This window comes from Agelaius tricolor, unplaced genomic scaffold (genome assembly GCF_023055355.1).
Source record: "Agelaius tricolor isolate 1412-34295 unplaced genomic scaffold, bAgeTri1.0.p SCAF_48, whole genome shotgun sequence".
Taxonomy (NCBI): domain Eukaryota; kingdom Metazoa; phylum Chordata; class Aves; order Passeriformes; family Icteridae; genus Agelaius; species Agelaius tricolor.
The window spans coordinates 2,391,563-2,453,466 of NW_027269308.1; the positions used below are offsets into that span (position 1 = coordinate 2,391,563).

General features: G+C 52.9%; 5 protein-coding genes across 5 annotated transcripts; all 5 read left to right on the forward strand.

The window, feature by feature from the left end:
- Positions 1-11,287: 11,287 nt before the first annotated feature.
- Positions 11,288-18,143, forward strand: LOC139604265 (serine/threonine-protein kinase PAK 3-like). The gene is made up of 13 exons (XM_071455358.1): positions 11,288-11,366; positions 12,310-12,347; positions 12,787-12,913; positions 12,972-12,983; positions 13,878-14,012; positions 14,693-14,756; positions 15,388-15,436; positions 15,747-15,859; positions 16,119-16,236; positions 16,993-17,092; positions 17,374-17,570; positions 17,667-17,804; positions 18,042-18,143. Exons 1-13 carry the CDS (start codon positions 11,288-11,290, stop codon positions 18,141-18,143), a joined length of 1,272 nt encoding a protein of 423 aa, XP_071311459.1.
- A 3,314-nt stretch (positions 18,144-21,457) lies between these two features.
- LOC139604266 (serine/threonine-protein kinase PAK 3-like) lies at positions 21,458-28,313 on the forward strand. The gene is made up of 13 exons (XM_071455359.1): positions 21,458-21,536; positions 22,480-22,517; positions 22,957-23,083; positions 23,142-23,153; positions 24,048-24,182; positions 24,863-24,926; positions 25,558-25,606; positions 25,917-26,029; positions 26,289-26,406; positions 27,163-27,262; positions 27,544-27,740; positions 27,837-27,974; positions 28,212-28,313. The coding sequence occupies exons 1-13, from the start codon at positions 21,458-21,460 to the stop codon at positions 28,311-28,313; spliced, it is 1,272 nt and encodes a 423-aa protein (XP_071311460.1).
- A 3,320-nt stretch (positions 28,314-31,633) lies between these two features.
- Positions 31,634-38,488, forward strand: LOC139604267 (serine/threonine-protein kinase PAK 3-like). Its single transcript, XM_071455360.1, has 13 exons — positions 31,634-31,712; positions 32,656-32,693; positions 33,133-33,259; positions 33,318-33,329; positions 34,224-34,358; positions 35,039-35,102; positions 35,734-35,782; positions 36,093-36,205; positions 36,465-36,582; positions 37,338-37,437; positions 37,719-37,915; positions 38,012-38,149; positions 38,387-38,488. The coding sequence occupies exons 1-13, from the start codon at positions 31,634-31,636 to the stop codon at positions 38,486-38,488; spliced, it is 1,272 nt and encodes a 423-aa protein (XP_071311461.1).
- A 3,320-nt stretch (positions 38,489-41,808) lies between these two features.
- LOC139604268 (serine/threonine-protein kinase PAK 3-like) lies at positions 41,809-48,663 on the forward strand. The gene is made up of 13 exons (XM_071455362.1): positions 41,809-41,887; positions 42,831-42,868; positions 43,308-43,434; positions 43,493-43,504; positions 44,399-44,533; positions 45,214-45,277; positions 45,909-45,957; positions 46,268-46,380; positions 46,640-46,757; positions 47,513-47,612; positions 47,894-48,090; positions 48,187-48,324; positions 48,562-48,663. The coding sequence occupies exons 1-13, from the start codon at positions 41,809-41,811 to the stop codon at positions 48,661-48,663; spliced, it is 1,272 nt and encodes a 423-aa protein (XP_071311463.1).
- A 3,320-nt stretch (positions 48,664-51,983) lies between these two features.
- LOC139604269 (serine/threonine-protein kinase PAK 3-like) lies at positions 51,984-58,838 on the forward strand. Its single transcript, XM_071455363.1, has 13 exons — positions 51,984-52,062; positions 53,006-53,043; positions 53,483-53,609; positions 53,668-53,679; positions 54,574-54,708; positions 55,389-55,452; positions 56,084-56,132; positions 56,443-56,555; positions 56,815-56,932; positions 57,688-57,787; positions 58,069-58,265; positions 58,362-58,499; positions 58,737-58,838. Exons 1-13 carry the CDS (start codon positions 51,984-51,986, stop codon positions 58,836-58,838), a joined length of 1,272 nt encoding a protein of 423 aa, XP_071311464.1.
- Positions 58,839-61,904: the final 3,066 nt, after the last annotated feature.

Sequence of the window (61,904 nt, forward strand, 5' to 3'; positions counted from 1 at the left end):
CCCCAGGCGCGTTCTGTGCTGAGCTGGAGGCCGTCCATGCTGCACAAGCTGCACTGCCAGCGGGAGCGCTGGGCCCTGAAGTGCCCGGGCTGGCTGCAAGAATCCAAACACATTGGTCAGGCTCCACAACGTGGCTGTGGGACACTGAGCTCTGGTGCTGCTGTGGATCAAACATCACGGGAAGCACACAGGCAAAGCAGGCAGAGAATCTTTCGGCCTCCTAGGTGCCCCTTGCTAGTAGGCTTGACAGCCTCTGGCCGAGAATGACAGAGCCTTGTGGAAAACGACTTGAAACGGTCACTTTTCACGACCTTTTGGAAAAACAAGGCTACAGCTCTTTTCCTACCTCGTGCGTCGTAGACTGGGGGCTGCTGCTCCCTGTGGAGCTGCTGGAAGCTGCAGGGCTGGAGCCCGAGCACCTCCCGCTCGGCCGGAGGCAGCTGCTCCCCGTAGAGCTCCTGCGAGCGGCTGCGGGGCCCCTCCCGCCCGAGCGGCAGCGGCCGCTCCCCGTGGAGCCCGAGGAAGTGGCAGGGCGGGATGCCGAGCACCTCCCGCTCGGCGGGCGGCGGCCGCTCCCCGTAGAGCTCCTGGAAGCGGCTCGGCCCCTCCCGCCGGGCCGGCAGCGGCCGCTCCCTGTGCAGCAGGTGGAAGCCGCAGGGCGGGCGCCGGGCGAGCAGCGGCCGCTCGCCGGGGGGCTGCTGGAGGCGGCCGGGCCGGGGGCTGCGCAGCTCCCGCCCGTCCGGCAGCGTCCGCTCCCTGTGCAGCAGGAGGAAGCCGCTGGGCGGGCGCCCGGCCGGCAGCGGCGGCCGCTCCCTGGGCAGCGGCTGGAAGCGACCGCGCCCGCGCCGCCCGGCCGGCAGCGGCCGCGGCCCGGGGAGCTGCCGGGAGCCGCAGGGCGGGCGCCTGCGGCCCTCCCGGCCCGCCGCCGGCCGCTGCCTGTTGGCCGCGCTCCGGCGCTTGATGCGGAGCAGGAGGTCGGGGCGGTCGCGGCGAAAGCAGGGGTTGCAGTAGTGGAGCCAGGCCCCGGCATCGCCCGGCGCAGCCGAGCCCACCCAGCCCGGCACCTTGCGGAAGCCGTAGCGGTAGAGCTGCCGCACGAAGCTGCGGAACTGCGTGGCCCTGAAGGTGTGCGGCACCGGGGCCGGCCCATGGCCACGGCCCCTGTGGGCGTGGCCCGAGCTGAGCAGCTCTCGCTCCAAGAGGCAGCGGTCGATGAGCAGCCCCTGGGCGCGGCTGTCCCAGCGCACGGAGCGGACGCGGGGGCTGTTCACCAGGCGCCAGAGCTTGGCGGGGAAGGTGCCGGCGCTGAGCCCGGCGGGCAGCGGCAGCTCCGCCATGGCGTCCATCGCCGACTGTGGCCACAACGCCCGCAGCGCAACGGCCGCGGCTGCGCCGGCGGCGCGCGGCCTGAGGGGGGCGCTGCGCTCGGGCCCGCGCGCGCCCAGCGCGGCCCCGGCGCGGGCCGGACTTGGCGGGGACGAGCGCGGCAGAGCCGGGGCTGCGGGCACAGCGCGGGCGGGGCGGCTCCGAGGCTGGCCGCGCTCGGCTCGGCAGGGCCAGCTGCCAACCCCCTCTTTCTCTGCCTGCAGGCATCCTTCTGCCTTGGCCTTGCGCTACAACCCCCAACCAGCAAGACAAGGAAGAGAAAACAGCCGCTTCTCTCGCAGTCAGCCTCCTGCAGCTCTTGATGCCTGCGCTTATTCCTGCCCAGGTCCCAGACTTCTCATTTGCCATCCTTGAACTCCATCAGATTCCCCTCAGGCCGGTTCTTTAGCCTGCCGAGGTCCCTCTGAATGGCGCAATCATTTGGGCTCTCAGCTGCTCCTGCCAGCTTTGTTTTGTCTGCAGACTTGCTGAGGGTGAGCTGCTCCTCCAGCCCGGCCGTGAATGAAGACATTAAAGAGCATCTGCCCCAGCATCAGCCCCTGGGGCTCAGAGCAGCCGTGACTTGCCTCCAGCTCTACTTTGTGCCACTGATGACAGTCCTCATCCATTTTTCAGCCTTCCTCGCTGGGCATTTTGGCAGTTTGTGTTTAAGGATGCTGTAGGAGACTGTCTCAAAGGCTTGGGGAAAGCTGGGGTAGACATCATCCATTGCTCCACCCATATCCATCTGTTTGGCTGTCCTATCACGGGCATCAGGTAGCTTAACCATCACTCCCAACCAACTTCTTCTCCGTTTGTTTGGATCGGTTTCCAGGATTAGTTACTCCATCACCTGTCAGGGGATGGAGGCAAGGCTGACTGACCTGTATTTTCCTCTCCTTCTTACTCTCTTGGAAGAAACCAGTCTATTAGAGCAATTCTGGCTGGTTTTAGCTAGGCAATTCCAGAAAAAATAACCAGTAGGAAAAATGAAACTCTAAATGGAGTCTCTTAAATTCTTCTTTCTGTTACCATTCTAGGCCTCCAGAAAGATCTTGTTTTCTTCCTTGTTTTCTTTCCAGTACTGGACAGCTGATTAAAAAAAAACCAACAAGGCAAATGTCTCCTTAATAGAATATAATATACCTATTATTCAGAAGACAATAACTTAGATTTTTCTTTCAGGATTAGACTGAGATGAAAGGACTTGAGAGGTTCCAGAACTTTGATATTTTCTTGTCTCCAACTGTTTGGAAAACTGCTAGAACATGGTGAAGGCACAGTGCTTTTGAAAATGCCATTCTGAAGTCTTGTATGCTTGTATTACATATAAAAGTACCTGCAAGGATTTTAGAAACCTGTAGCTCAGATTCCTTACTTTCCAAATGAGGAAATGCCAGAATTAGTTTGATCTTTGGTTTTTTATGTTGTGTTTCTGATTCCTACATTTTTATATGCATATGTATCTTTTTTTAATAGCAGGGTCACATACTCCATTTTCCTTCCGATCCCAAAATCATCAGTGCTCAGAATAGCCGATAAGCAACTAATCAATATTCTTTTTAATCTCTTTTATTTCATAATAAACTCAGACACCAGTGATCTTTTGGGAATCCAGACTTGTAGGCAAAGTTTGCAGGGAAGATTGAGCTCTCAAGCCCTGTGAATTTTCTCTTCTCTCCTTTGCCATTTCCCTTTTCCTTCATCTCTGGCCTGACCTCAGGGCCCTTTCCCCTCGTGTCAGGCCCTCTGTTTGCTGCACTCCAGGGAAGCTCTCAGCTGTGGCTTCCCCAGCGTGGCAGCTCCAGGCTTGGAGCAGCAGAACCCAACTGTGGCTGAGAGCCCAGACCCCCCTGGGCCAGCCGGGCTTTCAGCTGCCAGGGCAGCACGGAGGGAAAGGGGCAAGAGAGAGCTGAGGACGCTGCCAGAGCAGCCCTTGGGCAGTGCAGGGTGAGAGTGGCTTAAAGTGCTGCTGAGCCCCACTGCGGGGGCACAGGAGGCTGCTCTGCCATGGCCGCGGCTGTGCCGCCCATCCCGACAGAAAGGCAGAGCCAGCAGGCTCTGATGGGGGAGAGCAGCTCCATCCCTCCAAAACTTGGTCAGTCCTGCTAAAACCTCTCTTTGTCCTTCTGTCTGAACACTGACACTGCTTTGGAAAACAGAATGGAGGTGACACGAGACAATCGATTATAACTTGGAAACAAATTTCCATGGGTTTTTTGGTTTTGTGAAAAATGCATGTATTTTATGATTGGCTTTTCGCAAATATTAAAATGATTTTTATATGTCTTGTGTTAGAAAGTAATGCTGTATTAATTCTCTTAAGTACTGTGTTAAATATAGTTTTAGGTTATAAAAATTGTTAAAATAGAAACGATGCTATGTAGGATACTTTTTTTAAAGGAAGGGCTCCCAGTGAGATAGCAGCCACAGGACACCTGAATCTTTCAGAGAAAAAGAATTTATGGCCCTCTTATCAGAAGAAACGAACTTCTTCCCGCCTCGAAGGTGCTGTTAGGATTCGGAGGAAGAAGTTGACAATGACCAGACAGAATCCTGTGTTTGAATGGAATTTATGCATCATGTATGAAGTGTATGAATATGCAACAGGCTGTTGCTTTTAAGGGTTAATCCTGTGTTAACGGGTGTCCTTTTTCGGGCTTTTGCTGCCCAGAAAAAGGTACCTGGACGTCCATAACTCTTTGTATTTGTTGTCTCATATTGTCCTAATTCAAATTGTCCAAATTATTAGTACTCTAATTGTATTACAATTTTTATAACCATTTTATTACTATTAAACTTTTAAAATTTTAAAAACAAGTGATTGGCGTTTTTCAGAGTTTGTTGTGGTGTTTCAGTTTGGTTTGGGTTTTTTGCATGTGTGTGAGGCTTACATGTGTCCTAAAGTTCTTGTGCATGCATGAGGCTGTAGAGTGGCCTCCACGGGGATCTCCTTGGCTCTGCACAAGCCCAGAGAGCAGCACGGGCACCTCAGGCCGAGCACAAAGGAGCACAGGATGATCTGCAGGGTGCTCTGTGACAACAGGCACTTGGAGCTGTTGTCCAGTGTGTAAGAACTACATCCCCTCTTCTTCAGATTCTCCTAAAAATGCCCACTGGTGTTGTTTTGTATGATGCAGCTCTCCTAAGCCCCTATTACACTGTATCTGCACGAGCATTCACACAGGTGTTTGCTAAAACAATTCTGCTCCAGCTGAAAAGCACTGGGTACCCTGAGCAATAGCAGCAGATAAATGGACATAGAGAGACTTCAGGAGCAGAAGCAGCATTAAATCCATGACAATTGTGGAGATGTGAAAATACAGAAATCCACCAGTGGTAGCAAAGCCCACACATCTCCATTGGGTTCTGCAGAATGGCAGCAAATAATGCACAGGTGTGGAGACCATGAACTGGTTGGTGCTGCACTTATTTGTCAGTGAGCAGAGCTGTGGGAGGCAGGGATTAAGGGTGATTTTGGAACAGGAAGAAGAAAGGGACAGACAAATTCCAGGTGGAGGCAGAGTGGCTCTGCTCTGCTGACCCAAGGAGAGCAGGGAACAAGTTGGAAAGGAGTAGGAAAAAAGAGTTTTGTAAAAGGAAACCTTGCTATATAGGCATTAGTGTTCTTGCCACAGCCCACAGAGCTTAGAGCATGAATATTCATCCCATTTAAATATTCCTGCAAGATGTAAGAAAAATTCCTTTCCATGTGGTTATTGACACAAACATACCCATGAACAAATAAAAAAACTGCACAACTACATGTATCATTAAGCAGGATACTCTGTAGATTCTCACATGAACACTTGCAGAATTATATATGATACTTCCAAACATATAGAGACTCTTGTTCTCCGTTTGCTTCTTTAAAACTCACAAAATGTAATGAAATTCTCTTTCAAAAGTGCAGAGCCTGCTGTGTGGCTAAGCAAGCCATTATTTGCTTGCTCACAATCATCTCTTCCTTGTGTGTTAGTCACTGATGCATTAATTGCTTATCCAAACTTGAAACGGTTCATGAGTCATTCTGAAGAGAAAGTAAATATGAAGGAGCCCATTTGAATGGAATTCATGTCCTCTGCCTCTTAAAGCTGAAGGTCTGTATTTATTACCTGTCAGAATGAAGTCTTGTTGCCTAATAAATGGGAAAATAGGAAATATGCTGACTAGAGCACCATGTTTTAAGGGATCATTGCATTTTAGTTTTATTTGACCAAATGAGTAGTCAAAGAGAGAAAGGACTGGTCAATTACAACAGAGAAAGCAGGTGAAAGATGTCTAGGTCTGCTGCAGCTGGAGTCAAAAATGAAGTGTGTGGGTTTTGAAGTGGGGAAGGGATTCCAGATCAGATGATTTTAATAACTTGCATTACTAAATGCATGATCTTCAAACAAACACGTTGGTATTCCTTGTCTTGAGGAAAGGAAGGGTATTGGGGAAGATGAAACAGGAAAGCCTTATAAATATGATTGTCTGGCAAAAGATTTTGAGACTATAGAAACTATAAGCAAGATTGAAATGAAAGCAAGCTTTGAGATACCTTAGTTAGTGAACAACTGGAAAACAATGGTGTGGCCCAACTGAAGGTAATCCCCTTTTGAGGAAACAATTCCCTCTGCTTGCAGGCAGGTCCAAGGTTCAGAGCAGACCCTACTAGCTCAGCAGAGGGGTCCAAAGAGGAGTTTTTAGGGTTTAAAATGTAACACAGTATGGTAATGTAATGATTCTTACAGGCTGGATGTAAATGCTATAGGATTTGTATCTTGGACTAGATTGGTTAGTGAGAATTAGAATATTCAACAGAGAAGAAGATTTATTGTATTGTAGCGGGAACCTCGCTCTCTTACGCTCTTCCCCTCTTACTCTCTCCCCCTCTCAGCCTCTCTGCCCCTCTCTTCTCTCGGGCCTGCTCCGAGCTGTGCCTGGCAGCTCCAAGCAGGGCCCTGCACCCAGGCCCTTTGCAATGAGCCGCAGGTTCCACGGCCTGGCTGCAGAGATCTCTCGTCTCCGTCCGTCCCGACCGTCCCACCCGCCAGTGCTCCTGCAGAAGGGGAGAAAGAAGGCATGGAGTTTCCAGGAGTATCCAGATAAATCCACTTTATTCTGGATCAATATGGAATTTTCATGAAGCAAAAGCATTAAGTGGAGGGCTCTTCACCCATTTCTTTTTTTACTAAAATTCTGTGAAAGATACTATTTTGGAGTGTAAAAACTTTCACGTTGAAAACATGAATGTGCTGAGAGAATTTGAAGTCTGGGCCAATGACAATTCACTGTTGAAAATCCAAGTCTAAAACTTTTCAAATTAAATGACCCAGGATGAAGTAGGAAATACAAGTCCTTCCCTTGAACCTTGATTTGCCTCTTCTAGCTCATTCCTGAAAGTGGTAGGCAAAGAGGATCCCACAGAAATCAGAGGAGCATCAGGGTCTATCCCTAAAAGGCAACTGTAGATGTGAAACAACTTGGGAATTAGAGGGACATCAATGAGCCACTTGTGAGTCCAGCTGTTAGTGAAGAGCCCTTTTCCAAAGAAATGCCAGCTTCTCTCAAGGAAGCTGAGCAGCAGGACATTATGGCTGATGTAACTGGCAGGTACAAAGCAGAGAAAGCGGGAAATTTCTGGAAATGAACCCTGTCTTCACTGATGACAGCAGGATGAAGAACCCATTTTATCAGACTCTGGCTCTTAGTAAGAAAGGAAGAAAGCTCTATTTATGATATCAGGCCCAGCTGTTCATGGTCAGAGGTGGTATCAGCTGCTCAGCAGAAGGCACAGCTTTAACTCCAGCTCATCATGCCTGGAGGCAGCCCTGGAAGTGCTCCTGCACTTCAGCTGGTGCCAGGGCACAGGGACACCCGCACACCCTCCCTAGACCCCTGTATGCCATAAAACTAAAGGCATCTCCCCAGCCAACCCTCCAATCCAGCACTTAGCACAGAGCATGTCACTGCCAGTGACATCTGCATGAAAAAATACAGAGAAAAGTGCAATTACAAAACATATTGGGGGCTCAATATAATACAGGAAAAATTCAGATTTTGGTACTTACCTTCATAAATGAGCATACCTACTAGCTCTTTTCCCTAAATCGTGGTTAAAAGTCTGCACTTTCCATAGCAGTGTCCTAAGATTCTTCCATTCATGCATTCCCAGCTAGCAGAGCTCTCACACACCCTGTTTTTTCTCTGAAGTGTAAGGAAGGACTTAGTTCAGATGAACTGTGCTGCCTCCTCTGAAAGATATAAAATGATGGAAATAATATCTGCAAAGTCATAGGTTCTTTAAGGCAGGCCTCTGGTATGTAAAATAGGGAGTGTTTACATTTAGCATCATGTGCACATAAGATAACAATCAAACCATGTTCTTACCTTCATGAAAAATAGTTTTTGTGCTCCCAGATATGGCACAGGCAAATAAGGCCGAACTCAGACACAAATGCGTTCCTCACCACACAAATGGCCAAACAAATGACAGCTGCCGGTGACACTTTTCCTGCGGTCCCGAGTGCCCCAAGCGCGGATCCAAGCGGTGTCTCACCTGCTCAGCTCTTTCCGGCCCGCGGATCCGAGCCCGTCCCGGAGCGTCAGGAGCAGGGATGGGAGCTCAGCAGCTCGGGCTCGATGCCGTGTGTTCCGCTCGGGGCTCCGAGAGCTCCTGCGGGGCCGGAGCAGCCCCGGGCAGCGGGAGCAGCTCCTGCTGCGGCAGCCGGGCAGCCTCTCCCCAGACACACAGGTGACTGCACACCCGTGCATTCAGGGCCAGCTCCATTCTGCTGCCCTGGGGCTGGCGCTCTCCACTGTGTTGCTGTTAGTGCACATTGGTGTGTTGGTCCTGGAAACACCCAGGAACAGGCAACTCTCAGGCACACATTCTGCTCCCAGGGATGTGCTGCACAGTCCCTGCCTGTTCCAAACACCAATTTGGTTTTGTTCTGAGAGCTGTGTTTTCCATCTCAGGGTTTGACCAGCTGATTGCCCCCGTTGATTATTTTCATTCAGCATTTGTGGATTTCACACATTTGCAGTTGTGCTGACTGCTCCTTCCAGCTGCGCAAGGACAGCCAGTGTGGACCTTTTCCTATGTAAAATGCATTGGGTGAGGACTGTTGGGCTGGAGGGCCCTTCTGTAATGTTATTGCCCCAATTCCTTCTGCTGAGAAAGATACTTGGATTCAGGCAGTTAATCCATTTTGTAGATGCTGCAAAATCTAATCTGTAACAAACACATGATCAAGTATATGGGAATTGGTGTCAGTTCCTTTCTTCCTTCCCAAAGTAGGAAAGCCATTTTTTCTAAAATCCTCTAGCAAATGGCTGTTCCATACTGGAACTTCTCAGCATTAAAAAATTGCATTGACTTCTCTCTAAAATATTTCTCTGGATTTTCTTTCTCTCTTTTAAACTCTCATTGCAATCTAGATGGAAACCAATGTTCAAATGGCAGAATTTCTCTGCCAGTCCAAATACAGCAATTTGCCTAAACATAATTAAACTGAAGTTTGGTGCAAACCTACACAGGCCTATGTAGATAAGAAAAAGATGAATACTGATTATTCCTATGCAGTATAGAGAAAAAATAACCTATGGTTAAATCACGTAATGTGATAGATCATATTTATTTATTTATTAAATAATGAAATCTGTTTATTATTTTTATATATCATGTAGCGCTAAATCCTGGTTTATTGTTTTCCTATTAAAATGTCATTGGTGGATGACATAAAGCAATGAATCAAATTAAGAAAAAAATTTTGAATATTTTTCTGACAAGATTTTTTTAAGATTCAGAGGTAAATAACAATCATCTGATACAAGAAGTTGGTGAAACTGCATTTTGCCCGTTAGTCAGAATCTTTGATTAGCTCTATCCAGTGATTTCTAGATCTGGCTGAAATGAAGTAGCTTTTTACAGACAGTATATGGAAACTTTGAGGGAGAGATTAAAAAAAGGCATTGACAGATCCTGATATCTGATTTATTGGGGTATTTAGCCATGTGCATAAGCACATGAACTGCATGGAGTTCATGTGCATGTGACATGTCACTGCATGTCACTGCATGTGAGAGGATTCATTTGCCTAAAGGATCTGGCTTAACTTGGAATGCACAATTTGGAAAGAAGATTCCGTGGACATAGACTGTGACCGTGGTCACAAGGGTTCTCAGGATGAAGAAGAGACGAGAATGTTGACTCCATGATCAGAAGGCTTGATTTATTATTTTATGATATATGTTACATCAAGAATATCCTAAAAAACAATACAAAGGAAAAGGTTTCTTCAGAAGCTAGCTAAGCTAAGAATAGAAAAGAATGAATAACAAAGATCTGTGTCTCAGACAGAGCAAGAGCCAGCTCTGCCATGAGTGGTCAGGAAATCCAAACATCCACAGGAGACCAATCACAGGACTACCTGTTGCATTCCACAGCAGCAGATAACCATTGTTTACTTTTGGTTGCTGAAACTGCAGCTTCTCACAAGGAAAAATCCTAAGAAAGGATTTTTCATGAAAGACGTCTGCGACACAGGAGCACCTGGAAGCTACTGCCAAGGACAAAAGTCTCACTCTTGCTGGTTTTGACACGGAGTTTTTGGTAGGATTTTGATCTACATCTACAGTCATCTACAGGAACTGGATTTTAGATACAAAGTGCCTTCAAGCAACATTTCTAAGCATAGTGGGCAAGGAAGTCCAGATACTAATGAGTTGTGGTTGGTTTTAACTCTGTGGAACATCTGGTACAATATCCCACAACGTGTTATTTTTGACTCTTTCAGGCGTTTAAAAGTCAGGCTTATTCTTGTCAACACTTTTCTTTCCTCCCTTCAGAAATCTGCATGCCCAGGTACTCAATTCTTTCTCAGTTTGTTGACAAGCTACCTGTCAGACAATACTTGTCTCTTGACCCAGAGATGGGCAACTGTCACCATTAGGCCGGACGTGGCATACACACGTGATCAGGGTCCAAGAAGAAAAAAGTTTTCTTTATTCTGCCTGTTCTCCAGCTTATACACTCTTAACCAAGCGTGATCTTAAGTCACTGACTACACCACCAGAACTTCTTATATCCATTGGTGCAAAGCAATTAACGTCAATAGAATTGGCAAAAGTTTTACAGAAATTTATAAGGCAAGTATACACATCTACTTAGGCACTAGTCTAGCTTACGAAAATTTCATCTCTCTTTTCTAACTGGTTTCCATGCTGACGGCCTTGTCTTCTTCCTTGCTATGGATACACTGAAAACCCATCAATTGGGGTGTCTTCTATGAACTCAGCTTTGCTTGCAGGCCAGCTGTCAAGCCCCTCCATAGGTCAGCACGCACCCACGTGCTTGAGAAGTGACTGCAGCCTAAAATACTCCTGGAAATTTATTATCTTTGCTTCTTTTCCCCCCTAAATATCATTGAAGAAGTGAGACTTTTCAGAACCAGCTAGCATGCCACCTAGAAAAAGCAGACTTTTGCTTTCAGTCAAAGCTTTTGGGACCAAAAGGCGCGTTTGCTTGGATTCCTTGGATGCCGCTTGGGTTGGCCCATTTTCTGAGTTCCCCTGGGATGCCTTGAGCACTGCCTTATGGACTGGGAGGACATTTTCTGCTGCTTTATGAGTGAGGAGAACTTCCCAGGCTTTTCTTTCGCATCAGCTGTACAGAAGGTTGCCTTGCTGGGCACAAGGAAGCCATAGAACAGCTGCTATTGTGAGGTCAGGGGAGCGGTGCCACGTCACAGTGCTGTCAGCACAGCATTGCCCCGATGCACGCAAGGCCTGCTTGTCCAGAGCGGCTCTTCTGCTGGCTCCCTGCAGGAGGATCCTTGTGCTCAAGGAGTTCTCAGCAGACGGCCTGCACCCCGAGAGGAGTCTGGGCTTTGCCTTGGCTGGCATTCAGTGTGCAAACCCGCACAGCGCTGCCAAAATGATCGGGCAGGTCTGTGCCGCGGTTTGCACGGTCTTTTCTGTTGTCTATTCTGGCTACTACCTGACCCAGCTGACTCGTAAGTAAAGGTTTCTCCTGGGGCTGGCATCACCCGGCTTTTGCTTGACTCTGCTCTTTATGCCACAGCAGTGACCGAGTTTATTTGGGAACAAAATGGCCATGAAGATGCCACCGCTTTGGTCAATGTCCTGCCAGCAGCATCAGCTAAAAAGGGGGCATCTGTGTACTGGGGGGCGGGTGCAGAGTATTTGCCCTGCAACCTGCAGCGGTTGCCTTCCCTCCCCGAGAGAGTGCGCGGCACTGGAGTCTGTCATTTCCTCCGCTTGCTGCTTCAAGCAAGACAAGCTGCTGATTGCAGACTCGGAGGGGAGATGCTCAGAAGTACTGCTAGCAACTCAGTGGCTCTCTCCAGGAGCGAAGGAAAGCACCTTTCGCTCCCAATTCTGCCCCTTAGAGGCCTTGGCTGTGTGACTTGACCCTTTGATGGTGTGCCAAGACTGCGATTGCCTTGGCTCTGCAGCACAAAGTCCAGTGCAGGGAGGGTTTGCTGCTGAGCCCAGCAGCTGTTCCTGGGCTGCTTCAGCAGGGAGCTGCCACAGGGAAGGGGCCCTTTGGGGAAGCTTTGCTGGGCTACCATCTTCAGCCAAGGCATGGGAATTAGGGCATGCCATTTAAAAGAATCTACATCTAAAATGCAGGAAAGAGAAGAGGAAAATGCTGCTTGAGCTGTTGGGCACGAGGGAAGCTCAGAGTGTTGAAGAGCAAGGGGCATTTCCAGCAGCGTCTTTCTATTTCTCTCTTGGCAAAAGAGGCCCAAATGTAGACAGAGCCTACTCTAGCGTCCTTGTTGTTCTCTTGCCTGCTGTGGGAAAGAGCTGTTGCTCCTGGAGGCCTGTTGGGAAAGGGAAATGCTCTGTGTTGGGACTGCCTTGTGCTGCGGGAGTGGCCAGCACAGGCACTTTTCTAAGGGCCTCTGGTTCCTTTTCCCTTGCTCGCTGCAGGTCACCTGACACGCGGATGGAGGCAAGCCTGGCCTTTGGTGAGTGGCAAAGGAAGCTGGGACGTTGCTGGCGTGTGACAATGGGGCGGCAATTCTGCCAGCTTGGCCTCTTGCAGTCCAGTGTGGAGTGCCAGCGTGGGAGGCTGAAAGAAAGGCCAAGTGCCCCGTGGCATCAGCAGTAGCAAAGGGAGCACTGGCTGTTTGCTGATTTTGCAGGGAAGAGCCTTTCAAGAGATGAAAGGCAAATGGGACAGCTGCAAGGCATCTTGCTGCTTCTAGGCAGCAGGGAAGCTGAAATGCACAGCAAGATGGGAGTAGCACCTCCTTCAGCCAACTTCCTGGGCTTTTCATGACTCAGAGTCCCACTTGTATCAAAGTCTACCATTTCCCCTTCTTCTGGGTCCTTTCCCAGCTCAACCGAAAGCAGCTCCTGAGGGATTGCCTTTTGCCCATCTCTCTCACTTCTGTCTGTCTGCAGGCCTCAACAGCAGGGTCAGCAGCTCCTCTGGCTGCCTCTGGCATTGAGGAAGAGGCTGAAGAGGAGCAAAGGAGCATCAAGCCTCCAGCTGCTCTCCCTGCACAGCCTGAGCTTGCAGAGCCGGTAAGTGGCAGTGAGCTTGGCACTGCCTTTGGTGCAGGGCCAGGCTTCCAGTTTTGGAGCAGCCCTTGTTGCTCGTGGCTGAAGATGCTGGCGGCTGTGTGCCTGCCGGGACCTAGTGCTGCTTCAGGCAAGCCAGGGAGCCCTGGCCAATGGGGTCTGAAGTTTGGCATATGAGCTGGAATGCTGAGAGGGCCCGAGAATGTCTCTTGGCATCAGACCGGAGGCAGCATTCAATGATTCTCAGTGTAGCAGTCAGCCCCGTGTGCCCATTGTCAGTGCAGGCTGCCTGTGGTCAGCGGACGGAGCGGCCCAAAGACGCAGTTGCCGGCCTTGCAGGGGACCTGGCAGACACTGGCCCCTGGAAGGGACCTGCCCTCTCCATGGACTAATTAGCTTCAGGCTGTGCTTCACTTCATGCCGGTCAGAGCAGCCTTTGGAGAGGAGAATCCTTGGCAGCCCTACATTGTGAAGGGCGCGTGGGTCTGGGCAGGGCAGGAAGGCGTCTCCGAAGGGCCGCTCCCTAAAGGCTGCCATGGACAGGGGCAATGCGTGAAAAGGATCAGAGAAGGGCCATGCTGCGGGCTTCTGAGCAGAGCACTGCATGCCAGTTGCGGGCTGATTTCATTGCCCAGGGAAAGACAGGAGGAGGAAAGCAACAAGGCTCTGGGGAACTGCTCTGATGTCTTTCTGGATCTTGGCAGCCCCATGGATCCCTTGTTGCCAGTGTCTTGCAGAAAAGCTGAAAACATGGAGCATGGAGGTGGCCCTGAGGGGCTGGATCCAAGTAGCCTTTGGGCTTTTGCCAAAGTTGCCTTTGAGAAGGGGACATGGGAAAGGCCCCAGCTGGAGAGGCCTGGCGGTGGCTGACAGCACCTTCCCAAGGCCTTGCTTTGGCCGTGCACTCGGCGGGGCATGTGTGCCAGGCACCCTTCTGACGGGCAATCCTTTCTGGTCCCAGCTCAACACAGGCTCTGCAATTCAACCTGGTGCCGCTGGACCAGCGTGGCCTGCAGCAGCCAGCTCGCCCCCCGCTGCTGGCACTTCCTGCAGCAGCGCAGCCCAGCAGCCCGAGATGAGGCAGGAGCAGGGCCGGAAGACACTGAGTAAGTCGGGTGCATTCTTGTCTGCCAGAGCAGTGTGTTGTGTGCGTGTCTGGGTGTAGGCTGTGCCAGAAGTTGCCCCTCGCTCTCAGAGGCGCTTAGGCCTCTCGGCAGAAGCTGTTGTTGTGCTTTGAGGCAGCGCGGCAGCGCTCAGGGACTTCCTGCTGCCTGTGAGGGCGGCTGGGCCTGGCTTGGCTCTGCCTGGGCTGCCTTGTGTGCCAAAGACAAAAGCAGAGATTGTTTCTGCTTGAGCAGAAGGCTGGCACCTAGCAAGTGACTAGGCCCCAGGGAGCTCTCTGGCCCCAGCTGTTTTCGGGCTCCCGTTCTTACACCTCCTCTGGCTCAGACACTTTGTGGCCCTGGCAGTGGACCTGCCAGTGATGGTGGCTGTGACTGCAGAGGCTGCAAAGGCCCTTGGTGACCTCTTAGGGCCCTCTTCTTAAGGTCTCATCATTTTGGCTTATGGCATGGGATGCTGCGCTTGAAAGAAATCAAGGCCTTCTGGGAAAGGCCACCTGATGAAAAGTGGAGAAGATGGCCCTCCCACTTGCTGGTCTCAGCAGCTGGAAGCCAGGGGACCGCAAAGGGCCCAGAGCTGCCGGCAGCGGGGCTGCCTTTGGGAGGGTGTGGGGAGCGGCGTCTCTGTGTGCGAGTGAGCGCCCTGCGCTGCTTTTGTCTTTCAGGGAGCATTGTGAGTCCGGGCCAGCCAATGAGCAAATACACGGCATTTGAAGAACTGGGACGAGGGTAAGCGTGGCGTTGGCTCCTTTTACAAAAGCGTGGGCCAGGTCTTTGGCTGGTGCAATATCAAGCGTGAAGTCAGGCAAGCTCCAATCATGGTCAGGCTCTGGCTTTACCTCCTGTCGCCTGCCTGGACTGCTGGGGCAGAGCAATCCGAAGGCCTCATCAAAGACAAGTTGATGCTGGCATTGTCTTGCTTGCAGGAAGGAGGAGCAGGAGCTGGGAAGCCCTCTGCCCCTGCAGCTTTCTGGCCTGAAAGAGCACCTTGCCATTCAAGAAATGTCAGATTCTCAAGGACAGTCTTCTGACTCTAATTGTTCTCACACTTTTGACACACACATGCATGCACACCCGCACAAGGAGGACTGTTCCCCTTAGGTTTGGAAATGACCTGGCTGGGCGTGCGCCTTGGAGATTTCCAGCGGCCCTTGGTCTTCATGCTGCATCTTAGTGTTCCCTTGGACAGGCTGCCCCGCAGGGCAGAGGGCTCACGGCCCGACGTGCTGTTGGCCGAAGAGACGCCGCAGCCAGGCATTTTCTAAGGAAGGCGTGCAGGCAGCCTGGGGAGATCTGCTGCCTAGGCTTGATTTCAGTGCCAAGGGATAAAGGGCTCTTTCTGCTGCTTTTGTCTTTCCAGGGGCTTTGGAGCTGTTTATAAAGCCCTTGACACCAGCAGCGGACAACAGGTAAAGTGCCAACAGCCCCATGCCATTTTGCAGCTCTGGAGCGCTTTCCCCGCTGCTGTGAGCCCTGCCTGGAGGTTTGGGTGGCAGCTCCATGTCTGCAGCAGAGGCTGTTCCTCTGAAGTACACTCTAGGCTCAGGGGGCAGAATGCATTTGGGATGGCCTTTGGTGCTTCTGCTAAGCTCTGCTGTCTAGTGACAAGGCCCTTTGGCCCAGCCCGCTGCCTCATTGCAGCAGCACTCGCTCCGTGCTGCTTGTCATCTCGAGCAGGGGGCGTCTTCTCAAGGTAAACGGTGGCCAATGTCATTTCAGGTGGCAATCAAGATCATGTCACTTGAGGAGGAGATGTCCGAGGAGCTGGCTGCCAATGAAATCCTGGCCATGAGGGACAACAGGAGTCCCAATATCGTTACCTACTTAGACAGGTTGGCGTATTCTCCTGTCAATGCAGCTTTAGCTAGTGCAAGCCCGAAGAGACGATGCCCTTTGGTCACTGGCAGAGAAGGGAGCTGCTGGTGATTTCTCTGCTGGTCTCCAGAGCGTGGCAGGAGGTGGAGCTGGTGATCATGAATCTCGTGTGGCACACGTAGCTTGGAGAGCAGTTGCAAAAACCTGGCTCGGGCCCTCAGCTGATTGAGGCTGTGCCCATTGCTGTCTCTCCATGCCGTGGTTTTCTTCTTTCAGCTACCTGGTGGATGCGGAGCTCTGGCTGGCCATGGAGTTCATGGACGGCGGCACCTTGTTTGATGTGCTCAGCGCAGTGTACCCGGAGGAAGGACAGATAGGCTCTGTCTGTCGGGAGGTGAGGGATCCCGCTTGTGCTTCCCCAAGCCTGCCCAGGATGCTGCTTGCCAGCTGGAGGTTAAGGACAGCTGGGATTTCTTGCTCTCACCTTTCTTTTGCTGCTGCTGCTGCTGCTGCTGTCACCACACACAGGAGAAGAGCGAGCATGGGAAGTGAACTGCCTGCCGCTGTCCCCGCACTCCTCAGGCTCTGTTCTTGCACTCTTCCATCCTGTCTGTCCTCTGGCGCTGGTGCTGGCTCACTCGCTTGGGTTCACTTGCTTCCTCTTCTTAGCTTTGCCTGGGAATGTTAGCCTGGAGCCTGTCTGTCTGTCCTACATTCCTTGCCACGGGAAGGCAGCATGCAGGCGGCAGAATTTCAAGCTAAGGCCAAAGAGCCGTCCTCAGCTGCAAAGGATAGCATTGCAGCCCGCATGGCGATGGATTCTGGAACAGCTCTAAGGTGCTGCTTCCTCCTCTGCTGCCACTAGGCTTCCCCAAAAATCTTTGCCGTGCCGCCTCCCAGCCAAAGGTGACGCGCTTCCTACCCAAGGCCGGCGGAACTTTTGGGAGCCCGGATGCCTTCGCTTGGAATCGAGAAAAAAACTTCCAAGAGTGTTGAAGCAGCAAGCTCTTCTTCGTGACAGCACCATGATGCTGTGCCCTCGCTCACAATTCCCTGAGAAAGCCGTCTATCCCGTTGAGCTCTTTCCTTTCCGGTGGGATGAAATCCGATCCTGTACGTTAACTTTCCCTCCCTCCTTTTTCTCTCTCAGTGCCTGCAAGGACTGCATTTCCTTCATTCCCGCCAAGTCATCCACAGAGACATCAAAAGCAACAACGTCCTTGTGGGCATGGATGGATCTGTCAAGTTGGGTGGGTATCCCTGCTGGGCTGCAGCATTTGCAGCACCTGCCGTGCGCTTGCATTTGGGTGACTGCCACTTGGGCAGAAGCGCCGCTTGGCCAGTGCGTGAATGGTGAGGGTGTTGTGGAAGTGGCCGATGCCTTCTTTGCCTGGCTCCAGGCACGTGGAAGGAGAGCTCAGCTGCTTTTTCAGCTCGATTCAGCATGGCCTGGTCAGGCTTGGAGTGGGCAATGGTTTTGGCCGCTTTGCCAGTGGGAGCTGGCTTTGACAGGCTTTGTTTTTGGCCTCAGGTGACTTTGGCCTCTGTGCTCAGCTCAGCCCTGAGCGCAGCAAGCGCAGCTCCAGCGTCGGCACTCCCAGCTGGATGGCACCGGAGGTGGTGAGAGGAGAAGCCTACGGCCCCAAAGTGGACATCTGGTCCCTGGGCATCATGGGGCTGGAAATGGTGGAAGGGGAAGCTCCTTACGAGCGGGAAGCCCGTCTCAGGGTAAGGTGCAGCTTAGCAAGAGGGCTCTGTGTGGAGAGCACTGATGTGGCTAGCAAAGGAGCAGGTGCAGTGTCCTCTTGCATCCATGTGCTTTAGGTTTTTGAACTGATAGAAAGGAACGGGCCCCCAAAACTGCAGAACCCCAGGCACCACTCGGCTCTCCTGCGCGACTTCCTCCGCTGCTGCCTGCAGGCAGACGAGGACAGGCGCTGGTCTGCCCAGGAACTCCTGCAGGTAAGAAAAGCAAAGGGGCAAAAAGCCCTGTCAGCTGAGGACACCTGCATGAAGGCATGAGGAGGAGTGTGGGCCACGTGGCGCAGGCAGCTCCCAGCACAGGAAGGCGCAGGGGGACATGCTGCCCTCGGTGCTCTTTGTGTGTCTTCCTGGTAGCCAGGGAATCCTGCTTGAGCCCGTGAGGATGGGACCCTGGAAAGTAAGAGTTCCTTTCTTTGTTCTTTTTCCTCTGGGCAGCATCCCTTTGTTACCTCCGGCGATCCTGCCTCCAGCCTGGCTGCTCTGATCACCTCAGCCAAGCAAGTGCAGGAAGACTGGAGAGGAGACACCTGCGCCTGAGGAGGCCCTTATGCCCCGCCAGCCGAGAGGAGGGAAAAGGGGATGTGTCATCTTTGGGCAGAGCTCCAGCCATCCTCCGGGTATTAAGAGGAGCTGTGCCATAGATAGGAAATATGATTTTTTTTTTTTCGTATTTGCTCAGTTTAGGTGTTTGGTTAGGTTAGGTTAGGTAAGGTAAGGTAAGGTAAGGTAAGGTAAGGTAAGGTAAGGTTAGGTTAGGTTAGGTTTGGTTTGGTTAGGTTTGGTTAGATTAGGTTTGGTTAGGTGTGTGCTAGGTTCAATTTAAAGCTCTGTTGTTTTTTCTTTCTCAAAGAGATGAAAGTTTAAAAGAATTAGGAGATATAGGGATCAACATTGAAGGGCTATGGAACATAGATAGCTTAGATAATAGAGGATTGTTTAGCTTAGAATAGAGTGTTGTTAATTTAGGCAAGCTCTGAGGTATCTTTGAAGTAGAAATGAAAGAATTGTCATAAGAAGAATTAAGCTGTGAGAGGAAAAGCTGGGCTGCAGCCGAACTGGAGCCTGCAGGCGCTCCAAGCTGTCAGCCTGAACAGGCCACCTGCAGGACAGAAGGAAGAAGATGGAGAAGTAGCGAGGGGATCCTTTGTTTCAGCCCGAGTGAGAATAAAAGTCTAAAATATCCAGAGTGTTGTAAGACTGCCTTCCTTGCCAGGCTGTAGCTAAGTGGACGGTCCCCTTCAGAGGCCCAAAGAACATAGTGAGGTAAGCAGCTTTGCTTGCCTGAAGCGTGGAATGCCCGCGGGAAGCTGCCAGACTTGCGGGTAATGAAGACCAGGTAATGAGCTCCCATTCAGGACAACACCAGGAGGCAGATGTGCACTCCTTTCTGGGCCTCTTGTCGTGAAGATGTCAGGGTGATCAGCGGGAATGACCATTTTGTTCCCAGCCTCCTCTCACTATGTCCCCTATGGGATGGAATGGCATTCTTATAGCGGCAGCTGGCCCTTCCTCCCGGCTTCTCTTTTCCCCCCTTTTCAGCCCAGAGCCCCAGGGACCATCTGGGCCAGCCTGATCCCCCACGGCTGTGTGCAACCACCAGGGCCTCCTGCACAGCCCCATTGCCACTCTGCTGCCTCCTTGGCCTTTTCCCACATCTGGGCCAGCCTGCTCTTGCCAGCTGTTGGGCACACACACACACAGCATACCGCACCTGTCAGGGAGCAATTTGATGCAGGAGCCCCTGCTAAGCACGGCTCACCAGCCCGGCACTTTTCCCACCGAGCTGTGGCTCCATTTGGACTCCATCTGCAGGGATACCCACTGTGAGGGACCGCTCAGGGACTGGATGCTCCCTGCCTGGTGCCCACAGGCCTGATTTCCACGCCTCCCCATTCCTCCTAGCCCTAAGGCTGCCTCAGCCTTCTAAACACAAGTTTTCTTACTCTAATGCCTTCCTGTGCTTTACTTCATACTCTAAGCAGGAGTACACAGTTTTGATTGTCTTTATTCTAGAATTAAGAACAATAAGTTGGAAGTGCTGCTAGAGTTTGTCATTTTGAACTTGAAGCAACTGCAAAAAGTAGAGAAGCTTTCGCTGCAGCTTTTCAGTTAATTTGAAGTCTCCTTCCTCTTCACTCAGTTTCAGCATATCTGTTGATTTTCCTCTGCTGTCATCTTTTAAGCTTCATCACTTGTCTATGGATCTGTAAAAAACCCCTGTCAACCCAGCGCAAATTTACTAGCCTTTGTATTTTTCCTCCTCTGGAAAAGCTGAAGCTCCTGTGATCTTCTCCTGTGATCTAGACTTTGATTCCCATCTTGGCTCTGGCTAAGAGCAGAACAAATGGAATTTATTACCTGCTAGTAAGATCTGCTAGCAAAGGTCGCAGTTAGAGCTAAGCATAAGGCTTCTCTCCCTCCGCCGAATACACATCTTTGTGTCTAGGCCTGGCGATTTCCAGGAGCACCTGGAAGCTACTGCCAAGGACAAAAGTCTCACTCTTGCTGGTTTTGACACGGAGTTTTTGGTAGGATTTTGATCTACATCTACAGTCATCTACAGGAACTGGATTTTAGATACAAAGTGCCTTCAAGCAACATTTCTAAGCATAGTGGGCAAGGAAGTCCAGATACTAATGAGTTGTGGTTGGTTTTAACTCTGTGGAACATCTGGTACAATATCCCACAACGTGTTATTTTTGACTCTTTCAGGCGTTTAAAACTCAGGCTTATTCTTGTCAACACTTTTCTTTCCTCCCTTCAGAAATCTGCATGCCCAGGTACTCAATTCTTTCTCAGTTTGTTGACAAGCTACCTGTCAGACAATACTTGTCTCTTGACCCAGAGATGGGCAACTGTCACCATTAGGCCGGACGTGGCATACACACGTGATCAGGGTCCAAGAAGAAAAAAGTTTTCTTTATTCTGCCTGTTCTCCAGCTTATACACTCTTAACCAAGCGTGATCTTAAGTCACTGACTACACCACCAGAACTTCTTATATCCATTGGTGCAAAGCAATTAACGTCAATAGAATTGGCAAAAGTTTTACAGAAATTTATAAGGCAAGTATACACATCTACTTAGGCACTAGTCTAGCTTACGAAAATTTCATCTCTCTTTTCTAACTGGTTTCCATGCTGACGGCCTTGTCTTCTTCCTTGCTATGGATACACTGAAAACCCATCAATTGGGGTGTCTTCTATGAACTCAGCTTTGCTTGCAGGCCAGCTGTCAAGCCCCTCCATAGGTCAGCACGCACCCACGTGCTTGAGAAGTGACTGCAGCCTAAAATACTCCTGGAAATTTATTATCTTTGCTTCTTTTCCCCCCTAAATATCATTGAAGAAGTGAGACTTTTCAGAACCAGCTAGCATGCCACCTAGAAAAAGCAGACTTTTGCTTTCAGTCAAAGCTTTTGGGACCAAAAGGCGCGTTTGCTTGGATTCCTTGGATGCCGCTTGGGTTGGCCCATTTTCTGAGTTCCCCTGGGATGCCTTGAGCACTGCCTTATGGACTGGGAGGACATTTTCTGCTGCTTTATGAGTGAGGAGAACTTCCCAGGCTTTTCTTTCGCATCAGCTGTACAGAAGGTTGCCTTGCTGGGCACAAGGAAGCCATAGAACAGCTGCTATTGTGAGGTCAGGGGAGCGGTGCCACGTCACAGTGCTGTCAGCACAGCATTGCCCCGATGCACGCAAGGCCTGCTTGTCCAGAGCGGCTCTTCTGCTGGCTCCCTGCAGGAGGATCCTTGTGCTCAAGGAGTTCTCAGCAGACGGCCTGCACCCCGAGAGGAGTCTGGGCTTTGCCTTGGCTGGCATTCAGTGTGCAAACCCGCACAGCGCTGCCAAAATGATCGGGCAGGTCTGTGCCGCGGTTTGCACGGTCTTTTCTGTTGTCTATTCTGGCTACTACCTGACCCAGCTGACTCGTAAGTAAAGGTTTCTCCTGGGGCTGGCATCACCCGGCTTTTGCTTGACTCTGCTCTTTATGCCACAGCAGTGACCGAGTTTATTTGGGAACAAAATGGCCATGAAGATGCCACCGCTTTGGTCAATGTCCTGCCAGCAGCATCAGCTAAAAAGGGGGCATCTGTGTACTGGGGGGCGGGTGCAGAGTATTTGCCCTGCAACCTGCAGCGGTTGCCTTCCCTCCCCGAGAGAGTGCGCGGCACTGGAGTCTGTCATTTCCTCCGCTTGCTGCTTCAAGCAAGACAAGCTGCTGATTGCAGACTCGGAGGGGAGATGCTCAGAAGTACTGCTAGCAACTCAGTGGCTCTCTCCAGGAGCGAAGGAAAGCACCTTTCGCTCCCAATTCTGCCCCTTAGAGGCCTTGGCTGTGTGACTTGACCCTTTGATGGTGTGCCAAGACTGCGATTGCCTTGGCTCTGCAGCACAAAGTCCAGTGCAGGGAGGGTTTGCTGCTGAGCCCAGCAGCTGTTCCTGGGCTGCTTCAGCAGGGAGCTGCCACAGGGAAGGGGCCCTTTGGGGAAGCTTTGCTGGGCTACCATCTTCAGCCAAGGCATGGGAATTAGGGCATGCCATTTAAAAGAATCTACATCTAAAATGCAGGAAAGAGAAGAGGAAAATGCTGCTTGAGCTGTTGGGCACGAGGGAAGCTCAGAGTGTTGAAGAGCAAGGGGCATTTCCAGCAGCGTCTTTCTATTTCTCTCTTGGCAAAAGAGGCCCAAATGTAGACAGAGCCTACTCTAGCGTCCTTGTTGTTCTCTTGCCTGCTGTGGGAAAGAGCTGTTGCTCCTGGAGGCCTGTTGGGAAAGGGAAATGCTCTGTGTTGGGACTGCCTTGTGCTGCGGGAGTGGCCAGCACAGGCACTTTTCTAAGGGCCTCTGGTTCCTTTTCCCTTGCTCGCTGCAGGTCACCTGACACGCGGATGGAGGCAAGCCTGGCCTTTGGTGAGTGGCAAAGGAAGCTGGGACGTTGCTGGCGTGTGACAATGGGGCGGCAATTCTGCCAGCTTGGCCTCTTGCAGTCCAGTGTGGAGTGCCAGCGTGGGAGGCTGAAAGAAAGGCCAAGTGCCCCGTGGCATCAGCAGTAGCAAAGGGAGCACTGGCTGTTTGCTGATTTTGCAGGGAAGAGCCTTTCAAGAGATGAAAGGCAAATGGGACAGCTGCAAGGCATCTTGCTGCTTCTAGGCAGCAGGGAAGCTGAAATGCACAGCAAGATGGGAGTAGCACCTCCTTCAGCCAACTTCCTGGGCTTTTCATGACTCAGAGTCCCACTTGTATCAAAGTCTACCATTTCCCCTTCTTCTGGGTCCTTTCCCAGCTCAACCGAAAGCAGCTCCTGAGGGATTGCCTTTTGCCCATCTCTCTCACTTCTGTCTGTCTGCAGGCCTCAACAGCAGGGTCAGCAGCTCCTCTGGCTGCCTCTGGCATTGAGGAAGAGGCTGAAGAGGAGCAAAGGAGCATCAAGCCTCCAGCTGCTCTCCCTGCACAGCCTGAGCTTGCAGAGCCGGTAAGTGGCAGTGAGCTTGGCACTGCCTTTGGTGCAGGGCCAGGCTTCCAGTTTTGGAGCAGCCCTTGTTGCTCGTGGCTGAAGATGCTGGCGGCTGTGTGCCTGCCGGGACCTAGTGCTGCTTCAGGCAAGCCAGGGAGCCCTGGCCAATGGGGTCTGAAGTTTGGCATATGAGCTGGAATGCTGAGAGGGCCCGAGAATGTCTCTTGGCATCAGACCGGAGGCAGCATTCAATGATTCTCAGTGTAGCAGTCAGCCCCGTGTGCCCATTGTCAGTGCAGGCTGCCTGTGGTCAGCGGACGGAGCGGCCCAAAGACGCAGTTGCCGGCCTTGCAGGGGACCTGGCAGACACTGGCCCCTGGAAGGGACCTGCCCTCTCCATGGACTAATTAGCTTCAGGCTGTGCTTCACTTCATGCCGGTCAGAGCAGCCTTTGGAGAGGAGAATCCTTGGCAGCCCTACATTGTGAAGGGCGCGTGGGTCTGGGCAGGGCAGGAAGGCGTCTCCGAAGGGCCGCTCCCTAAAGGCTGCCATGGACAGGGGCAATGCGTGAAAAGGATCAGAGAAGGGCCATGCTGCGGGCTTCTGAGCAGAGCACTGCATGCCAGTTGCGGGCTGATTTCATTGCCCAGGGAAAGACAGGAGGAGGAAAGCAACAAGGCTCTGGGGAACTGCTCTGATGTCTTTCTGGATCTTGGCAGCCCCATGGATCCCTTGTTGCCAGTGTCTTGCAGAAAAGCTGAAAACATGGAGCATGGAGGTGGCCCTGAGGGGCTGGATCCAAGTAGCCTTTGGGCTTTTGCCAAAGTTGCCTTTGAGAAGGGGACATGGGAAAGGCCCCAGCTGGAGAGGCCTGGCGGTGGCTGACAGCACCTTCCCAAGGCCTTGCTTTGGCCGTGCACTCGGCGGGGCATGTGTGCCAGGCACCCTTCTGACGGGCAATCCTTTCTGGTCCCAGCTCAACACAGGCTCTGCAATTCAACCTGGTGCCGCTGGACCAGCGTGGCCTGCAGCAGCCAGCTCGCCCCCCGCTGCTGGCACTTCCTGCAGCAGCGCAGCCCAGCAGCCCGAGATGAGGCAGGAGCAGGGCCGGAAGACACTGAGTAAGTCGGGTGCATTCTTGTCTGCCAGAGCAGTGTGTTGTGTGCGTGTCTGGGTGTAGGCTGTGCCAGAAGTTGCCCCTCGCTCTCAGAGGCGCTTAGGCCTCTCGGCAGAAGCTGTTGTTGTGCTTTGAGGCAGCGCGGCAGCGCTCAGGGACTTCCTGCTGCCTGTGAGGGCGGCTGGGCCTGGCTTGGCTCTGCCTGGGCTGCCTTGTGTGCCAAAGACAAAAGCAGAGATTGTTTCTGCTTGAGCAGAAGGCTGGCACCTAGCAAGTGACTAGGCCCCAGGGAGCTCTCTGGCCCCAGCTGTTTTCGGGCTCCCGTTCTTACACCTCCTCTGGCTCAGACACTTTGTGGCCCTGGCAGTGGACCTGCCAGTGATGGTGGCTGTGACTGCAGAGGCTGCAAAGGCCCTTGGTGACCTCTTAGGGCCCTCTTCTTAAGGTCTCATCATTTTGGCTTATGGCATGGGATGCTGCGCTTGAAAGAAATCAAGGCCTTCTGGGAAAGGCCACCTGATGAAAAGTGGAGAAGATGGCCCTCCCACTTGCTGGTCTCAGCAGCTGGAAGCCAGGGGACCGCAAAGGGCCCAGAGCTGCCGGCAGCGGGGCTGCCTTTGGGAGGGTGTGGGGAGCGGCGTCTCTGTGTGCGAGTGAGCGCCCTGCGCTGCTTTTGTCTTTCAGGGAGCATTGTGAGTCCGGGCCAGCCAATGAGCAAATACACGGCATTTGAAGAACTGGGACGAGGGTAAGCGTGGCGTTGGCTCCTTTTACAAAAGCGTGGGCCAGGTCTTTGGCTGGTGCAATATCAAGCGTGAAGTCAGGCAAGCTCCAATCATGGTCAGGCTCTGGCTTTACCTCCTGTCGCCTGCCTGGACTGCTGGGGCAGAGCAATCCGAAGGCCTCATCAAAGACAAGTTGATGCTGGCATTGTCTTGCTTGCAGGAAGGAGGAGCAGGAGCTGGGAAGCCCTCTGCCCCTGCAGCTTTCTGGCCTGAAAGAGCACCTTGCCATTCAAGAAATGTCAGATTCTCAAGGACAGTCTTCTGACTCTAATTGTTCTCACACTTTTGACACACACATGCATGCACACCCGCACAAGGAGGACTGTTCCCCTTAGGTTTGGAAATGACGTGGCTGGGCATGCGCCTTGGAGATTTCCAGCGGCCCTTGGTCTTCATGCTGCATCTTAGTGTTCCCTTGGACAGGCTGCCCCGCAGGGCAGAGGGCTCACGGCCCGACGTGCTGTTGGCCGAAGAGACGCCGCAGCCAGGCATTTTCTAAGGAAGGCGTGCAGGCAGCCTGGGGAGATCTGCTGCCTAGGCTTGATTTCAGTGCCAAGGGATAAAGGGCTCTTTCTGCTGCTTTTGTCTTTCCAGGGGCTTTGGAGCTGTTTATAAAGCCCTTGACACCAGCAGCGGACAACAGGTAAAGTGCCAACAGCCCCATGCCATTTTGCAGCTCTGGAGCGCTTTCCCCGCTGCTGTGAGCCCTGCCTGGAGGTTTGGGTGGCAGCTCCATGTCTGCAGCAGAGGCTGTTCCTCTGAAGTACACTCTAGGCTCAGGGGGCAGAATGCATTTGGGATGGCCTTTGGTGCTTCTGCTAAGCTCTGCTGTCTAGTGACAAGGCCCTTTGGCCCAGCCCGCTGCCTCATTGCAGCAGCACTCGCTCCGTGCTGCTTGTCATCTCGAGCAGGGGGCGTCTTCTCAAGGTAAACGGTGGCCAATGTCATTTCAGGTGGCAATCAAGATCATGTCACTTGAGGAGGAGATGTCCGAGGAGCTGGCTGCCAATGAAATCCTGGCCATGAGGGACAACAGGAGTCCCAATATCGTTACCTACTTAGACAGGTTGGCGTATTCTCCTGTCAATGCAGCTTTAGCTAGTGCAAGCCCGAAGAGACGATGCCCTTTGGTCACTGGCAGAGAAGGGAGCTGCTGGTGATTTCTCTGCTGGTCTCCAGAGCGTGGCAGGAGGTGGAGCTGGTGATCATGAATCTCGTGTGGCACACGTAGCTTGGAGAGCAGTTGCAAAAACCTGGCTCGGGCCCTCAGCTGATTGAGGCTGTGCCCATTGCTGTCTCTCCATGCCGTGGTTTTCTTCTTTCAGCTACCTGGTGGATGCGGAGCTCTGGCTGGCCATGGAGTTCATGGACGGCGGCACCTTGTTTGATGTGCTCAGCGCAGTGTACCCGGAGGAAGGACAGATAGGCTCTGTCTGTCGGGAGGTGAGGGATCCCGCTTGTGCTTCCCCAAGCCTGCCCAGGATGCTGCTTGCCAGCTGGAGGTTAAGGACAGCTGGGATTTCTTGCTCTCACCTTTCTTTTGCTGCTGCTGCTGCTGCTGCTGTCACCACACACAGGAGAAGAGCGAGCATGGGAAGTGAACTGCCTGCCGCTGTCCCCGCACTCCTCAGGCTCTGTTCTTGCACTCTTCCATCCTGTCTGTCCTCTGGCGCTGGTGCTGGCTCACTCGCTTGGGTTCACTTGCTTCCTCTTCTTAGCTTTGCCTGGGAATGTTAGCCTGGAGCCTGTCTGTCTGTCCTACATTCCTTGCCACGGGAAGGCAGCATGCAGGCGGCAGAATTTCAAGCTAAGGCCAAAGAGCCGTCCTCAGCTGCAAAGGATAGCATTGCAGCCCGCATGGCGATGGATTCTGGAACAGCTCTAAGGTGCTGCTTCCTCCTCTGCTGCCACTAGGCTTCCCCAAAAATCTTTGCCGTGCCGCCTCCCAGCCAAAGGTGACGCGCTTCCTACCCAAGGCCGGCGGAACTTTTGGGAGCCCGGATGCCTTCGCTTGGAATCGAGAAAAAAACTTCCAAGAGTGTTGAAGCAGCAAGCTCTTCTTCGTGACAGCACCATGATGCTGTGCCCTCGCTCACAATTCCCTGAGAAAGCCGTCTATCCCGTTGAGCTCTTTCCTTTCCGGTGGGATGAAATCCGATCCTGTACGTTAACTTTCCCTCCCTCCTTTTTCTCTCTCAGTGCCTGCAAGGACTGCATTTCCTTCATTCCCGCCAAGTCATCCACAGAGACATCAAAAGCAACAACGTCCTTGTGGGCATGGATGGATCTGTCAAGTTGGGTGGGTATCCCTGCTGGGCTGCAGCATTTGCAGCACCTGCCGTGCGCTTGCATTTGGGTGACTGCCACTTGGGCAGAAGCGCCGCTTGGCCAGTGCGTGAATGGTGAGGGTGTTGTGGAAGTGGCCGATGCCTTCTTTGCCTGGCTCCAGGCACGTGGAAGGAGAGCTCAGCTGCTTTTTCAGCTCGATTCAGCATGGCCTGGTCAGGCTTGGAGTGGGCAATGGTTTTGGCCGCTTTGCCAGTGGGAGCTGGCTTTGACAGGCTTTGTTTTTGGCCTCAGGTGACTTTGGCCTCTGTGCTCAGCTCAGCCCTGAGCGCAGCAAGCGCAGCTCCAGCGTCGGCACTCCCAGCTGGATGGCACCGGAGGTGGTGAGAGGAGAAGCCTACGGCCCCAAAGTGGACATCTGGTCCCTGGGCATCATGGGGCTGGAAATGGTGGAAGGGGAAGCTCCTTACGAGCGGGAAGCCCGTCTCAGGGTAAGGTGCAGCTTAGCAAGAGGGCTCTGTGTGGAGAGCACTGATGTGGCTAGCAAAGGAGCAGGTGCAGTGTCCTCTTGCATCCATGTGCTTTAGGTTTTTGAACTGATAGAAAGGAACGGGCCCCCAAAACTGCAGAACCCCAGGCACCACTCGGCTCTCCTGCGCGACTTCCTCCGCTGCTGCCTGCAGGCAGACGAGGACAGGCGCTGGTCTGCCCAGGAACTCCTGCAGGTAAGAAAAGCAAAGGGGCAAAAAGCCCTGTCAGCTGAGGACACCTGCATGAAGGCATGAGGAGGAGTGTGGGCCACGTGGCGCAGGCAGCTCCCAGCACAGGAAGGCGCAGGGGGACATGCTGCCCTCGGTGCTCTTTGTGTGTCTTCCTGGTAGCCAGGGAATCCTGCTTGAGCCCGTGAGGATGGGACCCTGGAAAGTAAGAGTTCCTTTCTTTGTTCTTTTTCCTCTGGGCAGCATCCCTTTGTTACCTCCGGCGATCCTGCCTCCAGCCTGGCTGCTCTGATCACCTCAGCCAAGCAAGTGCAGGAAGACTGGAGAGGAGACACCTGCGCCTGAGGAGGCCCTTATGCCCCGCCAGCCGAGAGGAGGGAAAAGGGGATGTGTCATCTTTGGGCAGAGCTCCAGCCATCCTCCGGGTATTAAGAGGAGCTGTGCCATAGATAGGAAATATGATTTTTTTTTTTTCGTATTTGCTCAGTTTAGGTGTTTGGTTAGGTTAGGTTAGGTAAGGTAAGGTAAGGTAAGGTAAGGTAAGGTAAGGTAAGGTAAGGTTAGGTTAGGTTAGGTTTGGTTTGGTTAGGTTTGGTTAGATTAGGTTTGGTTAGGTGTGTGCTAGGTTCAATTTAAAGCTCTGTTGTTTTTTCTTTCTCAAAGAGATGAAAGTTTAAAAGAATTAGGAGATATAGGGATCAACATTGAAGGGCTATGGAACATAGATAGCTTAGATAATAGAGGATTGTTTAGCTTAGAATAGAGTGTTGTTAATTTAGGCAAGCTCTGAGGTATCTTTGAAGTAGAAATGAAAGAATTGTCATAAGAAGAATTAAGCTGTGAGAGGAAAAGCTGGGCTGCAGCCGAACTGGAGCCTGCAGGCGCTCCAAGCTGTCAGCCTGAACAGGCCACCTGCAGGACAGAAGGAAGAAGATGGAGAAGTAGCGAGGGGATCCTTTGTTTCAGCCCGAGTGAGAATAAAAGTCTAAAATATCCAGAGTGTTGTAAGACTGCCTTCCTTGCCAGGCTGTAGCTAAGTGGACGGTCCCCTTCAGAGGCCCAAAGAACATAGTGAGGTAAGCAGCTTTGCTTGCCTGAAGCGTGGAATGCCCGCGGGAAGCTGCCAGACTTGCGGGTAATGAAGACCAGGTAATGAGCTCCCATTCAGGACAACACCAGGAGGCAGATGTGCACTCCTTTCTGGGCCTCTTGTCGTGAAGATGTCAGGGTGATCAGCGGGAATGACCATTTTGTTCCCAGCCTCCTCTCACTATGTCCCCTATGGGATGGAATGGCATTCTTATAGCGGCAGCTGGCCCTTCCTCCCGGCTTCTCTTTTCCCCCCTTTTCAGCCCAGAGCCCCAGGGACCATCTGGGCCAGCCTGATCCCCCACGGCTGTGTGCAACCACCAGGGCCTCCTGCACAGCCCCATTGCCACTCTGCTGCCTCCTTGGCCTTTTCCCACATCTGGGCCAGCCTGCTCTTGCCAGCTGTTGGGCACACACACACACAGCATACCGCACCTGTCAGGGAGCAATTTGATGCAGGAGCCCCTGCTAAGCACGGCTCACCAGCCCGGCACTTTTCCCACCGAGCTGTGGCTCCATTTGGACTCCATCTGCAGGGATACCCACTGTGAGGGACCGCTCAGGGACTGGATGCTCCCTGCCTGGTGCCCACAGGCCTGATTTCCACGCCTCCCCATTCCTCCTAGCCCTAAGGCTGCCTCAGCCTTCTAAACACAAGTTTTCTTACTCTAATGCCTTCCTGTGCTTTACTTCATACTCTAAGCAGGAGTACACAGTTTTGATTGTCTTTATTCTAGAATTAAGAACAATAAGTTGGAAGTGCTGCTAGAGTTTGTCATTTTGAACTTGAAGCAACTGCAAAAAGTAGAGAAGCTTTCGCTGCAGCTTTTCAGTTAATTTGAAGTCTCCTTCCTCTTCACTCAGTTTCAGCATATCTGTTGATTTTCCTCTGCTGTCATCTTTTAAGCTTCATCACTTGTCTATGGATCTGTAAAAAACCCCTGTCAACCCAGCGCAAATTTACTAGCCTTTGTATTTTTCCTCCTCTGGAAAAGCTGAAGCTCCTGTGATCTTCTCCTGTGATCTAGACTTTGATTCCCATCTTGGCTCTGGCTAAGAGCAGAACAAATGGAATTTATTACCTGCTAGTAAGATCTGCTAGCAAAGGTCGCAGTTAGAGCTAAGCATAAGGCTTCTCTCCCTCCGCCGAATACACATCTTTGTGTCTAGGCCTGGCGATTTCCAGGAGCACCTGGAAGCTACTGCCAAGGACAAAAGTCTCACTCTTGCTGGTTTTGACACGGAGTTTTTGGTAGGATTTTGATCTACATCTACAGTCATCTACAGGAACTGGATTTTTAGATACAAAGTGCCTTCAAGCAACATTTCTAAGCATAGTGGGCAAGGAAGTCCAGATACTAATGAGTTGTGGTTGGTTTTAACTCTGTGGAACATCTGGTACAATATCCCACAACGTGTTATTTTTGACTCTTTCAGGCGTTTAAAACTCAGGCTTATTCTTGTCAACACTTTTCTTTCCTCCCTTCAGAAATCTGCATGCCCAGGTACTCAATTCTTTCTCAGTTTGTTGACAAGCTACCTGTCAGACAATACTTGTCTCTTGACCCAGAGATGGGCAACTGTCACCATTAGGCCGGACGTGGCATACACACGTGATCAGGGTCCAAGAAGAAAAAAGTTTTCTTTATTCTGCCTGTTCTCCAGCTTATACACTCTTAACCAAGCGTGATCTTAAGTCACTGACTACACCACCATAACTTCTTATATCCATTGGTGCAAAGCAATTAACGTCAATAGAATTGGCAAAAGTTTTACAGAAATTTATAAGGCAAGTATACACATCTACTTAGGCACTAGTCTAGCTTACGAAAATTTCATCTCTCTTTTCTAACTGGTTTCCATGCTGACGGCCTTGTCTTCTTCCTTGCTATGGATACACTGAAAACCCATCAATTGGGATGTCTTCTATGAACTCAGCTTTGCTTGCAGGCCAGCTGTCAAGGCCCTCCATAGGTCAGCACGCACCCACGTGCTTGAGAAGTGACTGCAGCCTAAAATACTCCTGGAAATTTATTATCTTTGCTTCTTTTCCCCCCTAAATGTCATTGAAGAAGTGAGACTTTTCAGAACCAGCTAGCATGCCACCTAGAAGAAGCAGACTTTTGCTTTCAGTCAAAGCTTTTGGGACCAAAAGGCGCGTTTGCTTGGATTCCTTGGATGCCGCTTGGGTTGGCCCATTTTCTGAGTTCCCCTGGGATGCCTTGAGCACTGCCTTATGGACTGGGAGGACATTTTCTGCTGCTTGATGAGTGAGGAGAACTTCCCAGGCTTTTCTTTCGCATCAGCTGTACAGAAGGTTGCCTTGCTGGGCACAAGGAAGCCATAGAATAGCTGCTATTGTGAGGTCAAGGGAGCGGTGCCACGTCACAGTGCTGTCAGCACAGCGTTGCCCCGGTGCACGCAAGGCCTGCTTGTCCAGAGCGGCTCTTCTGCTGGCTCCCTGCAGGAGGATCCTTGTGCTCAAGGAGTTCTCAGCAGACGGCCTGCACCCCGAGAGGAGTCTGGGCTTTGCCTTGGCTGGCATCCAGTGTGCAAACCCGCACAGCGCTGCCAAAATGATCGGGCAGGTCTGTGCCGCGGTTTGCACGGTCTTTTCTGTTGTCTATTCTGGCTACTACCTGACCCAGCTGACTCGTAAGTAAAGGTTTCTCCTGGGGCTGGCATCACCCGGCTTTTGCTTGACTCTGCTCTTCATGCCGCAGCAGTGACCGAGTTTATTTGGGAACAAAATGGCCATGAAGATGCCACCGCTTTGGTCAATGTCCTGCCAGCAGCATCAGCTAAAAAGGGGGCATCTGTGTACTGGGGGGCGGGTGCAGAGTATTTGCCCTGCAACCTGCAGCGGTTGCCTTCCCTCCCCGAGAGAGTGCGCGGCACTGGAGTCTGTCATTTCCTGCGCTTGCTGCTTCAAGCAAGACAAGCTGCTGATTGCAGACTCGGAGGGGAGATGCTCAGAAGTACTGCTAGCAACTCAGTGGCTCTCTCCAGGAGCGAAGGAAAGCACCTTTTGCTCCCAATCCTGCCCCTTAGAGGCCTTGGCTGTGTGACTTGACCCCTTGATGGTGTGCCAAGACTGTGATTGCCTTGGCTCTGCAGCACAAAGTCCAGTGCAGGGAGGGTTTGCTGCTGAGCCCAGCAGCTGTTCCTGGGCTGCTTCAGCAGGGAGCTGCCACAGGGAAGGGGCCCTTTGGGGAAGCTTTGCTGGGCTACCATCTTCAGCCAAGGCATGGGATTTAGGGCATGCCATTTAAAAGAATCTACATCTAAAATGCAGGAAAGAGAAGAGGAAAATGCTGCTTGAGCTGTTGGGCACGAGGGAAGCTCAGAGTGTTGAAGAGCAAGGGGCATTTCCAGCAGCATGTTTCTATTTCTCTCTTGGCAAAAGAGGCCCAAATGTAGACAGAGCCTACTCTAGCGTCCTTGTTGTTCTCTTGCCTGCTGTGGGAAAGAGCTGTTGCTCCTGGAGGCCTGTTGGGAAAGGGAAATGCTCTGTGTTGGGACTGCCTTGTGCTGTGGGAGTGGCCAGCACAGGCACTTTTCTAAGGGCCTCTGGTTCCTTTTCCCTTGCTCGCTGCAGGTCACCTGACACGCGGATGGAGGCAAGCCTGGCCTTTGGTGAGTGGCAAAGGAAGCTGGGACGTTGCTGGCGTGTGACAATGGGGCGGCAATTCTGCCAGCTTGGCCTCTTGCAGTCCAGTGTGGAGTGCCAGCGTGGGAGGCTGAAAGAAAGGCCAAGTGCCCCGTGGCATCAGCAGTAGCAAAGGGAGCACTGGCTGTTTGCTGATTTTGCAGGGAAGAGCCTTTCAAGAGATGAAAGGCAAATGGGACAGCTGCAAGGCATCTTGCTGCTTCTAGGCAGCAGGGAAGCTGAAATGCACAGCAAGATGGGAGTAGCACCTCATTCAGCCAACTTCCTGGGCTTTTCATGACTCAGAGTCCCACTTGTATCAAAGTCTACCATTTCCCCTTCTTCTGGGTCCTTTCCCAGCTCAACCGAAAGCAGCTCCTGAGGGATTGCCTTTTGCCCATCTCTCTCACTTCTGTCTGTCTGCAGGCCTCAACAGCAGGGTCAGCAGCTCCTCTGGCTGCCTCTGGCATTGAGGAAGAGGCTGAAGAGGAGCAAAGGAGCATCAAGCCTCCAGCTGCTCTCCCTGCACAGCCTGAGCTTGCAGAGCCGGTAAGTGGCAGTGAGCTTGGCACTGCCTTTGGTGCAGGGCCAGGCTTCCAGTTTTGGAGCAGCCCTTGTTGCTCGTGGCTGAAGATGCTGGCGGCTGTGTGCCTGCCGGGACCTAGTGCTGCTTCAGGCAAGCCAGGGAGCCCTGGCCAATGGGGTCTGAAGTTTGGCATATGAGCTGGAATGCTGAGAGGGCCCGAGAATGTCTCTTGGCATCAGACCGGAGGCAGCATTCAATGATTCTCAGTGTAGCAGTCAGCCCCGTGTGCCCATTGTCAGTGCAGGCTGCCTGTGGTCAGCGGACGGAGCGGCCCAAAGACGCAGTTGCCGGCCTTGCAGGGGACCTGGCAGACACTGGCCCCTGGAAGGGACCTGCCCTCTCCGTGGACTAATTAGCTTCAGGCTGTGCTTCACTTCATGCCGGTCAGAGCAGCCTTTGGAGAGGAGAATCCTTGGCAGCCCTACATTGTGAAGGGCGCGTGGGTCTGGGCAGGGCAGGAAGGCGTCTCCGAAGGGCCGCTCCCTAAAGGCTGCCATGGACAGGGGCAATGCGTGAGAAGGATCAGAGAAGGGCCATGCTGCGGGCTTCTGAGCAGAGCACTGCATGCCAGTTGCGGGCTGATTTCATTGCCCAGGGAAAGACAGGAGGAGGAAAGCAACAAGGTTCTGGGGAACTGCTCTGATGTCTTTCTGGATCTTGGCAGCCCCATGGATCCCTTGTTGCCAGTGTCTTGCAGAAAAGCTGAAAACATGGAGCATGGAGGTGGCCCTGAGGGGCTGGATCCAAGTAGCCTTTGGGCTTTTGCCAAAGTTGCCTTTGAGAAGGGGACATGGGAAAGGCCCCAGCAGGAGAGGCCTGGCGGTGGCTGACAGCACCTTCCCAAGGCCTTGCTTTGGCCGTGCACTCGGCGGGGCATGTGTGCCAGGCACCCTTCTGACGGGCAATCCTTTCTGGTCCCAGCTCAACACAGGCTCTGCAATTCAACCTGGTGCCGCTGGACCAGCGTGGCCTGCAGCAGCCAGCTCGCCCCCCGCTGCTGGCACTTCCTGCAGCAGCGCAGCCCAGCAGCCCGAGATGAGGCAGGAGCAGGGCCGGAAGACACTGAGTAAGTCGGCTGCATTCTTGTCTGCCAGAGCAGTGTGTTGTGTGCGTGTCTGGGTGTAGGCTGTGCCAGAAGTTGCCCCTCGCTCTCAGAGGCGCTTAGGCCTCTCGGCAAAAGCTGTTGTTGTGCTTTGAGGCAGCGCGGCAGCGCTCAGGGACTTCCTGCTGCCTGTGAGGGCGGCTGGGCCTGGCTTGGCTCTGCCTGGGCTGCCTTGTGTGCCAAAGACAAAAGCAGAGATTGTTTCTGCTTGAGCAGAAGGCTGGCACCTAGCAAGTGACTAGGCCCCAGGGAGCTCTCTGGCCCCAGCTGTTTTCGGGCTCCCGTTCTTACACCTCCTCTGGCTCAGACACTTTGTGGCCCTGGCAGTGGACCTGCCAGTGATGGTGGCTGTGACTGCAGAGGCTGCAAAGGCCCTTGGTGACCTCTTAGGGCCCTCTTCTTAAGGTCTCATCATTTTGGCTTATGGCATGGGATGCTGCGCTTGAAAGAAATCAAGGCCTTCTGGGAAAGGCCACCTGATGAAAAGTGGAGAAGATGGCCCTCCCACTTGCTGGTCTCAGCAGCTGGAAGCCAGGGGACCGCAAAGGGCCCAGAGCTGCCGGCAGCGGGGCTGCCTTTGGGAGGGTGTGGGGAGCGGCGTCTCTGTGTGCGAGTGAGCGCCCTGCGCTGCTTTTGTCTTTCAGGGAGCATTGTGAGTCCGGGCCAGCCAATGAGCAAATACACGGCATTTGAAGAACTGGGACGAGGGTAAGCGTGGCGTTGGCTCCTTTTACAAAAGCGTGGGCCAGGTCTTTGGCTGGTGCAATATCAAGCGTGAAGTCAGGCAAGCTCCAATCATGGTCAGGCTCTGGCTTTACCTCCTGTCGCCTGCCTGGACTGCTGGGGCAGAGCAATCCGAAGGCCTCATCAAAGACAAGTTGATGCTGGCATTGTCTTGCTTGCAGGAAGGAGGAGCAGGAGCTGGGAAGCCCTCTGCCCCTGCAGCTTTCTGGCCTGAAAGAGCACCTTGCCATTCAAGAAATGTCAGATTCTCAAGGACAGTCTTCTGACTCTAATTGTTCTCACACTTTTGACACACACATGCATGCACACCCGCACAAGGAGGACTGTTCCCCTTAGGTTTGGAAATGACCTGGCTGGGCGTGCGCCTTGGAGATTTCCAGCGGCCCTTGGTCTTCATGCTGCATCTTAGTGTTCCCTTGGACAGGCTGCCCCGCAGGGCAGAGGGCTCACGGCCCGACGTGCTGTTGGCCGAAGAGACGCCGCAGCCAGGCATTTTCTAAGGAAGGCGTGCAGGCAGCCTGGGGAGATCTGCTGCCTAGGCTTGATTTCAGTGCCAAGGGATAAAGGGCTCTTTCTGCTGCTTTTGTCTTTCCAGGGGCTTTGGAGCTGTTTATAAAGCCCTTGACACCAGCAGCGGACAACAGGTAAAGTGCCAACAGCCCCATGCCATTTTGCAGCTCTGGAGCGCTTTCCCCGCTGCTGTGAGCCCTGCCTGGAGGTTTGGGTGGCAGCTCCATGTCTGCAGCAGAGGCTGTTCCTCTGAAGTACACTCTAGGCTCAGGGGGCAGAATGCATTTGGGATGGCCTTTGGTGCTTCTGCTAAGCTCTGCTGTCTAGTGACAAGGCCCTTTGGCCCAGCCCGCTGCCTCATTGCAGCAGCACTCGCTCCGTGCTGCTTGTCATCTCGAGCAGGGGGCGTCTTCTCAAGGTAAACGGTGGCCAATGTCATTTCAGGTGGCAATCAAGATCATGTCACTTGAGGAGGAGATGTCCGAGGAGCTGGCTGCCAATGAAATCCTGGCCATGAGGGACAACAGGAGTCCCAATATCGTTACCTACTTAGACAGGTTGGCGTATTCTCCTGTCAATGCAGCTTTAGCTAGTGCAAGCCCGAAGAGACGATGCCCTTTGGTCACTGGCAGAGAAGGGAGCTGCTGGTGATTTCTCTGCTGGTCTCCAGAGCGTGGCAGGAGGTGGAGCTGGTGATCATGAATCTCGTGTGGCACACGTAGCTTGGAGAGCAGTTGCAAAAACCTGGCTCGGGCCCTCAGCTGATTGAGGCTGTGCCCATTGCTGTCTCTCCATGCCGTGGTTTTCTTCTTTCAGCTACCTGGTGGATGCGGAGCTCTGGCTGGCCATGGAGTTCATGGACGGCGGCACCTTGTTTGATGTGCTCAGCGCAGTGTACCCGGAGGAAGGACAGATAGGCTCTGTCTGTCGGGAGGTGAGGGATCCCGCTTGTGCTTCCCCAAGCCTGCCCAGGATGCTGCTTGCCAGCTGGAGGTTAAGGACAGCTGGGATTTCTTGCTCTCACCTTTCTTTTGCTGCTGCTGCTGCTGCTGCTGTCACCACACACAGGAGAAGAGCGAGCATGGGAAGTGAACTGCCTGCCGCTGTCCCCGCACTCCTCAGGCTCTGTTCTTGCACTCTTCCATCCTGTCTGTCCTCTAGCGCTGGTGCTGGCTCACTCGCTTGGGTTCACTACTTCCTCTTCTTAGCTTTGCCTGGGAATGTTAGCCTGGAGCCTGTCTGTCTGTCCTACATTCCTTGCCACGGGAAGGCAGCATGCAGGCGGCAGAATTTCAAGCTAAGGCCAAAGAGCCGTCCTCAGCTGCAAAGGATAGCATTGCAGCCCGCATGGCGATGGATTCTGGAACAGCTCTAAGGTGCTGCTTCCTCCTCTGCTGCCACTAGGCTTCCCCAAAAATCTTTGCCGTGCCGCCTCCCAGCCAAAGGTGACGCGCTTCCTACCCAAGGCCGGCGGAACTTTTGGGAGCCCGGATGCCTTCGCTTGGAATCAAGAAAAAAACTTCCAAGAGTGTTGAAGCAGCAAGCTCTTCTTCGTGACAGCACCATGATGCTGTGCCCTCGCTCACAATTCCCTGAGAAAGCCGTCTATCCCGTTGAGCTCTTTCCTTTCCGGTGGGATGAAATCCGATCCTGTACGTTAACTTTCCCTCCCTCCTTTTTCTCTCTCAGTGCCTGCAAGGACTGCATTTCCTTCATTCCCGCCAAGTCATCCACAGAGACATCAAAAGCAACAACGTCCTTGTGGGCATGGATGGATCTGTCAAGTTGGGTGGGTATCCCTGCTGGGCTGCAGCATTTGCAGCACCTGCCGTGCGCTTGCATTTGGGTGACTGCCACTTGGGCAGAAGCGCCGCTTGGCCAGTGCGTGAATGGTGAGGGTGTTGTGGAAGTGGCCGATGCCTTCTTTGCCTGGCTCCAGGCACGTGGAAGGAGAGCTCAGCTGCTTTTTCAGCTCGATTCAGCATGGCCTGGTCAGGCTTGGAGTGGGCAATGGTTTTGGCCGCTTTGCCAGTGGGAGCTGGCTTTGACAGGCTTTGTTTTTGGCCTCAGGTGACTTTGGCCTCTGTGCTCAGCTCAGCCCTGAGCGCAGCAAGCGCAGCTCCAGCGTCGGCACTCCCAGCTGGATGGCACCGGAGGTGGTGAGAGGAGAAGCCTACGGCCCCAAAGTGGACATCTGGTCCCTGGGCATCATGGGGCTGGAAATGGTGGAAGGGGAAGCTCCTTACGAGCGGGAAGCCCGTCTCAGGGTAAGGTGCAGCTTAGCAAGAGGGCTCTGTGTGGAGAGCACTGATGTGGCTAGCAAAGGAGCAGGTGCAGTGTCCTCTTGCATCCATGTGCTTTAGGTTTTTGAACTGATAGAAAGGAACGGGCCCCCAAAACTGCAGAACCCCAGGCACCACTCGGCTCTCCTGCGCGACTTCCTCCGCTGCTGCCTGCAGGCAGACGAGGACAGGCGCTGGTCTGCCCAGGAACTCCTGCAGGTAAGAAAAGCAAAGGGGCAAAAAGCCCTGTCAGCTGAGGACACCTGCATGAAGGCATGAGGAGGAGTGTGGGCCACGTGGCGCAGGCAGCTCCCAGCACAGGAAGGCGCAGGGGGACATGCTGCCCTCGGTGCTCTTTGTGTGTCTTCCTGGTAGCCAGGGAATCCTGCTTGAGCCCGTGAGGATGGGACCCTGGAAAGTAAGAGTTCCTTTCTTTGTTCTTTTTCCTCTGGGCAGCATCCCTTTGTTACCTCCGGCGATCCTGCCTCCAGCCTGGCTGCTCTGATCACCTCAGCCAAGCAAGTGCAGGAAGACTGGAGAGGAGACACCTGCGCCTGAGGAGGCCCTTATGCCCCGCCAGCCGAGAGGAGGGAAAAGGGGATGTGTCATCTTTGGGCAGAGCTCCAGCCATCCCCCGGGTATTAAGAGGAGCTGTGCCATAGATAGGAAATATGATTTTTTTTTTTTCGTATTTGCTCAGTTTAGGTGTTTGGTTAGGTTAGGTTAGGTAAGGTAAGGTAAGGTAAGGTAAGGTAAGGTAAGGTAAGGTAAGGTTAGGTTAGGTTAGGTTTGGTTTGGTTAGGTTTGGTTAGATTAGGTTTGGTTAGGTGTGTGCTAGGTTCAATTTAAAGCTCTGTTGTTTTTTCTTTCTCAAAGAGATGAAAGTTTAAAAGAATTAGGAGATATAGGGATCAACATTGAAGGGCTATGGAACATAGATAGCTTAGATAATAGAGGATTGTTTAGCTTAGAATAGAGTGTTGTTAATTTAGGCAAGCTCTGAGGTATCTTTGAAGTAGAAATGAAAGAATTGTCATAAGAAGAATTAAGCTGTGAGAGGAAAAGCTGGGCTGCAGCCGAACTGGAGCCTGCAGGCGCTCCAAGCTGTCAGCCTGAACAGGCCACCTGCAGGACAGAAGGAAGAAGATGGAGAAGTAGCGAGGGGATCCTTTGTTTCAGCCCGAGTGAGAATAAAAGTCTAAAATATCCAGAGTGTTGTAAGACTGCCTTCCTTGCCAGGCTGTAGCTAAGTGGACGGTCCCCTTCAGAGGCCCAAAGAACATAGTGAGGTAAGCAGCTTTGCTTGCCTGAAGCGTGGAATGCCCGCGGGAAGCTGCCAGACTTGCGGGTAATGAAGACCAGGTAATGAGCTCCCATTCAGGACAACACCAGGAGGCAGATGTGCACTCCTTTCTGGGCCTCTTGTCGTGAAGATGTCAGGGTGATCAGCGGGAATGACCATTTTGTTCCCAGCCTCCTCTCACTATGTCCCCTATGGGATGGAATGGCATTCTTATAGCGGCAGCTGGCCCTTCCTCCCGGCTTCTCTTTTCCCCCCTTTTCAGCCCAGAGCCCCAGGGACCATCTGGGCCAGCCTGATCCCCCACGGCTGTGTGCAACCACCAGGGCCTCCTGCACAGCCCCATTGCCACTCTGCTGCCTCCTTGGCCTTTTCCCACATCTGGGCCAGCCTGCTCTTGCCAGCTGTTGGGCACACACACACACAGCATACCGCACCTGTCAGGGAGCAATTTGATGCAGGAGCCCCTGCTAAGCACGGCTCACCAGCCCGGCACTTTTCCCACCGAGCTGTGGCTCCATTTGGACTCCATCTGCAGGGATACCCACTGTGAGGGACCGCTCAGGGACTGGATGCTCCCTGCCTGGTGCCCACAGGCCTGATTTCCACGCCTCCCCATTCCTCCTAGCCCTAAGGCTGCCTCAGCCTTCTAAACACAAGTTTTCTTACTCTAATGCCTTCCTGTGCTTTACTTCATACTCTAAGCAGGAGTACACAGTTTTGATTGTCTTTATTCTAGAATTAAGAACAATAAGTTGGAAGTGCTGCTAGAGTTTGTCATTTTGAACTTGAAGCAACTGCAAAAAGTAGAGAAGCTTTCGCTGCAGCTTTTCAGTTAATTTGAAGTCTCCTTCCTCTTCACTCAGTTTCAGCATATCTGTTGATTTTCCTCTGCTGTCATCTTTTAAGCTTCATCACTTGTCTATGGATCTGTAAAAAACCCCTGTCAACCCAGCGCAAATTTACTAGCCTTTGTATTTTTCCTCCTCTGGAAAAGCTGAAGCTCCTGTGATCTTCTCCTGTGATCTAGACTTTGATTCCCATCTTGGCTCTGGCTAAGAGCAGAACAAATGGAATTTATTACCTGCTAGTAAGATCTGCTAGCAAAGGTCGCAGTTAGAGCTAAGCATAAGGCTTCTCTCCCTCCGCCGAATACACATCTTTGTGTCTAGGCCTGGCGATTTCCAGGAGCACCTGGAAGCTACTGCCAAGGACAAAAGTCTCACTCTTGCTGGTTTTGACACGGAGTTTTTGGTAGGATTTTGATCTACATCTACAGTCATCTACAGGAACTGGATTTTTAGATACAAAGTGCCTTCAAGCAACATTTCTAAGCATAGTGGGCAAGGAAGTCCAGATACTAATGAGTTGTGGTTGGTTTTAACTCTGTGGAACATCTGGTACAATATCCCACAACGTGTTATTTTTGACTCTTTCAGGCGTTTAAAACTCAGGCTTATTCTTGTCAACACTTTTCTTTCCTCCCTTCAGAAATCTGCATGCCCAGGTACTCAATTCTTTCTCAGTTTGTTGACAAGCTACCTGTCAGACAATACTTGTCTCTTGACCCAGAGATGGGCAACTGTCACCATTAGGCCGGACGTGGCATACACACGTGATCAGGGTCCAAGAAGAAAAAAGTTTTCTTTATTCTGCCTGTTCTCCAGCTTATACACTCTTAACCAAGCGTGATCTTAAGTCACTGACTACACCACCATAACTTCTTATATCCATTGGTGCAAAGCAATTAACGTCAATAGAATTGGCAAAAGTTTTACAGAAATTTATAAGGCAAGTATACACATCTACTTAGGCACTAGTCTAGCTTACGAAAATTTCATCTCTCTTTTCTAACTGGTTTCCATGCTGACGGCCTTGTCTTCTTCCTTGCTATGGATACACTGAAAACCCATCAATTGGGATGTCTTCTATGAACTCAGCTTTGCTTGCAGGCCAGCTGTCAAGGCCCTCCATAGGTCAGCACGCACCCACGTGCTTGAGAAGTGACTGCAGCCTAAAATACTCCTGGAAATTTATTATCTTTGCTTCTTTTCCCCCCTAAATGTCATTGAAGAAGTGAGACTTTTCAGAACCAGCTAGCATGCCACCTAGAAGAAGCAGACTTTTGCTTTCAGTCAAAGCTTTTGGGACCAAAAGGCGCGTTTGCTTGGATTCCTTGGATGCCGCTTGGGTTGGCCCATTTTCTGAGTTCCCCTGGGATGCCTTGAGCACTGCCTTATGGACTGGGAGGACATTTTCTGCTGCTTGATGAGTGAGGAGAACTTCCCAGGCTTTTCTTTCGCATCAGCTGTACAGAAGGTTGCCTTGCTGGGCACAAGGAAGCCATAGAACAGCTGCTATTGTGAGGTCAAGGGAGCGGTGCCACGTCACAGTGCTGTCAGCACAGCGTTGCCCCGGTGCACGCAAGGCCTGCTTGTCCAGAGCGGCTCTTCTGCTGGCTCCCTGCAGGAGGATCCTTGTGCTCAAGGAGTTCTCAGCAGACGGCCTGCACCCCGAGAGGAGTCTGGGCTTTGCCTTGGCTGGCATCCAGTGTGCAAACCCGCACAGCGCTGCCAAAATGATCGGGCAGGTCTGTGCCGCGGTTTGCACGGTCTTTTCTGTTGTCTATTCTGGCTACTACCTGACCCAGCTGACTCGTAAGTAAAGGTTTCTCCTGGGGCTGGCATCACCCGGCTTTTGCTTGACTCTGCTCTTCATGCCGCAGCAGTGACCGAGTTTATTTGGGAACAAAATGGCCATGAAGATGCCACCGCTTTGGTCAATGTCCTGCCAGCAGCATCAGCTAAAAAGGGGGCATCTGTGTACTGGGGGGCGGGTGCAGAGTATTTGCCCTGCAACCTGCAGCGGTTGCCTTCCCTCCCCGAGAGAGTGCGCGGCACTGGAGTCTGTCATTTCCTGCGCTTGCTGCTTCAAGCAAGACAAGCTGCTGATTGCAGACTCGGAGGGGAGATGCTCAGAAGTACTGCTAGCAACTCAGTGGCTCTCTCCAGGAGCGAAGGAAAGCACCTTTTGCTCCCAATCCTGCCCCTTAGAGGCCTTGGCTGTGTGACTTGACCCCTTGATGGTGTGCCAAGACTGTGATTGCCTTGGCTCTGCAGCACAAAGTCCAGTGCAGGGAGGGTTTGCTGCTGAGCCCAGCAGCTGTTCCTGGGCTGCTTCAGCAGGGAGCTGCCACAGGGAAGGGGCCCTTTGGGGAAGCTTTGCTGGGCTACCATCTTCAGCCAAGGCATGGGATTTAGGGCATGCCATTTAAAAGAATCTACATCTAAAATGCAGGAAAGAGAAGAGGAAAATGCTGCTTGAGCTGTTGGGCACGAGGGAAGCTCAGAGTGTTGAAGAGCAAGGGGCATTTCCAGCAGCATGTTTCTATTTCTCTCTTGGCAAAAGAGGCCCAAATGTAGACAGAGCCTACTCTAGCGTCCTTGTTGTTCTCTTGCCTGCTGTGGGAAAGAGCTGTTGCTCCTGGAGGCCTGTTGGGAAAGGGAAATGCTCTGTGTTGGGACTGCCTTGTGCTGTGGGAGTGGCCAGCACAGGCACTTTTCTAAGGGCCTCTGGTTCCTTTTCCCTTGCTCGCTGCAGGTCACCTGACACGCGGATGGAGGCAAGCCTGGCCTTTGGTGAGTGGCAAAGGAAGCTGGGACGTTGCTGGCGTGTGACAATGGGGCGGCAATTCTGCCAGCTTGGCCTCTTGCAGTCCAGTGTGGAGTGCCAGCGTGGGAGGCTGAAAGAAAGGCCAAGTGCCCCGTGGCATCAGCAGTAGCAAAGGGAGCACTGGCTGTTTGCTGATTTTGCAGGGAAGAGCCTTTCAAGAGATGAAAGGCAAATGGGACAGCTGCAAGGCATCTTGCTGCTTCTAGGCAGCAGGGAAGCTGAAATGCACAGCAAGATGGGAGTAGCACCTCCTTCAGCCAACTTCCTGGGCTTTTCATGACTCAGAGTCCCACTTGTATCAAAGTCTACCATTTCCCCTTCTTCTGGGTCCTTTCCCAGCTCAACCGAAAGCAGCTCCTGAGGGATTGCCTTTTGCCCATCTCTCTCACTTCTGTCTGTCTGCAGGCCTCAACAGCAGGGTCAGCAGCTCCTCTGGCTGCCTCTGGCATTGAGGAAGAGGCTGAAGAGGAGCAAAGGAGCATCAAGCCTCCAGCTGCTCTCCCTGCACAGCCTGAGCTTGCAGAGCCGGTAAGTGGCAGTGAGCTTGGCACTGCCTTTGGTGCAGGGCCAGGCTTCCAGTTTTGGAGCAGCCCTTGTTGCTCGTGGCTGAAGATGCTGGCGGCTGTGTGCCTGCCGGGACCTAGTGCTGCTTCAGGCAAGCCAGGGAGCCCTGGCCAATGGGGTCTGAAGTTTGGCATATGAGCTGGAATGCTGAGAGGGCCCGAGAATGTCTCTTGGCATCAGACCGGAGGCAGCATTCAATGATTCTCAGTGTAGCAGTCAGCCCCGTGTGCCCATTGTCAGTGCAGGCTGCCTGTGGTCAGCGGACGGAGTGGCCCAAAGACGCAGTTGCCGGCCTTGCAGGGGACCTGGCAGACACTGGCCCCTGGAAGGGACCTGCCCTCTCCATGGACTAATTAGCTTCAGGCTGTGCTTCACTTCATGCCGGTCAGAGCAGCCTTTGGAGAGGAGAATCCTTGGCAGCCCTACATTGTGAAGGGCGCGTGGGTCTGGGCAGGGCAGGAAGGCGTCTCCGAAGGGCCGCTCCCTAAAGGCTGCCATGGACAGGGGCAATGCGTGAGAAGGATCAGAGAAGGGCCATGCTGCGGGCTTCTGAGCAGAGCACTGCATGCCAGTTGCGGGCTGATTTCATTGCCCAGGGAAAGACAGGAGGAGGAAAGCAACAAGGTTCTGGGGAACTGCTCTGATGTCTTTCTGGATCTTGGCAGCCCCATGGATCCCTTGTTGCCAGTGTCTTGCAGAAAAGCTGAAAACATGGAGCATGGAGGTGGCCCTGAGGGGCTGGATCCAAGTAGCCTTTGGGCTTTTGCCAAAGTTGCCTTTGAGAAGGGGACATGGGAAAGGCCCCAGCAGGAGAGGCCTGGCGGTGGCTGACAGCACCTTCCCAAGGCCTTGCTTTGGCCGTGCACTCGGCGGGGCATGTGTGCCAGGCACCCTTCTGACGGGCAATCCTTTCTGGTCCCAGCTCAACACAGGCTCTGCAATTCAACCTGGTGCCGCTGGACCAGCGTGGCCTGCAGCAGCCAGCTCGCCCCCCGCTGCTGGCACTTCCTGCAGCAGCGCAGCCCAGCAGCCCGAGATGAGGCAGGAGCAGGGCCGGAAGACACTGAGTAAGTCGGGTGCATTCTTGTCTGCCAGAGCAGTGTGTTGTGTGCGTGTCTGGGTGTAGGCTGTGCCAGAAGTTGCCCCTCGCTCTCAGAGGCGCTTAGGCCTCTCGGCAAAAGCTGTTGTTGTGCTTTGAGGCAGCGCGGCAGCGCTCAGGGACTTCCTGCTGCCTGTGAGGGCGGCTGGGCCTGGCTTGGCTCTGCCTGGGCTGCCTTGTGTGCCAAAGACAAAAGCAGAGATTGTTTCTGCTTGAGCAGAAGGCTGGCACCTAGCAAGTGACTAGGCCCCAGGGAGCTCTCTGGCCCCAGCTGTTTTCGGGCTCCCGTTCTTACACCTCCTCTGGCTCAGACACTTTGTGGCCCTGGCAGTGGACCTGCCAGTGATGGTGGCTGTGACTGCAGAGGCTGCAAAGGCCCTTGGTGACCTCTTAGGGCCCTCTTCTTAAGGTCTCATCATTTTGGCTTATGGCATGGGATGCTGCGCTTGAAAGAAATCAAGGCCTTCTGGGAAAGGCCACCTGATGAAAAGTGGAGAAGATGGCCCTCCCACTTGCTGGTCTCAGCAGCTGGAAGCCAGGGGACCGCAAAGGGCCCAGAGCTGCCGGCAGCGGGGCTGCCTTTGGGAGGGTGTGGGGAGCGGCGTCTCTGTGTGCGAGTGAGCGCCCTGCGCTGCTTTTGTCTTTCAGGGAGCATTGTGAGTCCGGGCCAGCCAATGAGCAAATACACGGCATTTGAAGAACTGGGACGAGGGTAAGCGTGGCGTTGGCTCCTTTTACAAAAGCGTGGGCCAGGTCTTTGGCTGGTGCAATATCAAGCGTGAAGTCAGGCAAGCTCCAATCATGGTCAGGCTCTGGCTTTACCTCCTGTCGCCTGCCTGGACTGCTGGGGCAGAGCAATCCGAAGGCCTCATCAAAGACAAGTTGATGCTGGCATTGTCTTGCTTGCAGGAAGGAGGAGCAGGAGCTGGGAAGCCCTCTGCCCCTGCAGCTTTCTGGCCTGAAAGAGCACCTTGCCATTCAAGAAATGTCAGATTCTCAAGGACAGTCTTCTGACTCTAATTGTTCTCACACTTTTGACACACACATGCATGCACACCCGCACAAGGAGGACTGTTCCCCTTAGGTTTGGAAATGACCTGGCTGGGCGTGCGCCTTGGAGATTTCCAGCGGCCCTTGGTCTTCATGCTGCATCTTAGTGTTCCCTTGGACAGGCTGCCCCGCAGGGCAGAGGGCTCACGGCCCGACGTGCTGTTGGCCGAAGAGACGCCGCAGCCAGGCATTTTCTAAGGAAGGCGTGCAGGCAGCCTGGGGAGATCTGCTGCCTAGGCTTGATTTCAGTGCCAAGGGATAAAGGGCTCTTTCTGCTGCTTTTGTCTTTCCAGGGGCTTTGGAGCTGTTTATAAAGCCCTTGACACCAGCAGCGGACAACAGGTAAAGTGCCAACAGCCCCATGCCATTTTGCAGCTCTGGAGCGCTTTCCCCGCTGCTGTGAGCCCTGCCTGGAGGTTTGGGTGGCAGCTCCATGTCTGCAGCAGAGGCTGTTCCTCTGAAGTACACTCTAGGCTCAGGGGGCAGAATGCATTTGGGATGGCCTTTGGTGCTTCTGCTAAGCTCTGCTGTCTAGTGACAAGGCCCTTTGGCCCAGCCCGCTGCCTCATTGCAGCAGCACTCGCTCCGTGCTGCTTGTCATCTCGAGCAGGGGGCGTCTTCTCAAGGTAAACGGTGGCCAATGTCATTTCAGGTGGCAATCAAGATCATGTCACTTGAGGAGGAGATGTCCGAGGAGCTGGCTGCCAATGAAATCCTGGCCATGAGGGACAACAGGAGTCCCAATATCGTTACCTACTTAGACAGGTTGGCGTATTCTCCTGTCAATGCAGCTTTAGCTAGTGCAAGCCCGAAGAGACGATGCCCTTTGGTCACTGGCAGAGAAGGGAGCTGCTGGTGATTTCTCTGCTGGTCTCCAGAGCGTGGCAGGAGGTGGAGCTGGTGATCATGAATCTCGTGTGGCACACGTAGCTTGGAGAGCAGTTGCAAAAACCTGGCTCGGGCCCTCAGCTGATTGAGGCTGTGCCCATTGCTGTCTCTCCATGCCGTGGTTTTCTTCTTTCAGCTACCTGGTGGATGCGGAGCTCTGGCTGGCCATGGAGTTCATGGACGGCGGCACCTTGTTTGATGTGCTCAGCGCAGTGTACCCGGAGGAAGGACAGATAGGCTCTGTCTGTCGGGAGGTGAGGGATCCCGCTTGTGCTTCCCCAAGCCTGCCCAGGATGCTGCTTGCCAGCTGGAGGTTAAGGACAGCTGGGATTTCTTGCTCTCACCTTTCTTTTGCTGCTGCTGCTGCTGCTGCTGTCACCACACACAGGAGAAGAGCGAGCATGGGAAGTGAACTGCCTGCCGCTGTCCCCGCACTCCTCAGGCTCTGTTCTTGCACTCTTCCATCCTGTCTGTCCTCTGGCGCTGGTGCTGGCTCACTCGCTTGGGTTCACTACTTCCTCTTCTTAGCTTTGCCTGGGAATGTTAGCCTGGAGCCTGTCTGTCTGTCCTACATTCCTTGCCACGGGAAGGCAGCATGCAGGCGGCAGAATTTCAAGCTAAGGCCAAAGAGCCGTCCTCAGCTGCAAAGGATAGCATTGCAGCCCGCATGGCGATGGATTCTGGAACAGCTCTAAGGTGCTGCTTCCTCCTCTGCTGCCACTAGGCTTCCCCAAAAATCTTTGCCGTGCCGCCTCCCAGCCAAAGGTGACGCGCTTCCTACCCAAGGCCGGCGGAACTTTTGGGAGCCCGGATGCCTTCGCTTGGAATCGAGAAAAAAACTTCCAAGAGTGTTGAAGCAGCAAGCTCTTCTTCGTGACAGCACCATGATGCTGTGCCCTCGCTCACAATTCCCTGAGAAAGCCGTCTATCCCGTTGAGCTCTTTCCTTTCCGGTGGGATGAAATCCGATCCTGTACGTTAACTTTCCCTCCCTCCTTTTTCTCTCTCAGTGCCTGCAAGGACTGCATTTCCTTCATTCCCGCCAAGTCATCCACAGAGACATCAAAAGCAACAACGTCCTTGTGGGCATGGATGGATCTGTCAAGTTGGGTGGGTATCCCTGCTGGGCTGCAGCATTTGCAGCACCTGCCGTGCGCTTGCATTTGGGTGACTGCCACTTGGGCAGAAGCGCCGCTTGGCCAGTGCGTGAATGGTGAGGGTGTTGTGGAAGTGGCCGATGCCTTCTTTGCCTGGCTCCAGGCACGTGGAAGGAGAGCTCAGCTGCTTTTTCAGCTCGATTCAGCATGGCCTGGTCAGGCTTGGAGTGGGCAATGGTTTTGGCCGCTTTGCCAGTGGGAGCTGGCTTTGACAGGCTTTGTTTTTGGCCTCAGGTGACTTTGGCCTCTGTGCTCAGCTCAGCCCTGAGCGCAGCAAGCGCAGCTCCAGCGTCGGCACTCCCAGCTGGATGGCACCGGAGGTGGTGAGAGGAGAAGCCTACGGCCCCAAAGTGGACATCTGGTCCCTGGGCATCATGGGGCTGGAAATGGTGGAAGGGGAAGCTCCTTACGAGCGGGAAGCCCGTCTCAGGGTAAGGTGCAGCTTAGCAAGAGGGCTCTGTGTGGAGAGCACTGATGTGGCTAGCAAAGGAGCAGGTGCAGTGTCCTCTTGCATCCATGTGCTTTAGGTTTTTGAACTGATAGAAAGGAACGGGCCCCCAAAACTGCAGAACCCCAGGCACCACTCGGCTCTCCTGCGCGACTTCCTCCGCTGCTGCCTGCAGGCAGACGAGGACAGGCGCTGGTCTGCCCAGGAACTCCTGCAGGTAAGAAAAGCAAAGGGGCAAAAAGCCCTGTCAGCTGAGGACACCTGCATGAAGGCATGAGGAGGAGTGTGGGCCACGTGGCGCAGGCAGCTCCCAGCACAGGAAGGCGCAGGGGGACATGCTGCCCTCGGTGCTCTTTGTGTGTCTTCCTGGTAGCCAGGGAATCCTGCTTGAGCCCGTGAGGATGGGACCCTGGAAAGTAAGAGTTCCTTTCTTTGTTCTTTTTCCTCTGGGCAGCATCCCTTTGTTACCTCCGGCGATCCTGCCTCCAGCCTGGCTGCTCTGATCACCTCAGCCAAGCAAGTGCAGGAAGACTGGAGAGGAGACACCTGCGCCTGAGGAGGCCCTTATGCCCCGCCAGCCGAGAGGAGGGAAAAGGGGATGTGTCATCTTTGGGCAGAGCTCCAGCCATCCTCCGGGTATTAAGAGGAGCTGTGCCATAGATAGGAAATATGATTTTTTTTTTTTCGTATTTGCTCAGTTTAGGTGTTTGGTTAGGTTAGGTTAGGTAAGGTAAGGTAAGGTAAGGTAAGGTAAGGTAAGGTAAGGTAAGGTTAGGTTAGGTTAGGTTTGGTTTGGTTAGGTTTGGTTAGATTAGGTTTGGTTAGGTGTGTGCTAGGTTCAATTTAAAGCTCTGTTGTTTTTTCTTTCTCAAAGAGATGAAAGTTTAAAAGAATTAGGAGATATAGGGATCAACATTGAAGGGCTATGGAACATAGATAGCTTAGATAATAGAGGATTGTTTAGCTTAGAATAGAGTGTTGTTAATTTAGGCAAGCTCTGAGGTATCTTTGAAGTAGAAATGAAAGAATTGTCATAAGAAGAATTAAGCTGTGAGAGGAAAAGCTGGGCTGCAGCCGAACTGGAGCCTGCAGGCGCTCCAAGCTGTCAGCCTGAACAGGCCACCTGCAGGACAGAAGGAAGAAGATGGAGAAGTAGCGAGGGGATCCTTTGTTTCAGCCCGAGTGAGAATAAAAGTCTAAAATATCCAGAGTGTTGTAAGACTGCCTTCCTTGCCAGGCTGTAGCTAAGTGGACGGTCCCCTTCAGAGGCCCAAAGAACATAGTGAGGTAAGCAGCTTTGCTTGCCTGAAGCGTGGAATGCCCGCGGGAAGCTGCCAGACTTGCGGGTAATGAAGACCAGGTAATGAGCTCCCATTCAGGACAACACCAGGAGGCAGATGTGCACTCCTTTCTGGGCCTCTTGTCGTGAAGATGTCAGGGTGATCAGCGGGAATGACCATTTTGTTCCCAGCCTCCTCTCACTATGTCCCCTATGGGATGGAATGGCATTCTTATAGCGGCAGCTGGCCCTTCCTCCCGGCTTCTCTTTTCCCCCCTTTTCAGCCCAGAGCCCCAGGGACCATCTGGGCCAGCCTGATCCCCCACGGCTGTGTGCAACCACCAGGGCCTCCTGCACAGCCCCATTGCCACTCTGCTGCCTCCTTGGCCTTTTCCCACATCTGGGCCAGCCTGCTCTTGCCAGCTGTTGGGCACACACACACACAGCATACCGCACCTGTCAGGGAGCAATTTGATGCAGGAGCCCCTGCTAAGCACGGCTCACCAGCCCGGCACTTTTCCCACCGAGCTGTGGCTCCATTTGGACTCCATCTGCAGGGATACCCACTGTGAGGGACCGCTCAGGGACTGGATGCTCCCTGCCTGGTGCCCACAGGCCTGATTTCCACGCCTCCCCATTCCTCCTAGCCCTAAGGCTGCCTCAGCCTTCTAAACACAAGTTTTCTTACTCTAATGCCTTCCTGTGCTTTACTTCATACTCTAAGCAGGAGTACACAGTTTTGATTGTCTTTATTCTAGAATTAAGAACAATAAGTTGGAAGTGCTGCTAGAGTTTGTCATTTTGAACTTGAAGCAACTGCAAAAAGTAGAGAAGCTTTCGCTGCAGCTTTTCAGTTAATTTGAAGTCTCCTTCCTCTTCACTCAGTTTCAGCATATCTGTTGATTTTCCTCTGCTGTCATCTTTTAAGCTTCATCACTTGTCTATGGATCTGTAAAAAACCCCTGTCAACCCAGCGCAAATTTACTAGCCTTTGTATTTTTCCTCCTCTGGAAAAGCTGAAGCTCCTGTGATCTTCTCCTGTGATCTAGACTTTGATTCCCATCTTGGCTCTGGCTAAGAGCAGAACAAATGGAATTTATTACCTGCTAGTAAGATCTGCTAGCAAAGGTCGCAGTTAGAGCTAAGCATAAGGCTTCTCTCCCTCCGCCGAATACACATCTTTGTGTCTAGGCCTGGCGATTTCCAGGAGCACCTGGAAGCTACTGCCAAGGACAAAAGTCTCACTCTTGCTGGTTTTGACACGGAGTTTTTGGTAGGATTTTGATCTACATCTACAGTCATCTACAGGAACTGGATTTTTAGATACAAAGTGCCTTCAAGCAACATTTCTAAGCATAGTGGGCAAGGAAGTCCAGATACTAATGAGTTGTGGTTGGTTTTAACTCTGTGGAACATCTGGTACAATATCCCACAACGTGTTATTTTTGACTCTTTCAGGCGTTTAAAACTCAGGCTTATTCTTGTCAACACTTTTCTTTCCTCCCTTCAGAAATCTGCATGCCCAGGTACTCAATTCTTTCTCAGTTTGTTGACAAGCTACCTGTCAGACAATACTTGTCTCTTGACCCAGAGATGGGCAACTGTCACCATTAGGCCGGACGTGGCATACACACGTGATCAGGGTCCAAGAAGAAAAAAGTTTTCTTTATTCTGCCTGTTCTCCAGCTTATACACTCTTAACCAAGCGTGATCTTAAGTCACTGACTACACCACCATAACTTCTTATATCCATTGGTGCAAAGCAATTAACGTCAATAGAATTGGCAAAAGTTTTACAGAAATTTATAAGGCAAGTATACACATCTACTTAGGCACTAGTCTAGCTTACGAAAATTTCATCTCTCTTTTCTAACTGGTTTCCATGCTGACGGCCTTGTCTTCTTCCTTGCTATGGATACACTGAAAACCCATCAATTGGGATGTCTTCTATGAACTCAGCTTTGCTTGCAGGCCAGCTGTCAAGGCCCTCCATAGGTCAGCACGCACCCACGTGCTTGAGAAGTGACTGCAGCCTAAAATACTCCTGGAAATTTATTATCTTTGCTTCTTTTCCCCCCTAAATGTCATTGAAGAAGTGAGACTTTTCAGAACCAGCTAGCATGCCACCTAGAAGAAGCAGACTTTTGCTTTCAGTCAAAGCTTTTGGGACCAAAAGGCGCGTTTGCTTGGATTCCTTGGATGCCGCTTGGGTTGGCCCATTTTCTGAGTTCCCCTGGGATGCCTTGAGCACTGCCTTATGGACTGGGAGGACATTTTCTGCTGCTTGATGAGTGAGGAGAACTTCCCAGGCTTTTCTTTCGCATCAGCTGTACAGAAGGTTGCCTTGCTGGGCACAAGGAAGCCATAGAATAGCTGCTATTGTGAGGTCAAGGGAGCGGTGCCACGTCACAGTGCTGTCAGCACAGCGTTGCCCCGGTGCACGCAAGGCCTGCTTGTCCAGAGCGGCTCTTCTGCTGGCTCCCTGCAGGAGGATCCTTGTGCTCAAGGAGTTCTCAGCAGACGGCCTGCACCCCGAGAGGAGTCTGGGCTTTGCCTTGGCTGGCATCCAGTGTGCAAACCCGCACAGCGCTGCCAAAATGATCGGGCAGGTCTGTGCCGCGGTTTGCACGGTCTTTTCTGTTGTCTATTCTGGCTACTACCTGACCCAGCTGACTCGTAAGTAAAGGTTTCTCCTGGGGCTGGCATCACCCGGCTTTTGCTTGACTCTGCTCTTCATGCCGCAGCAGTGACCGAGTTTATTTGGGAACAAAATGGCCATGAAGATGCCACCGCTTTGGTCAATGTCCTGCCAGCAGCATCAGCTAAAAAGGGGGCATCTGTGTACTGGGGGGCGGGTGCAGAGTATTTGCCCTGCAACCTGCAGCGGTTGCCTTCCCTCCCCGAGAGAGTGCGCGGCACTGGAGTCTGTCATTTCCTGCGCTTGCTGCTTCAAGCAAGACAAGCTGCTGATTGCAGACTCGGAGGGGAGATGCTCAGAAGTACTGCTAGCAACTCAGTGGCTCTCTCCAGGAGCGAAGGAAAGCACCTTTTGCTCCCAATCCTGCCCCTTAGAGGCCTTGGCTGTGTGACTTGACCCCTTGATGGTGTGCCAAGACTGTGATTGCCTTGGCTCTGCAGCACAAAGTCCAGTGCAGGGAGGGTTTGCTGCTGAGCCCAGCAGCTGTTCCTGGGCTGCTTCAGCAGGGAGCTGCCACAGGGAAGGGGCCCTTTGGGGAAGCTTTGCTGGGCTACCATCTTCAGCCAAGGCATGGGATTTAGGGCATGCCATTTAAAAGAATCTACATCTAAAATGCAGGAAAGAGAAGAGGAAAATGCTGCTTGAGCTGTTGGGCACGAGGGAAGCTCAGAGTGTTGAAGAGCAAGGGGCATTTCCAGCAGCATGTTTCTATTTCTCTCTTGGCAAAAGAGGCCCAAATGTAGACAGAGCCTACTCTAGCGTCCTTGTTGTTCTCTTGCCTGCTGTGGGAAAGAGCTGTTGCTCCTGGAGGCCTGTTGGGAAAGGGAAATGCTCTGTGTTGGGACTGCCTTGTGCTGTGGGAGTGGCCAGCACAGGCACTTTTCTAAGGGCCTCTGGTTCCTTTTCCCTTGCTCGCTGCAGGTCACCTGACACGCGGATGGAGGCAAGCCTGGCCTTTGGTGAGTGGCAAAGGAAGCTGGGACGTTGCTGGCGTGTGACAATGGGGCGGCAATTCTGCCAGCTTGGCCTCTTGCAGTCCAGTGTGGAGTGCCAGCGTGGGAGGCTGAAAGAAAGGCCAAGTGCCCCGTGGCATCAGCAGTAGCAAAGGGAGCACTGGCTGTTTGCTGATTTTGCAGGGAAGAGCCTTTCAAGAGATGAAAGGCAAATGGGACAGCTGCAAGGCATCTTGCTGCTTCTAGGCAGCAGGGAAGCTGAAATGCACAGCAAGATGGGAGTAGCACCTCATTCAGCCAACTTCCTGGGCTTTTCATGACTCAGAGTCCCACTTGTATCAAAGTCTACCATTTCCCCTTCTTCTGGGTCCTTTCCCAGCTCAACCGAAAGCAGCTCCTGAGGGATTGCCTTTTGCCCATCTCTCTCACTTCTGTCTGTCTGCAGGCCTCAACAGCAGGGTCAGCAGCTCCTCTGGCTGCCTCTGGCATTGAGGAAGAGGCTGAAGAGGAGCAAAGGAGCATCAAGCCTCCAGCTGCTCTCCCTGCACAGCCTGAGCTTGCAGAGCCGGTAAGTGGCAGTGAGCTTGGCACTGCCTTTGGTGCAGGGCCAGGCTTCCAGTTTTGGAGCAGCCCTTGTTGCTCGTGGCTGAAGATGCTGGCGGCTGTGTGCCTGCCGGGACCTAGTGCTGCTTCAGGCAAGCCAGGGAGCCCTGGCCAATGGGGTCTGAAGTTTGGCATATGAGCTGGAATGCTGAGAGGGCCCGAGAATGTCTCTTGGCATCAGACCGGAGGCAGCATTCAATGATTCTCAGTGTAGCAGTCAGCCCCGTGTGCCCATTGTCAGTGCAGGCTGCCTGTGGTCAGCGGACGGAGCGGCCCAAAGACGCAGTTGCCGGCCTTGCAGGGGACCTGGCAGACACTGGCCCCTGGAAGGGACCTGCCCTCTCCGTGGACTAATTAGCTTCAGGCTGTGCTTCACTTCATGCCGGTCAGAGCAGCCTTTGGAGAGGAGAATCCTTGGCAGCCCTACATTGTGAAGGGCGCGTGGGTCTGGGCAGGGCAGGAAGGCGTCTCCGAAGGGCCGCTCCCTAAAGGCTGCCATGGACAGGGGCAATGCGTGAGAAGGATCAGAGAAGGGCCATGCTGCGGGCTTCTGAGCAGAGCACTGCATGCCAGTTGCGGGCTGATTTCATTGCCCAGGGAAAGACAGGAGGAGGAAAGCAACAAGGTTCTGGGGAACTGCTCTGATGTCTTTCTGGATCTTGGCAGCCCCATGGATCCCTTGTTGCCAGTGTCTTGCAGAAAAGCTGAAAACATGGAGCATGGAGGTGGCCCTGAGGGGCTGGATCCAAGTAGCCTTTGGGCTTTTGCCAAAGTTGCCTTTGAGAAGGGGACATGGGAAAGGCCCCAGCAGGAGAGGCCTGGCGGTGGCTGACAGCACCTTCCCAAGGCCTTGCTTTGGCCGTGCACTCGGCGGGGCATGTGTGCCAGGCACCCTTCTGACGGGCAATCCTTTCTGGTCCCAGCTCAACACAGGCTCTGCAATTCAACCTGGTGCCGCTGGACCAGCGTGGCCTGCAGCAGCCAGCTCGCCCCCCGCTGCTGGCACTTCCTGCAGCAGCGCAGCCCAGCAGCCCGAGATGAGGCAGGAGCAGGGCCGGAAGACACTGAGTAAGTCGGCTGCATTCTTGTCTGCCAGAGCAGTGTGTTGTGTGCGTGTCTGGGTGTAGGCTGTGCCAGAAGTTGCCCCTCGCTCTCAGAGGCGCTTAGGCCTCTCGGCAAAAGCTGTTGTTGTGCTTTGAGGCAGCGCGGCAGCGCTCAGGGACTTCCTGCTGCCTGTGAGGGCGGCTGGGCCTGGCTTGGCTCTGCCTGGGCTGCCTTGTGTGCCAAAGACAAAAGCAGAGATTGTTTCTGCTTGAGCAGAAGGCTGGCACCTAGCAAGTGACTAGGCCCCAGGGAGCTCTCTGGCCCCAGCTGTTTTCGGGCTCCCGTTCTTACACCTCCTCTGGCTCAGACACTTTGTGGCCCTGGCAGTGGACCTGCCAGTGATGGTGGCTGTGACTGCAGAGGCTGCAAAGGCCCTTGGTGACCTCTTAGGGCCCTCTTCTTAAGGTCTCATCATTTTGGCTTATGGCATGGGATGCTGCGCTTGAAAGAAATCAAGGCCTTCTGGGAAAGGCCACCTGATGAAAAGTGGAGAAGATGGCCCTCCCACTTGCTGGTCTCAGCAGCTGGAAGCCAGGGGACCGCAAAGGGCCCAGAGCTGCCGGCAGCGGGGCTGCCTTTGGGAGGGTGTGGGGAGCGGCGTCTCTGTGTGCGAGTGAGCGCCCTGCGCTGCTTTTGTCTTTCAGGGAGCATTGTGAGTCCGGGCCAGCCAATGAGCAAATACACGGCATTTGAAGAACTGGGACGAGGGTAAGCGTGGCGTTGGCTCCTTTTACAAAAGCGTGGGCCAGGTCTTTGGCTGGTGCAATATCAAGCGTGAAGTCAGGCAAGCTCCAATCATGGTCAGGCTCTGGCTTTACCTCCTGTCGCCTGCCTGGACTGCTGGGGCAGAGCAATCCGAAGGCCTCATCAAAGACAAGTTGATGCTGGCATTGTCTTGCTTGCAGGAAGGAGGAGCAGGAGCTGGGAAGCCCTCTGCCCCTGCAGCTTTCTGGCCTGAAAGAGCACCTTGCCATTCAAGAAATGTCAGATTCTCAAGGACAGTCTTCTGACTCTAATTGTTCTCACACTTTTGACACACACATGCATGCACACCCGCACAAGGAGGACTGTTCCCCTTAGGTTTGGAAATGACCTGGCTGGGCGTGCGCCTTGGAGATTTCCAGCGGCCCTTGGTCTTCATGCTGCATCTTAGTGTTCCCTTGGACAGGCTGCCCCGCAGGGCAGAGGGCTCACGGCCCGACGTGCTGTTGGCCGAAGAGACGCCGCAGCCAGGCATTTTCTAAGGAAGGCGTGCAGGCAGCCTGGGGAGATCTGCTGCCTAGGCTTGATTTCAGTGCCAAGGGATAAAGGGCTCTTTCTGCTGCTTTTGTCTTTCCAGGGGCTTTGGAGCTGTTTATAAAGCCCTTGACACCAGCAGCGGACAACAGGTAAAGTGCCAACAGCCCCATGCCATTTTGCAGCTCTGGAGCGCTTTCCCCGCTGCTGTGAGCCCTGCCTGGAGGTTTGGGTGGCAGCTCCATGTCTGCAGCAGAGGCTGTTCCTCTGAAGTACACTCTAGGCTCAGGGGGCAGAATGCATTTGGGATGGCCTTTGGTGCTTCTGCTAAGCTCTGCTGTCTAGTGACAAGGCCCTTTGGCCCAGCCCGCTGCCTCATTGCAGCAGCACTCGCTCCGTGCTGCTTGTCATCTCGAGCAGGGGGCGTCTTCTCAAGGTAAACGGTGGCCAATGTCATTTCAGGTGGCAATCAAGATCATGTCACTTGAGGAGGAGATGTCCGAGGAGCTGGCTGCCAATGAAATCCTGGCCATGAGGGACAACAGGAGTCCCAATATCGTTACCTACTTAGACAGGTTGGCGTATTCTCCTGTCAATGCAGCTTTAGCTAGTGCAAGCCCGAAGAGACGATGCCCTTTGGTCACTGGCAGAGAAGGGAGCTGCTGGTGATTTCTCTGCTGGTCTCCAGAGCGTGGCAGGAGGTGGAGCTGGTGATCATGAATCTCGTGTGGCACACGTAGCTTGGAGAGCAGTTGCAAAAACCTGGCTCGGGCCCTCAGCTGATTGAGGCTGTGCCCATTGCTGTCTCTCCATGCCGTGGTTTTCTTCTTTCAGCTACCTGGTGGATGCGGAGCTCTGGCTGGCCATGGAGTTCATGGACGGCGGCACCTTGTTTGATGTGCTCAGCGCAGTGTACCCGGAGGAAGGACAGATAGGCTCTGTCTGTCGGGAGGTGAGGGATCCCGCTTGTGCTTCCCCAAGCCTGCCCAGGATGCTGCTTGCCAGCTGGAGGTTAAGGACAGCTGGGATTTCTTGCTCTCACCTTTCTTTTGCTGCTGCTGCTGCTGCTGCTGTCACCACACACAGGAGAAGAGCGAGCATGGGAAGTGAACTGCCTGCCGCTGTCCCCGCACTCCTCAGGCTCTGTTCTTGCACTCTTCCATCCTGTCTGTCCTCTAGCGCTGGTGCTGGCTCACTCGCTTGGGTTCACTACTTCCTCTTCTTAGCTTTGCCTGGGAATGTTAGCCTGGAGCCTGTCTGTCTGTCCTACATTCCTTGCCACGGGAAGGCAGCATGCAGGCGGCAGAATTTCAAGCTAAGGCCAAAGAGCCGTCCTCAGCTGCAAAGGATAGCATTGCAGCCCGCATGGCGATGGATTCTGGAACAGCTCTAAGGTGCTGCTTCCTCCTCTGCTGCCACTAGGCTTCCCCAAAAATCTTTGCCGTGCCGCCTCCCAGCCAAAGGTGACGCGCTTCCTACCCAAGGCCGGCGGAACTTTTGGGAGCCCGGATGCCTTCGCTTGGAATCAAGAAAAAAACTTCCAAGAGTGTTGAAGCAGCAAGCTCTTCTTCGTGACAGCACCATGATGCTGTGCCCTCGCTCACAATTCCCTGAGAAAGCCGTCTATCCCGTTGAGCTCTTTCCTTTCCGGTGGGATGAAATCCGATCCTGTACGTTAACTTTCCCTCCCTCCTTTTTCTCTCTCAGTGCCTGCAAGGACTGCATTTCCTTCATTCCCGCCAAGTCATCCACAGAGACATCAAAAGCAACAACGTCCTTGTGGGCATGGATGGATCTGTCAAGTTGGGTGGGTATCCCTGCTGGGCTGCAGCATTTGCAGCACCTGCCGTGCGCTTGCATTTGGGTGACTGCCACTTGGGCAGAAGCGCCGCTTGGCCAGTGCGTGAATGGTGAGGGTGTTGTGGAAGTGGCCGATGCCTTCTTTGCCTGGCTCCAGGCACGTGGAAGGAGAGCTCAGCTGCTTTTTCAGCTCGATTCAGCATGGCCTGGTCAGGCTTGGAGTGGGCAATGGTTTTGGCCGCTTTGCCAGTGGGAGCTGGCTTTGACAGGCTTTGTTTTTGGCCTCAGGTGACTTTGGCCTCTGTGCTCAGCTCAGCCCTGAGCGCAGCAAGCGCAGCTCCAGCGTCGGCACTCCCAGCTGGATGGCACCGGAGGTGGTGAGAGGAGAAGCCTACGGCCCCAAAGTGGACATCTGGTCCCTGGGCATCATGGGGCTGGAAATGGTGGAAGGGGAAGCTCCTTACGAGCGGGAAGCCCGTCTCAGGGTAAGGTGCAGCTTAGCAAGAGGGCTCTGTGTGGAGAGCACTGATGTGGCTAGCAAAGGAGCAGGTGCAGTGTCCTCTTGCATCCATGTGCTTTAGGTTTTTGAACTGATAGAAAGGAACGGGCCCCCAAAACTGCAGAACCCCAGGCACCACTCGGCTCTCCTGCGCGACTTCCTCCGCTGCTGCCTGCAGGCAGACGAGGACAGGCGCTGGTCTGCCCAGGAACTCCTGCAGGTAAGAAAAGCAAAGGGGCAAAAAGCCCTGTCAGCTGAGGACACCTGCATGAAGGCATGAGGAGGAGTGTGGGCCACGTGGCGCAGGCAGCTCCCAGCACAGGAAGGCGCAGGGGGACATGCTGCCCTCGGTGCTCTTTGTGTGTCTTCCTGGTAGCCAGGGAATCCTGCTTGAGCCCGTGAGGATGGGACCCTGGAAAGTAAGAGTTCCTTTCTTTGTTCTTTTTCCTCTGGGCAGCATCCCTTTGTTACCTCCGGCGATCCTGCCTCCAGCCTGGCTGCTCTGATCACCTCAGCCAAGCAAGTGCAGGAAGACTGGAGAGGAGACACCTGCGCCTGAGGAGGCCCTTATGCCCCGCCAGCCGAGAGGAGGGAAAAGGGGATGTGTCATCTTTGGGCAGAGCTCCAGCCATCCCCCGGGTATTAAGAGGAGCTGTGCCATAGATAGGAAATATGATTTTTTTTTTTTCGTATTTGCTCAGTTTAGGTGTTTGGTTAGGTTAGGTTAGGTAAGGTAAGGTAAGGTAAGGTAAGGTAAGGTAAGGTAAGGTAAGGTTAGGTTAGGTTAGGTTTGGTTTGGTTAGGTTTGGTTAGATTAGGTTTGGTTAGGTGTGTGCTAGGTTCAATTTAAAGCTCTGTTGTTTTTTCTTTCTCAAAGAGATGAAAGTTTAAAAGAATTAGGAGATATAGGGATCAACATTGAAGGGCTATGGAACATAGATAGCTTAGATAATAGAGGATTGTTTAGCTTAGAATAGAGTGTTGTTAATTTAGGCAAGCTCTGAGGTATCTTTGAAGTAGAAATGAAAGAATTGTCATAAGAAGAATTAAGCTGTGAGAGGAAAAGCTGGGCTGCAGCCGAACTGGAGCCTGCAGGCGCTCCAAGCTGTCAGCCTGAACAGGCCACCTGCAGGACAGAAGGAAGAAGATGGAGAAGTAGCGAGGGGATCCTTTGTTTCAGCCCGAGTGAGAATAAAAGTCTAAAATATCCAGAGTGTTGTAAGACTGCCTTCCTTGCCAGGCTGTAGCTAAGTGGACGGTCCCCTTCAGAGGCCCAAAGAACATAGTGAGGTAAGCAGCTTTGCTTGCCTGAAGCGTGGAATGCCCGCGGGAAGCTGCCAGACTTGCGGGTAATGAAGACCAGGTAATGAGCTCCCATTCAGGACAACACCAGGAGGCAGATGTGCACTCCTTTCTGGGCCTCTTGTCGTGAAGATGTCAGGGTGATCAGCGGGAATGACCATTTTGTTCCCAGCCTCCTCTCACTATGTCCCCTATGGGATGGAATGGCATTCTTATAGCGGCAGCTGGCCCTTCCTCCCGGCTTCTCTTTTCCCCCCTTTTCAGCCCAGAGCCCCAGGGACCATCTGGGCCAGCCTGATCCCCCACGGCTGTGTGCAACCACCAGGGCCTCCTGCACAGCCCCATTGCCACTCTGCTGCCTCCTTGGCCTTTTCCCACATCTGGGCCAGCCTGCTCTTGCCAGCTGTTGGGCACACACACACACAGCATACCGCACCTGTCAGGGAGCAATTTGATGCAGGAGCCCCTGCTAAGCACGGCTCACCAGCCCGGCACTTTTCCCACCGAGCTGTGGCTCCATTTGGACTCCATCTGCAGGGATACCCACTGTGAGGGACCGCTCAGGGACTGGATGCTCCCTGCCTGGTGCCCACAGGCCTGATTTCCACGCCTCCCCATTCCTCCTAGCCCTAAGGCTGCCTCAGCCTTCTAAACACAAGTTTTCTTACTCTAATGCCTTCCTGTGCTTTACTTCATACTCTAAGCAGGAGTACACAGTTTTGATTGTCTTTATTCTAGAATTAAGAACAATAAGTTGGAAGTGCTGCTAGAGTTTGTCATTTTGAACTTGAAGCAACTGCAAAAAGTAGAGAAGCTTTCGCTGCAGCTTTTCAGTTAATTTGAAGTCTCCTTCCTCTTCACTCAGTTTCAGCATATCTGTTGATTTTCCTCTGCTGTCATCTTTTAAGCTTCATCACTTGTCTATGGATCTGTAAAAAACCCCTGTCAACCCAGCGCAAATTTACTAGCCTTTGTATTTTTCCTCCTCTGGAAAAGCTGAAGCTCCTGTGATCTTCTCCTGTGATCTAGACTTTGATTCCCATCTTGGCTCTGGCTAAGAGCAGAACAAATGGAATTTATTACCTGCTAGTAAGATCTGCTAGCAAAGGTCGCAGTTAGAGCTAAGCATAAGGCTTCTCTCCCTCCGCCGAATACACATCTTTGTGTCTAGGCCTGGCGATTTCCAGGAGCACCTGGAAGCTACTGCCAAGGACAAAAGTCTCACTCTTGCTGGTTTTGACACGGAGTTTTTGGTAGGATTTTGATCTACATCTACAGTCATCTACAGGAACTGGATTTTTAGATACAAAGTGCCTTCAAGCAACATTTCTAAGCATAGTGGGCAAGGAAGTCCAGATACTAATGAGTTGTGGTTGGTTTTAACTCTGTGGAACATCTGGTACAATATCCCACAACGTGTTATTTTTGACTCTTTCAGGCGTTTAAAACTCAGGCTTATTCTTGTCAACACTTTTCTTTCCTCCCTTCAGAAATCTGCATGCCCAGGTACTCAATTCTTTCTCAGTTTGTTGACAAGCTACCTGTCAGACAATACTTGTCTCTTGACCCAGAGATGGGCAACTGTCACCATTAGGCCGGACGTGGCATACACACGTGATCAGGGTCCAAGAAGAAAAAAGTTTTCTTTATTCTGCCTGTTCTCCAGCTTATACACTCTTAACCAAGCGTGATCTTAAGTCACTGACTACACCACCATAACTTCTTATATCCATTGGTGCAAAGCAATTAACGTCAATAGAATTGGCAAAAGTTTTACAGAAATTTATAAGGCAAGTATACACATCTACTTAGGCACTAGTCTAGCTTACGAAAATTTCATCTCTCTTTTCTAACTGGTTTCCATGCTGACGGCCTTGTCTTCTTCCTTGCTATGGATACACTGAAAACCCATCAATTGGGATGTCTTCTATGAACTCAGCTTTGCTTGCAGGCCAGCTGTCAAGGCCCTCCATAGGTCAGCACGCACCCACGTGCTTGAGAAGTGACTGCAGCCTAAAATACTCCTGGAAATTTATTATCTTTGCTTCTTTTCCCCCCTAAATGTCATTGAAGAAGTGAGACTTTTCAGAACCAGCTAGCATGCCACCTAGAAGAAGCAGACTTTTGCTTTCAGTCAAAGCTTTTGGGACCAAAAGGCGCGTTTGCTTGGATTCCTTGGATGCCGCTTGGGTTGGCCCATTTTCTGAGTTCCCCTGGGATGCCTTGAGCACTGCCTTATGGACTGGGAGGACATTTTCTGCTGCTTGATGAGTGAGGAGAACTTCCCAGGCTTTTCTTTCGCATCAGCTGTACAGAAGGTTGC

Excerpts from the sequence above, each read along its gene's own strand:
- LOC139604266 (XM_071455359.1), top strand. The coding sequence starts at position 21,458 with ATGATCGGGCAGGTCTGTGCCGCGGTTTGCACGGTCTTTTCTGTTGTC. Across the intron at positions 22,518-22,956 it reads GGAGGCAAGCCTGGCCTTTG|GCCTCAACAGCAGGGTCAGC; the intron begins GTGAGTGGCAAA and ends GTCTGTCTGCAG. Across the intron at positions 24,183-24,862 it reads GCAGGGCCGGAAGACACTGA|GGAGCATTGTGAGTCCGGGC; the intron begins GTAAGTCGGGTG and ends TTTGTCTTTCAG.
- LOC139604269 (XM_071455363.1), top strand. The coding sequence starts at position 51,984 with ATGATCGGGCAGGTCTGTGCCGCGGTTTGCACGGTCTTTTCTGTTGTC. Across the intron at positions 54,709-55,388 it reads GCAGGGCCGGAAGACACTGA|GGAGCATTGTGAGTCCGGGC; the intron begins GTAAGTCGGCTG and ends TTTGTCTTTCAG. Across the intron at positions 56,933-57,687 it reads TAGGCTCTGTCTGTCGGGAG|TGCCTGCAAGGACTGCATTT; the intron begins GTGAGGGATCCC and ends TTTCTCTCTCAG.
- LOC139604265 (XM_071455358.1), top strand. The coding sequence starts at position 11,288 with ATGATCGGGCAGGTCTGTGCCGCGGTTTGCACGGTCTTTTCTGTTGTC. Across the intron at positions 15,860-16,118 it reads ATCGTTACCTACTTAGACAG|CTACCTGGTGGATGCGGAGC; the intron begins GTTGGCGTATTC and ends TTCTTCTTTCAG. Across the intron at positions 17,093-17,373 it reads GGATGGATCTGTCAAGTTGG|GTGACTTTGGCCTCTGTGCT; the intron begins GTGGGTATCCCT and ends TTTTGGCCTCAG.
- LOC139604268 (XM_071455362.1), top strand. The coding sequence starts at position 41,809 with ATGATCGGGCAGGTCTGTGCCGCGGTTTGCACGGTCTTTTCTGTTGTC. Across the intron at positions 45,958-46,267 it reads ACACCAGCAGCGGACAACAG|GTGGCAATCAAGATCATGTC; the intron begins GTAAAGTGCCAA and ends ATGTCATTTCAG. Across the intron at positions 48,325-48,561 it reads CTGCCCAGGAACTCCTGCAG|CATCCCTTTGTTACCTCCGG; the intron begins GTAAGAAAAGCA and ends TCCTCTGGGCAG.
- LOC139604267 (XM_071455360.1), top strand. The coding sequence starts at position 31,634 with ATGATCGGGCAGGTCTGTGCCGCGGTTTGCACGGTCTTTTCTGTTGTC. Across the intron at positions 32,694-33,132 it reads GGAGGCAAGCCTGGCCTTTG|GCCTCAACAGCAGGGTCAGC; the intron begins GTGAGTGGCAAA and ends GTCTGTCTGCAG. Across the intron at positions 37,916-38,011 it reads AGCGGGAAGCCCGTCTCAGG|GTTTTTGAACTGATAGAAAG; the intron begins GTAAGGTGCAGC and ends CATGTGCTTTAG.